Raw genomic sequence first — 72,089 nt, 5'->3', positions numbered from 1 at the left:
TAAATGACTGCTGGCGGCGGTGGTCACAAGAATCCATGTTCGCAAGAAAACCGGGCTCCAGAGAACTACTGAGTTGGAAGACCATCATGTTCGGCGTATGCTTCATGTTCAGTAGCAATTTGAGCAGGAGTTGGCACCAGAGAGACACAACGAACTGCTACACATCGGTTATCTCAATGATAGCTCCGAGCATTCCACCGACCTCAAATCACCGCCATCTGGGACTTCAGTGCCGTCAGGCGATAGCTCATTAGAGGACAGGATGGAAGTCCATTGTTTTTCCTGATGTGCGCTGGTTGTGCTTCAATGCATTTCATGGCCATGTATCGGATAGAGGAAGGCCAATTGAGGGAGTACGACAGCCTTAACACACTGGGCCGACACCTAGAGTTATGGCTTCGAGGGCAATTTCTTACGACAGCCGCCTGCTTATCCCAAGCGCCCCGTCTACAAATTGTACATCAGTCTGGTGATTCGACCTGTTGTGCTGCAGGACACGAACAGAATTCTAGGGGGTGTTTTCAAACAGATTAACCGTCGCCCACATACTGCTGTCGCAAATCCAACATACTCTACAAAGAGTCGACATGTTGACTTGACCTGCTAGATCACCAGACCTGTCTCCAGTCGAACACATATGTAACATCATCGGGTGTGAACTCCAACGTCATTTACAACCAACATTAACAGTGCCTGTATTGACCGACCGAGTGAAACAAGCATGGAACACCATCCCACAAAATGACTTCTGGCATCTGTACAACACAATGCAAGATTGTTTGCATCTTTGCATTCAACATTTTGGCTGTTACACACGTTCTTAACGCACCAGCATTTGCAATAGTTTATATCACGGTTACATTAACAGGAGACCTTGCAATGTTAAATATTTCAATATGTTACCTACATAAATGTATTCCCGAAAATTCATTACTCTACATTAATTATTTTTGTGTTCTGATGTGTTCTTTTTCCGTCAGTGTATGTGTGCGGTTCCACTGATGAATGACGGTTCTTCTTACATCTCTATTTCATACTGCTGTTTTGGCAAGCGCAAGGCGAGCGCGGCAGGAAGTGGCGACCCTGGGAGGAGCCACAGAGCTTCCGTGCATTTGCGTGAGGCGCCGTCACTGGCTGGCAATGGCCGCCTTGCCGAGCTGCGTGCCGGGCAAGGAAGGTCTTTATCTCGCTACTGGTCGATCCAGCTGCTCCGTTTAAGTTCCAAATTTAGCGATGAGAAGATATGGAACCACGTTTTAGCCGCCTCCATTAGGAGACTGCGACGAGGAGTATCGTGGAACACGTAACATCATCAGCAGCAAACGTTGTCTGCAGCTTTCGAGGCGACCTTGACCCAATAGTCCATTGGGAACTGGTGCTTATTATGCTGAAACAGGTGACCTGACTTAGTGGAGCTCCTTGAGGCCAGCAGCCAGCGAAGCAGAATGTTGCATTTTCGTTTCGTCGTATTATCGGTTCTACTCTGCAAACTGCGTCACATAGGACACAAACACAACGAGGAGCGAGCATTTCGCTGTCAATAAAGTCTGCAGGAACAGTAAACGCGCCCCGGATTCTACGAATCAGGAGTTATAGCTTTGCCTTAACCAAGCACTGTCAGCTCGACGAACAACAAGACTATACGAGCTTGCGTAAGAGAATCACAGTATTCCTTAGACAAAATAACGGCCCCCTCTTCCACTTTTTCGTAGTGGTGTGTTCCTAATTACAGTGTAAATGGGAGACACTTTAAACATTCAATGGCGATACAGAAATGGAGCTTATGACAATTTATTTGATCCACGCCAAACTAAAGGCTGTAGTTCTGAATGGATAGTCACATTTCGTTCAATTTATAAAGGTCAAAAACTACATTGGCTCTCACTAAAAAAGTCAAATGAAACAGTGAATACAAGTCAATGAAAGCGACTTTCTCCTAGATTTAGTAGGGTTCTAGGATATGTGTACTCGAAACACGCTACAAACAATTGCACAACAACGGGATACTGATCTAGAGGGTAATACGTGGACAATGGAAAAGAAAACGAAGACAGAAGGATATAAAAGACAACAAATCCAAGCAAGGCGGTAAAGTGTTCAGCACGGCGAACATGTAGACAACGAACTGAGGACGAGTGACACGCTGGCAGGACGCTCGAAGAAGTTCCTTCTAACTAGCTAGCATCAGCTTTTACAAACATTGACAACGAGTACATGCTCTCTGTGATGGATGACATCGTGTATCTCTGTGACACTCGATGTGTCAAATTAATCGTTACAGTATCAAGAGAATCAATTTCTAATTTGGTAACTGTTTTTACATCTGTCAGGAAATGCAAGCAATAAATATTTCTGAAGTAAAATTTTAAAGAGTATTACAAGTTAAGTGAGATATAGCTGCAGAACACAGTGTACATATTGTCCCAATCTAAAATATAGTAGCACAGACAGAAATATTCGTGTGCTATTAACAGATTACGGTGTTGCCGACTATTAAATGTTTGAAAGACCTATTTGAACTACTTCCTTCATTTTGTTGTAAAGTCAAACTTTGGAAGTTTTGACACAGTGTGACAGGCTGTCTGCTAACACAGCAGGTGTGGTACTTGTAGTACCAGGAGATTAGTCACGTAACAAAATAACTGAAAGGATTTTTTAATCAAACAGCGTAACCGAAAAGAAGACAATAATTTACAAAGGCTTACGTAACTGGAAACTTGTTGGGTCACTAATGTCTCTGTTTATAGCTACGCTTTACATTTTATTTCCAACTGAAAAGTGAAGAAGTCCAGTTGCTTGGTAGACAACGTGGGATGTGTTTAATCAACTGATTGGATACGTTTCTTTCTTTATGTGTCTTCGCAAATTTGCTTTAGGAAAAATATATAGGCATTTATCCTGAAGTCCTACTCTTTAACGCAACTGACTGCGTTGATATTGAGTTGGGGAAAGTCAAATGTCTTCTGTTAGTGACAGTCAGAGAAAAAGTATAAGGTGAATTCAGACACAGGTGCTAATCTAGCTACACTACAAGTTTTTGTTCCGTATTTGCAGTAATATGAAATAAGTACATCCGGATCTGTTGACCATTGCGTAACGTAGTTTGCTTTGTCATTGACTTTCAAAATATTATCTTTAGTGCATGTTATAGACATATCTGGGCAAATCAGTAGGTGGTCCCAGTCCTGTATTGCTCCGCATTCACACCTATCGCTATCACTGTAACCCCATTTAAATAGGTTTGACTTGCACCCAGTTACTCCAGTAAGCAGCCGGTTTAATGACCTCCAAGTTGTAATAGGTAGCTGAAATCCTGCAGATCCCTCCTCAAGTAGTTCCATTGTGGAGTGTGGCACCATTTCTTCCCAAAGAGATAGCCGCCTTGCGACGGGCTTCCTGGCGAGCTCTTCAGTAGTTTCAATGAAACTCCTGCGGGATTTCAGCCGGACACGTTTTCGGTGCATATGCAACGGGTGTCGAGGATCATTCATTTGTTTTGATCTTTCGATCTCGGCGGCTACTTGTCTGCGGATGCTATGCCTATGATGGGATAAATGATGTCTGTGGGAATTGGTTTGAGGCATCCTGCGGCAATATGTACAGTTTCGTTTACGGCGACGTCAACTTGCTTAGTGCGAGCAGAGTTCCTCCAAACTGGCGCCGCAAATTCCGCTGCTGAGATACTCAGCACCAGACCCGTGGTGCGCAAAACATGTGGTTGAGCTCCCCACGATGAACCTGTTAGATTCCGCAGTATGTTGTTCCTGGCACAGACCTTTTTTTAGTGTTGTGACAGTGCTGCTTAAAAGGAAGTGCTCTGTCCAATGTTACACCCAGGTATTTTGTGCTGTTTGTATGTTTCAACTCCTCCCCTTGCCACATGACTCGGAGTTTCCGTTTGGCTTGTTTGTTCCTAAGATGGAAGGCGGATACTTGAGATTTACTAGGGTTTGGTTTGAGATTATTGCCGTCGTAATACGTAGCAAGTTCCGTTAAGGCTCCTGTGAGATTCTCCTCCACTTGTTCAAAGGTTTTATCCTGTGTGGCCACTGCTGCATCATCAGCATATATGAACATTCGTGTCTGGTGGCTGATGGGAAGATCATTGGTATAGATGTTATATAATATTGGAGGATCATTGCACCCTGCAATGTACCCTGTGCAAGTCCATTTTTCTGTGTCCGCCATCGGTTGTTTTTAGATTGTAAGGTTACATAGTAGCGTCTGATCTGCAGCACGCATTTCACGAACATAGAAAGGGTGTAGTCCTTAGTGACATTATACACTTTCTGGGTAAGCAATTTATGGTTAACTGTGTCATATGCAACACTGAGATCCAGGAATGCGACCCCAGTTACTTCTCCTCTCTGATAGCCGTCTTCGATGTACTGTGTGAGATTAAGGATTTGGCCACAGCATGATTTACTGGTCGAAATCCAGCTTGTTCGTTAATGAGGGCTTGGTCCACATAATCAGCTATGCGTTTGAGGATCATTCGCTCCAGCACTTTAAATAAATGACAAAGCAGTGAGACAGGCCGAAAATTTTTAGCTTGAGCTGGGTCTTTCCCTGGTTTTAGTATCGCAATAACCCGAGCTTTCCTCCACAGTTTAGGAATTTCCATTGTTGTAATACAGTGATTCATTACCTCTAGGATTCATGCTTGTACACCCGGTCCAAAATGTTTTATTTGCTCAGGTCTCAGATCATCGAAGCCAGCGGCCTTATTGTTTTTCAAATCGTTGGTGGCATCTTGTAGCTCCTGAATGAAGAACGAGCGAGCCAGGAAGCTAATCTCCTCGTTCAGTTTTCTTTTCAATTTTGCCATTCTTGATCTTCCTTTTAGTTTTTCCGTTCATGAGTAGTTGGTGAGCTATCTGATCAGGTGTAACTTCACTGTAATTTGGTTGTGGTTCTCTTGGGTCGTTGTTGAGACTTTTGACCAGTTTCCATGCCTTCCTACTGCTGTGCTTCATGTCCGTCTCTTGTAGGAGGTTACACCACTTTTCCTTTCTCGCTTCGGAGATACCAGACATCAGTTCCTCACCTGCCTGTATCGTTTCCCCTGAGAAGGGGTCCTTATTATAGAGTTCTTCATACTTTTTCAGAGCTTCCTTGCTGCTACCATTGAGTCCAGCGATATACTGGGTGCGGCACCCTCTAGTATGCGCCGTCGAGAGATTTTCTTGACAAGGTCTATAAAAGTTTCATATGATTGTATCTCTGGTTTAATTTCCAAGATCTCCTTATCAAGGTTCTCTGTGAAAAGTTCCCAATGAGCGTTTTTTAAATTGAAGAGTCTCTTGAAGGGCATTACATCTGATTTGATTACTGCAGTAATGCAGCAAGTTATTGCTCTGTGTTGCGATCTTGGAATTGGGTCCTCGATTTGCTTTACAGTTTGCAGGGATACCTTTTCGGAGACAAAGATGTTATCTGGATTACATCCTCGTTTCCATCTTCCGCTGTTAAATGATGCAGGCAACTTTGGGTCATGTATCAATTTCAGTTTAGCCTGGTCTGCCCATATCTCCAGCATTTCGCCTTCGTCATTAGTATCTTTATAACCGCATGCGAGACCGGGACAGTTAAAATCTCCTACTACAACTTTAATGTTTTTTGAATGGAAATTTCCAGGCTCCGTAAATTTGAACCTCGCACTGGGTGGTTTGTACACGGATGTTACAGTACATGAATGTACCTCAATAGTTAAAATTTCTATATTTTTTTCGCAGGTCAGAGCACAGGAGCATATGTCTAAGTTCGGTTTCACAAATATAGCACTTCCGTACCTTTCGTGTGGTCTCTCAAGAACTAATTTCATGCCCTGTATTTTTGGTCTATGGCTAGTTGGTGCCCTGTGTGTTTCTCTTAACACTAAAACATCACAGTTGTTTCGATTGCACATGTCAGATAATAAAATTTCTTTATTTACAGATAAGCCTTCAATATTGCAGGAAGTTGTCTCTAGTGATGGTCTTGATAAAGGCCTTTTTTGAATTCTTCGGAGAGTTGTTTTCTCATCTTTCACCAGTTAAATTCAGCATCTCCCGAGTTATCCAAGGATTTGTACAAGGCCTTGTCTTTTTACCTATTTTATCGTCAGTTGAATTCACTATTTCATCTCTCAAAGACACCCATACGTCTTCTACTATAATCCTTTCCCCTGTTCTAGTCAATAGGCCCCGAATGCTACCTTTGGTTCTTTCTACTTATCCAGTACTTTTTTGCATTTTATTTAGTTTCAATCTATACATCATAACCAATTAGGAATAAATATGTGCCCCTGGATATGTCTTACGATTTAAAATCTTGTTCCGAATCTGTATTATCATTATATAATCAATATGAAATCTTCCGCTGTCTAAAGGCCTCTTCCACGTATGCAACCGTCTTTTATGATTACCTTTGATCAAATTGTGCTCTGTGCAAAATGCTAACAGGTGACTTCCTATTCTATTCCTTTCCCACAGTCCATATTCACCTACAATTTTTAATTCTACTCATATTCGTACTATGGAATTCCAGTCCGGCACCACAATCAAATTTTTGCCTCCCTAAACAATTTGAATAATTTCCTTTATAGCAGACGGCCGCGGTGGTCTCGCGGTTCTAGGCTCTCAGTCCGGAACTGCGCGACTGCTACGGTCGCAGGTTCGAATACTGCCTCGGGCATGGATATGTGTGGTGTCTTAGGTTAGTTAGGTTTAGTAGTTCTAAGTTCTAGGGGACTGATGACCACAGATGTTAAGTTCCATAGTGCTCAGAACCATTTGAACCATCCTTTATGGCATCATATATTTTTTCAATCTCTTCATCACCCTAAAAGCTAGCTGGAATAGAAACATGTACTAGTGTGGTGAATGTGGGCTTCTTGACTATATTGGCTACTATAATGCGTTCACTGTGCTGTTCTTTGTAGCTTGATTACAGTGTTATTTTTCTTGTTCTTTATTAAACCAATTCCTGAATTACTCCTATTTGATTTTGTGTTTATAGCCCTGTATTCACCTAACCAGATGTCTTGTTCCTGGTGCTAGCGAACTATTTCCAGTTACATCTATCTTCATCCTACCCATTTCCCTTTTAAAATTTTCTAACCTACCTTCCTCATTAAGGGATCTAACATTCGACGCTCTGATCCGTGGAACGCCAGATTTAATTTTCCTGATGCCGACATCCTTCTGAATAGTCCCCGTCCGGAAATCAGAATAGTATATTGTTTTACCTCCGGAAAAGTTTACCTGGGAGGATGCCATCCTCGTTTAACCATATAGAAGAGCTGCGTACCCACTGAAAAATTTACGGCTATAGGTTACTCTTGCTTTCAGCATTTCGCAGTGCCAGTACATCTCATCCGTGTTGTCTGGGGACTGCAACCCGTGGCCTCGGAGAAGCGTCTTTGATTGGTAATCAAACGTCTTTGTACACGATTCGAACGCCTTCATCCCTTACATTTTCACTAAAGGTCCCATTCCGAACACGACCGCAGACTGCACCGACCGGCTGCAGGCGGCACCACTGGTTGCCATTGTTTGCAATTTCTGAAAATACCGTTATTATACTCTCTCCCGTAAGCGCCGAAATCAACGCTAATGCATTTACAATTTGCGTCCACAATAGCCAGCAGACCAATTGAAAAAAATTCCTTGATGCCTCAGAACATGTCCTACCAACCGATCCCTTCTTCTAGTCAGATTGTGCCACAAGCTACTCTTCTCTACAGTTATATTCAATACCTCGTCATTAGTTATGCGATCTACCCATCTAATCTTCAGCATTCTTCTGTAGCACTACATTTCGAAAGCTTCTATTCTCTTCTAATCCAAATTATTTATCGTCCACGTTTCACTTCGGTACATGGCTACACCCCATACAAATACTTTCAGAAACGACTTCCTGACATTTAAATCTATACTCGATGTTAACAAATTTGTCTTCTTCAGAAACGCTATCCTTACCATTGCCAGCCTACATTTTATATCATCTCTACTTCGACCATCATCAGTTATTTTACTCCCTAAATAGCAAAACTCCTTTACTACTTTAAGTGTCTCATTTCCAAATCTAATTCCCTCAGCATCACCCGACTTAATTTGACTACATTCCATTATTCTCGTTTTGCTTTTATTGATGTTCATCTTATATCCTCCTTTCAAGACACTGTCCATTCCGTTCAACTGCTCTTCCAAGTCCATTTGCTGTCTCTGACAGAATTACAATGTCATCGGTGGACCTTATTTCTTCTCCATGGATTTTAATACCTACTCCGAATCTTTCTTTGTTTTCCTTTATTTCTTGCTCAATATACAGAATGAATAACATCGGAGATAGGCTACAACCCTGTCTCACTCCCTTCCCAACCACTGCTTGCCTTTCATACCCCTCGACGCTGATAACTACCGACTCCTTTCTGTACAAATTGTAAATAGCCTTTCGTTCCCTGTGTTTTGCCCCTGCCACCTTCAGAATTTGAAAGAGAGTATTCCAATCAACATTGTCAAAAGCTTTATCTAAGTCTACAAATGCTAGAAACGTAGGTTTGCCTTTCCTTAATCTTTCTTCTACGATAAGTCGTAGGGTCAGTATTGCCTCACGTGTACCAACATGTCTACGGAATCCAATCTGATCTTAACCGAAGTCGGCTACTATCAGTTTTTCCATTCGTCTGTAACGAATTCACGTTAGTATTTTGCAGTTGTGACTTATTAAACTGATAGTTCGGTAATTTTCGCATCTGTCAACACCTGCTTTCTTTGGGATTGGAATTATTATATTCTTCTTGAACTCTGAGGGTATTTCGCCTGTCGCATACATCTTGCTCACCAGATGGTAGAGTTTTGTCAGGACTGGCTCTCCCAAGGCTGTCAGTAGTTCTAATGGAATGTTGTCTACTCCGGGAGCCTTGTTTCGACTCAGGTCTTTCAGTGCTTTGTCAAACTTTTCACGCAGTATCATATCTCCCATTTCATCTTCATATACATTCTCTTCCATTTCCATAATACTGTCCTCAAGTACATCGCCCTTGTATAGACCCTCTACATACTCCTTCCACCTTTCTGCTTTCCCTTCTTTGCTTAGAACTGGGTTTCCATCTGAGCCCTTGATATTCATACAAGTGATTCTCCTTTCTCCAAAGGTCTCTTTAATTTTCCTGTAGGCAGTATCTATCTTACCCGTAGTGTGATAAGCCTCTACGTTCTTACATTTGTCCTCTAGCCATCCCTGATTAGCCATTTTGCACTTTCTGTCCATATCACTTTTTAGACGTTTGTATTCCTTTTTACATCCTTCATTTACTGCATTTTTATATTTTCTCCTTTCATCAATTAAATTCAGTATTTATTCTGTTACCCAAGCGTTTCTACTAGCCCTCGTCTTGTTACCTATTTGATCCTCTGCTGCCTTTACTATTGCATCCCTCAACGCTACCCATTCTTCTTCTACTGTATTTCTTTCCCCTATTCCTGTCAATTGTTCCCTTATGCTCTCCCTGAAACTCTGTACAACTTCTTGATCTTTCAGTTTATCTAGGTCCCATCTCCTTAATTTCCCACCTTTTTGCAGTTTCTTCACTTTCATTCTACAGTTCGTAACCAACAGATTGAGGTCAGAGTCCACATCTACCCCTGGAAATGTCTTACAATTTAAAACCTGGTTCCTAAACCTCTGTGTTAGCTTTATATAATCTATCTGAAGTAGTGAAGGCAGCAGAAGATCAAGTAGGTAAAAGACAAGGGCTAGCAGAAATCCTTGGGTATCTGAAGAAATATTGAATTTAAATGATGAAAGGAGAAAATATAAAAACGCAGTAAAGGAAGCAGGCAAAAAGGAGTACAAGCGACTCAAAAACGAGACCGATAGGAAGTGCAAAATGGCTAAGCAGGGATGGCTAAAGGACAAATGTAAGGATGTAGAGGCTTATCTCACTAGGAGTAAGAGAGATACTGCCTACAGGAAAATTAAATAGACCTATGGAGAAAAGAGAACCACTTGTGTGAATATCAAGGGCTCAGATGGAAACCCAGTTCCAAGCAAAGAATGAGACAGGCGAAATACCCTCAGACTTCAAGAACAATATAATACTTCCAATCCCAAAGAAAGCAGGTGTTGACAGATGTGAAAATTACAGAACTATCAGTTTAATAAGTCACAGCTGCAAAACACGAACGCGAATTCTCTACACACGAATGGAAAAACTGATAGAAGCCGACCTCTTGGAAGATTAGTTTGGATTCCGCAGAAATGTTGGAATACGTGAGCAAATACTGACCCTGCGACTTATCATAGAAAATAGATTAAGTAAAGGCAAACGTACATTTCTAGCATTTCTACACTTAGAGAAAGCTTTTGACAATGTTGACTGGAATACTCTCTTTCAAATTCTAAAGATGGCAGGGGTAAAATACAGGGAGCGAAAGGCTATTTACAATTTGTACAGAAACCAGATGGTAGTTATCAGCGTCGAGGGGTATGAGAGGCAAGCAGTGGTTGGGAAGGTAGTGAGACAGGGTTGTAGCCTGTCCCCGATGTTATTCAATCTGTATATTGAGCAAGCAGTAAAGGAAACAAAAAAAGAGTTCGGAGTAGGTATTAAAATCGATGGAGAAGAAAGAAAACCGTTGAGGCTCGACGATGACATTGTAATTCTTTCAGAGACAGCAAAGGACTTGGAAGAGCAGTTGAACGGAATAGACAGTGTCTTGAAAGGAGGATATAAGATGAACATCAACAAAAGCAAAACGAGGATAATAGAATGTAGTTGAATTAAGTCAGGTGATGCTGAGGGAATTAATTTAGGTAATGAGACACTTAAAGTGGTAAAGGAGTTTTGTTATTCGGGGAGCAAAATAACTGATGATGGTCGAAGTAGACAGGATATAAAATTGTAGACTGGCAATGGCAAGGAAATCGTTTCTGAAGAAGACGAATTTGTTAACATCGAGTATAGATTTAAATGTCAGAAAGTCGTTTCTGAAAGTATTTGTATGGAGTGTAGCCATGTATGGAAGTGAAACATGGATGGTAAATAATTTGGACAAGAAGAGGATAGAAGCTATGAAATGTAGTGTTACAGAAGAGTGTTGAAGTTTAGATGGGTACATCACATAACTAATAGGGAGGTTTTGAACAGAATTGGGGAGAAGAGGAGTTTGTGGCACAACTTGACAAGAAGAAGGGATCGGTTGGTAGGACATGTTCTGAGGCATGAAGGGATCAAAAACTTAGCATTGGAGGGCAGCGTGGAGGGTAAAAAAAATCGTAGAGCGAGACTACGAGATGAATACACTAAGCAGATTCAGAAGGATGTAGGTTGCAGTAAGTACTGGGAGATGAAGAATCTTGCACAGGATAGAGTAGCATGAAGAGCTTAATCAAACCAGTCTCAGGACTGAAGACAACAACAACGATTCTTTTTAGTATTTCCACGTTTCTTCCATGTACACAGCCTTCTTTCATGATTCTTGAACCAAATGTTAGCCATGATTAAGTTATGTTCTGCACAAAATTCTACCCTGCGGCTTCCCCTTCATTTCTTAGCTGCAATCCATATTCACCTACGATGTTTCCTTCTCTCCCTTTCCCTACTTCCGAATTCCAATCACCCATGACTATTAAATTTTCGCGTCCCTTCACTACCTGAATAATTTGTTTTAACTCATCATACATTTCATCAATTTCTTCGTCACCTGCAGAGCTAGTTGGCATTTAAACTTGTACTATAGAAGTAGGCGTGGGCTTCGTGTCTATCTTGGCCACAATAATGAGTTCACTGTGCTGTTTGTAGTAGCTTACCCTTACTCACATTTTATTTATCCATTATTAAACCTATTCCTGCATTACCCCTCTTTAATTTTGTATTTATAACCTTGTATTCACCTGACCAAAAGTCTCGTTCTTCCTGCCACCGAACTTCAGTAATTGCCACTATATCTAACTTTAACCTATCCATTTCCCTTTTTAAATTTTCTAACCTACCTGTCCGATTAAGGGATCGGACATTCAACGCTCCGATTCGTAGAATGCTAGTTTTCTTTCTCCTGATAACGACGTCCTTTTGAGTAGTCACCGCCCAGAGATCCGAATGGGGGACTATTTTACCTCCGGACTATTTACCCAAGAGGACGCCATCGCCATTTAATCATACCGTAAACCTGCATGCCCTCGGGCAAAATTACGGCTGTAGTTTCCCCTTGCTTTCAGACGTTCGCAGTACCAGAACAGCAACGCCAGTTTGGTTAGTGTTACAAGGCCAGATCAGTCAATCACACAGACTGTTGACCCTGCATCTACTGAAACCACACGTTTGTCTGGCCTCTCATCAGATACTCCACCGTTGTGATTGCACCTACGGTACGGCTATCTGTATCGTTGAGGCAGGCAAGCCTCCCCACCAACGGCAAGGTCCATGGTTCATGCGGGTCTGCATTGGAGACCAAAAACTTCCGGTATAAGAAGCCACCCTCATTCTGACAACGACTTTGTAAAAGAGGGTGGAAGAGCGGTTACAGATTCAGTGCACTCTAGTCCTTCGGGAGGGAAGCTGCCCCTAAAGGTGGAAGAATCAGCTATGATCAAAGGCAAGTGGATGCATAAGGTACTGGAAAACACTGAGTTAAAGACGCATAATGTGTAGCCACAATACATGTAGCCTGCTCTTGAAAACGTGTGATGATGGTCTCCCCAGTGATTCCGTAGTAATCCCCCCATTCGAATTCTCGGGGGCTAGAGGAGGGAATGCCAAGAGGGAGACGACCATGAGAAAGAGATTAAATAACCAACCAAAGGATACTGTTCTGGAAGTCGGGACGTCAGAAATTTGAACGTGTTAGGGTAGCTCGAAAATCTGAAAAGGGAAATGAAAAGGTTTAATCTAGGTATAGTGGAAGTCACTGAAGTGAAGTGGAAAGAGGACAAGGATTTCTGGTCAGATGAAGAACTATGTTCCATGGTACTAGATGCAGCTGTAGTAAAAATTGTAGAGAAAAACAGATAGTGGAATATGTACAACAAATAACTGTAGATTTAGATTGCAATACCACTGTGAGATTTGGAGGTTGTCACAAGAGACAAATCCTAGGCGAGCGTGATTGAACTAGTCAGAAGACTTCATTCTCAAAAAGAAAAAAAGGAAAGAGAAATAAGTTATCCAGGCTGTTGCCGCTGCAACTACTGAAAAGGCCGCTGACCCTCTTCAGGAACCACACGTTTGTCTGGCCTGTCAACAGAAACCCCTCCGAAGTTGCTTCACTTGTAGTGTTGAGACACGCAAGCCTTTATACGAACGGTATGGTCCATGGTTCATATGGGGTAGGGGCGGAAGAAAATGCATAACGAAATAAATAAAACATCATAACACACTTTGACTCAAAAATTATTATAGGAGCAAGACATGTGAAGATAATAAAATAATTCTTTTTTTTCTGCAGAGTGGGTTGATGCGGGCCACCACGAATTTGTCTCCCGTGGCAACCTCAGAGCATCATTTGCGGCCTACGTCCTCGATTAGTGGCTCTATGTACTACAGTCCCTGTCTTCCTCTATATCTTTTACCTCTACAGCTTTCTGTAGTACCATGGTGGTTATTCACTGATGTAATAACAGGTCTCCTATCATCCTTTACCTTCTGTTTGTCAGTGTTTGGCACGTATATTCATTTTCTCTCTGATACGGCGGAGAACCTACTCTTTTCTTATATTCTCATTCCTCTATTGCATTAATGGGTCAATTCGTCAAGCTGTTCTAAGGTACCTGGCACGAAACCATACAGTAACATCTAGGTGATGTAGCTTTCACTGGTGGTAGTGCACTCATATAGGCGGCCATACAAGTGGCGTTGTGATCTATGTTATCCCACATGTGTTCGACGTCTTTATGTAGCTCTGTTTGAGTTTGGGTGATTGAGTTGCACGAGTGACTTGCCATCCGTCACAAAATATATTGACTTTTTTTGGACGTGCAACAAAATTATAGTGGACATGTTGGAGAAATGAGTAAGAGAGCCTGGAACACTACGAGCAAAATTATTAGTCTAGTCAGTTATGATTATGATCTAGCAATATAAACTGTAAGAACTTATGATAACGCTGCAATCACGGGATATAGTGCGAGTGCATGGTCACACAAGCTCCTACTCACAACACCACCGGTAATTGTTAACAGGGTGCACCGATATCGATTGGATCTTTTGGTAATGTGTCATTTAAGGCTTTGTCGGTAGTGCTGGGGATTTGTCCACTCAATCTCAAGCCAGGAAGAAATGCGGAGATGTACTGGCTGAATAAAAAACAAGCAAGGAGCAAATTAACAGCCAGTATCTTTATTTGTGGCAGAAACTGGGGAAAGGCCCAAATACCGAGGTGCGTCTTGGATTTTCTCTCAGACATAGCACACAGAGTAGGAAGGAGCCATCTGAATCCCTCAAGAGGTCTGACTCACTTCTTGAGGTGTCATGGGTTTCTATTGACTTCGAACTGATCGAAGTCAAAGTTGCAAATGTGGCAGTGGTGAAGAAGGCACGGCAGAACAAACTAACTGGAGGTGTCCGATGTTTGCCGATGATGCTGATACCCATCGACAGCAACTGAATCGGAACGTATGACTCGATGTCAAGTAGATACTGCCTTGCGAGGCTAAATGGCAGATGCTAGACACTTTCGCTGTCGCTATTACAAGAATAGTTTGGTAGCATGTCGGATTATCAATCAAGAAACAATGCAAAGAAAATATTTGGGTCAGCAAGTTTTCCTGTTGCGACGGATAATTCGCTATTTCTCAAACAGAACTTTTATTGATGTAAGTTCACAAGGTTGGTGACAGAACAAGAAACGAAAGGTAACAGAAAAGATGGCAGTAAAAGTTTCCTAGTAGATTCAAATAAAAGTTCACTTCTAATTTTCCACAAAGGTTCGTGGTAGCACACACACACTAGCAACAGTCCCATTCAGAGACGAAGACGTAATGTTCAACAGTCGCACAATCGCAGTACATGAGATCGGCATCCGGTATGAACTGAACTTTGGGGCTGGTTCTAGCCCCTAAATAGCTGTCTCCACCCAATCAAGTTCTGGGGTAGTGATACTTCCCCCAGGCCGTGGCTCAAGTTCCCCCTGCAGGAAGTAGTGCTCGGAATGTCTGTTTCCATTATCTTATATGTAAATAGCCGGTGTTTACCATGGTACTTACGATACGCCTCGGGCATAGACACCCTCGTCCTCTGTGGTGTAATATGGGTTGCCACCCGCCTGGGCTACCTTGGCTCCGGTATAACATTTCCTTTTTTTCACAATTTATAATTTGACTCCGAAAAATGAAGAAGATAGAAAAATACAGCAAAATAACCTTTGAACTTCATCATACATGCAGTTTAGGACCACATTTGTAAATTTATCTTCAGTCTGAAAATATTGCATGTGTTCAGTTAAAGAACTACATAGAGTTGGCAGATAACCACTCGTTTATATTAAGGAGTGTGTTCAGTTCGTGAATTAAATTCAGTGGCCATCATTACCTTGAGATTCCGATCTCTCATGGTGCTTTAAACCTATACATGGCATCATAAGCACCAGGGTTGTATCTTTAATAACTGGGATAGTGCAAAGTGGCTGACAGTGACCACATACCAAGGACTCCATTAAAAATTCCGCTCCGGCTTTCTCTTTCGTTTGCATTTAAATAAGAAGTGATTTACATCAGCAACTACAATGAGGTGACTAAAGGCATGGAATAGCGATATGCACAAATACAGATGGCGGTAATATCGCGTAAGCAAGGTGTAAAAGGGTAGTGCTTTGGCGGACCTGTCATTTGCATTCAGGTGATTCATGTGAAATGTTCCCTACGTGATTATTGTCTTACAGCGGGGATTAGCGCGAAATGTTTGTTTGAGCTATACGCATGGGACACCTTTAGCACCATTAGGGAATTCAATATACCGAGATCCACAGTATCAAGAGTATGCCGAGAATATCGAATTTAATGCATTATCTTTTTTCACGAAGGACAGCATAGTGGCATGTGACGATCGAGAACAGCGGCTTTTGGGTAGAGTTTTCGATGGTAACAGCCATGCAACACTGCTAGCAGCATAAATCAATGTGGGACGCATGGTGAACGTACCCGTTTGGACAGTGCGATGACGTTTTGCGTTAATGGGCTGTAGCAGCTGACGATTGATGAGTTTGCCTTTCATAACAGCACCTGCAGCGCCTCTCTTGGGCTCCTGACCGTGTCGGTTGGAGCCTAGACAATTGTAAAACCGTGGCCTGATGAGAAGAATACCGATTTCCGTTGGCAAGATGTGATAGTAATGTTCTAGTGTGGTTCAAACCCCACGAGGCTATGAGCTGAAGCTGTCAACAAGTCACTGTGCTAGGTAGCTCCTTTATGGTGTGGCTTCGGCTTACCTGGAAAGGACTGGGTCACTGACTGAAACAGCTACTGGGAGACAGTTTGCAGCCATTTAAGGACTTCATGCTTATCAAGAATGAAGGATTTTTTATAGATAATAAGGCACCATGTCACCATGCAACAACTGTTCGCGACTAGTTTGGAGAACATTCTGAAACATTTGAGCGAACAATGTGGTCACCCAAATCGCTTGACATGAATCCCATCGATCATTTTCGGATCTGATCGTGATATCAGTTCGTGCACAAAACAGTGCATCGGCAAGACTTTATCAATTATGGACGGTTATGGAGGTTGCATGGCTCAGTATTTCTAAGGAGACTTCTAAAGACTTGTTGAGTCCATGCCACATCGAGTTACTGCACTACAGCGGGCAAAATGAGGTCCGACACGATATTCGGAGGTTCCTCAGCTTATTACTTCATCGCCCTGACAGTAGCCCATTCTATATAAATGGGTGGAGGAAAATCCAAAATTAAGATGTATTCTCATAAGACGACATACCTTGAATGTTTAGAATTTATAAACCATGACTCTCTTGTTGTGAATGGGTGTATTCTTGTATAGGATTTAACTTGTATTTTATGATTTGCGTTCCATTCTTTCTGTCAGCAGATGGAAAACCAACACAGCACAGCAATCATTACAAAAGCACGAGACTGGAAGCGCAAATGTAGGCCGTATCTCGCCACCCAAGCAGCCACACTGCACTATACTATTAAGGAGTAACTTTTCCGAAGTATCGTATTTGTCTCTCACTGTTACGCAAAAGATGGAAATTTGGATCAAAGGTGTATAAAACCTTCTTCTGTAATGGTGCATAAGCGTGGCGGTCTGCGGAGTCAGCCTCTAGTTCGACACATGCGAAAAAGGCCAGAGCTCTGAAATTTAGGGGTTTTTTTTTTTTTTTTTCTTCAGTCTACTGACTGGTTTGATGGGGCCCGCCACGAATTCCTTTCCTGTGCTAACCTCTTCATCTCAGAGTAGCACTTGCAACCTACGTCCTCAATTATTTGCTTGACGTATTCCAATCTCTGTATTCCTCTACAGTTTTTGCCCCCTACATCTCCCTCTGGTAGCATGGAAGTCATTCCCTCATGTCTTAGCAGATGTCCTATCATCCTGTCCCTTCTCCTTATTAGTGTTTTCCACATATTCCTTTCCTCTCCTCATTCCTTACCTTATCAGTCCACCTAATTTTCAACATTCGTCTATAACACCACATCTCAAATGCTTCCATTCTCTTCTGTTCCGGTATTGCCACAGTCCATGTTTCACTACCATACAATGCTGTACTCCAGACGTACATCCTCAGAAATTTCATCCTCAAATTAAGGCCGGTATTTGATGTTAGTAGACTTCCCTTGGCCAGAAATGCCTTTTTTGCCATAGCGAGTCTGCTTTTGATGTCCTTCTTGCTCCGTCCGTCATTGGTTATTTTACTGCCTAGGTAGCAGACTTCCTTAACTTCATTGACTTCGTGACCATCAATCCTGATGTTAAGTTTCTCGCTGTTCTCATTTCTACTACTTCTCATTACCTTCGTCTTTCTCCGATTTACTCTCAAACCATCCTGTGTACTCATTAAACTGTTCATTACGTTCAGCAGATCATTTAATTCTTCTTCACTTTCACTCAGGATAGCAATGTCATCCGCGAATAGTATCATTGATATCCTTTCACCTTGTATTTTAATTGCACTCCTGAACCTTTCTTTTATTTCCATCATTGCTTCCTCGATGTACATATTGAAGAGTAGGGGACAAAGGCTACAGCCTTGTCTTACTCCCTTCTTAATAAGAGCACCGTCTCTCCCTATAGCTTACCCCTACTTTTTTCAGAATCTTGAACAGCTTGCACCATTTTATGTTGTCGAACGCTTTTTCCAGGTCGACAAATCCTATGAACGTGTCTTGATTTTTCTTTAGCTTTGCTTCCATTATTAGCCGTAACGTCAGATTTGCATCTCTCGTGCCTTTACTTTTCCTAAAGCCAAACTGATCGTCATCTAGCGTATTCTCAATTTTCTTTTCCATTCTTCTGTATATTATTCTTGTAAGCAGCTTCGATGTATGAGCTGTTAAGCTGATTGTGCGATAATTCTCGCACTTGTCAACTCTTGCCGTCTTCGGAATTGTGTGGATGATGCTTTTCCGAAAGTCAGATGGTATGTCGCCAGACTCATATATTCTACACACGAACGTGAATAGTCGTTTTGTTGCTACTTCCCCTAATGATTTTAGAAATTCTGATGGAATGTTATCTATTCCTTCTGCCTTATTTCACCGTAAGTCCTCCAAAGCTCTTTTAAATTCCGATTCTAATACTGGATCCCTTATCTCTTCTAAATCGACTCCTGTTTCTTCTTCTATCACATCAGACAAATCTTCACCCTCATAGAGGCTTTCAATGTATTCTTTCCACCTATCTGCTCTCTCCTCTGCATTTAACAGTGAAATTCCCGTTGCACTCTTAATGTGACCACCGTTGCTTTTAATGTCACCAAAGGTTGTTTTGACTTTCCTGTATGCTGAGTCTGTCCTTCCGACAATCATATCTTTTTCGATGTCTTCACATTTTTCCTGCAGCCATTTCGTCTTAGCTTCCCTGCACTTCCTATTTATTTCATTCCTCAGCGACTTGTATTTCTGTATTCCTGCTTTTCCCGGAACATGTTTGTACTTCCTCCTTTCATCAATCAACTGAAGTATTTCTTCTGTTACCCATGGTTTCTTCGCAGCTACCTTCTTTGTACCTATGTTTTCCTTCCCAAATTCTGTGATAGCCCTTTTTAGAGACGTCCATTCCTTTTCAACTGTGTTGCCTACTGCACTATTCCTTATTGCTGTATCTATAGCGTTAGAGAACTTCAAACGTATCTCATAATTCCTTAGAACTTCCGTATCCCACTTCTTAGCGTATTGATTCTTCCTGACTAATGTCTTGAACTTCAGCCTACTCTTCATCCCTACTATATTGTGATCTGAGTCTATATCTGCTCCTGGGTACGCCTTAAAATCGAGTATCTGATTTCGGAATCTGTGTCTGACCATGATGTAATCTAATTGAAATCTTCCCGTATCTCCCGGTCTTTTCCAAGTATACCTCCTCCTCTTGTGATTCTTGAACAGGGTATTCGCTATTACTAGCTGAAACTTGTTACAGAACTCAATTAGTCTTTCTCCTCTTTCATTCCTTGTCCCAAGCCCATATTCTCCTGTAACCTTTTCTTCTACTCCTTCCCCTACAACTGCATTACAGGCGCCCATGACTATTAGATTTTCGTCCCCCTTTACATACTGCATTACCATTTCAATGTCCTCATACACTTTCTCTATCTGTTCATCTTCAGCTTGCGACGTCCGCAAGTATACCTGAACTATCGTTGTCGGTGTTGGTCTGCTGTCGATTCCGGTTAGAACAACCCGATCACTGAACTGTTCACAGTAACAGACCCTCTGCCCTACCTTCCTATTCATAACGAATCCTACACCTGTTATACCAAATTCTGCTGCTGTTGATATTACCCGATACTCATCTGACCAGAAATCCTTGTCTTCCTTCCACTTCACTTCACTGACCCTTACTATATCTAGATTGAGCCTATGCATTTCCCTTTTCAGATGTTCTAGTTTCCCTACCACGTTCAAGCTTCTGACATTCCACGCCCCGACTCGTAGAACATTATCCTTTCGTTGATTATTCAATCTTTTTCTCATGGTAACCCCCCTCCCCCCTTGGCAGTCCCCTCCCGGAGATCCGAATCGGGGACTATTCCGGAATCTTTCGCCAATGGAGAGATTATCATGACACTTCTCAACTGCAGGCCACATGTCCTGTGGATACACGTTACGTGTCTTTAATGCAGTGGTTTCCATTGCCTTCTGCATCCTCATGTCGTTGATCATTGCTGATTCTTCCACCTGTAGGGGCAATTTCTCACCCCTAGGACAAGAGAGTGCCCTGAACCTCTATCCGCTCCTCCGCCCTCTTTGACAAGGCCGTTGGCAGAATGAGGCTGACCTCTTATGCCGGAAGTCTTAGGCCGCCAATGCTGACAATTTATCAAAATTTAGGCAGTGGCGGGGATCGAACCCGGGACCGAAGACGTTTTGATTATGAATCAAAGACGCTACTCCTTTTTTTTTATTTCTATTTTTTTTTGTTTGTATTTTTTTTTCCTTTGTAGGGCCTCCTTCCTCCCCTTCAGCCCCGCCTTGCGCTCGCCATAAATCGCCTTCGTCGGCGTCGGCTTCATCTGCCATGATTTCTGAATTACTTATTCTTCTGAACTATTCCAATTTCCAAACCAAAGATACTTCTAAACCTAATGCATAGTCCCGCAATGGTGACAAAGTAGTTTTTTTTTTTTTTTTTTTTTTTTTGGTGCGTGTGTTGTATTCTATTTTCAGAGATTTGTCCTGGGCCTTCACGGCTACCGTAGCGGCGAGAGGGCCCACGAAGTCCCCACCGTACTTCACCCCAGGCAGCAATCTCCTACTTCTGGTCTGCAACACTCTTTCTGTTGTTTGTTGTTCTTTTTAGTGCTTTCGTTGTGTTGTTGGTTTTTTATCAACTTTTATAATTGTATATTTTTTTATTATAATTTATTTATTTATTTATTATTTTTTTGTTTTTTTAATAGAAAATGAAACAAGGAACTCTGGTCCTCTAGAAAAACAGAAGAAAATAAAATAGTCCTTGTCGTAACACTGTTCAGTATACGTCACTGTGACATTTGAAGAAGAAAAGAAAAAAAAGACAAAGCAATGTAGAATGAAGGAAAGAAAAGAAATTCTTCTTTCATCGAAGAACGACTTCTAAAAAATTCGCATATCGTTTCCTGTAATGTCTCGTCCGTGAAAGTATGTGAAACTGTAATGCCAGGTAAAGACAGAACGCCGCCTCACTCTTGGGTTCTTGCGTCTGTAGATAATGAACATAATGACCCTTCAACCAATTGACAGAGTTCCGTTTGGTGTTCGGGTACGGCACTGAATCCGGATACAGGAAATCTTCAGGTTTAATACAAAGCTGGGAAGTCCTCATAATCGTAGCCAGTTTTCGGCGAATGCATGGCCAAACTGCTTGGACAGTGGTGCACAGAAAACGATGTTCATCAGTATCAGGCAAGTTGCACGTAAGGCACAAAGGTGAGTCAGCCAAATGTAGAGCATGAAGTCGTGAATTGGTACTTATTTTACGGTTCACGACCCTGTACCAAGAGGCTTTCACTGACGTTGGTAAATCACGGCTATGTATGTTTTTCCATATCACTGGCCAGCGATGATTGGGGTATTTGTATTCGATGTTGTTCCTGTTCTTGGTTGCCAGTAGTTTATTATAAACTAACTTCACCACGGAAAGCTCATTTTCTGGGAGAGTTGACCGTACGTAACTGAACTCAATGAAAAAGCTCTTAAAGTGAGTCAGCGCAGGCGGAATATGTTGAACAGAGACGGGAGGCTGCAGGCAGGCCAGCGCTATTTCGGTTAACAAGTGAGCCGTTAGACTGTTCGGTAACGACCTCCACCGTTTGTAGGTGGTGCATACGTACAAAGCTCGTGACTTGGAACGAACATCTGTTAAATTTAAGCCTCCATCGGTCGTGGAGAGAGTGAGCGTATCGTACTTGACTTTAAAAATGTGTCCACGTGTGACAAAATGGCCTAGAGCGGACATCATACGCTTCGCTGTCTCCTGTGGCATGGGCAGTACTTGTGCAACGTAGTTAATCTTTGAGGTGAGGTAGACATTAGCGAAGGTGACTTTCTGCAGTTCATCAAGGCTCCTTAGGTAGTGGGTCTGCATGCAAGCACGCATACTTGCCAGGAGATTCCTATAGTTCACCGCAATTGTGTGCTGTATGTTGCTCCTGTACTCAATACCAAGGCATTTCATTTTAGAAAGTAGTTGCAACTGACCGTGATGGTGCAGCGAGATGCCGCGTCCTATGTTCATAATGCCAGATTTCCTGGCATTCAACTTCGCACCCGCTACAAGTTCGTAGTTTTTGACGATCTGAAGGGCTTCCTCGACTTCACCTTCGTCCATGACCAAAAATCCGACGTCATCCGCATATGCAGTACAAACAATCTTAATGCCGTGGATGGTTAATCCTTGTAGACGCCGTGTCAAGGTGACAAGCAAAGGCTCAATGGCAATGGCAAACAAGGCCATTGACATAGGGCATCCCTGTCGCACTGAATTAGTAATATTAATCGATGCGCTCAGCTGGCCATTCACCATGAGTCGAGTTACTCCTTTACGAAGGAGCTCATGTATAACATTGATAAAACGTAGTGGGAATCCCATGGCATGCATCGTCCGGATGAGAAACTGATGGTTTACTCTGTCGAATGCCTTTGAAAAGTCAAGGGAAACTAGCGCACACCGGATCTTGCACGCATCTGCAATGGCTATGACGTCCCTGTATTGAGACAAATTTTGGAAGATCGTCCTACCGACACCTACACTGGTCTGGTACTGACCAATGACAGTATTCATCAACATTTTCAATCTATTAGAAATAATACGTGCTAAAATTTTGTAGTCACTGTTCAGTAAAGTAAGCGGCCGAAAATCGTCAACAGAACTGCACATTGGGCGTTTAGGGATTAAAACCACGATGCCTTCCACGAGAGCCTGAGGAACATTAAAATCAGGCCGTAAAATTTCATTAAACATACTCAACAACTTGGGCTTTAATTTGTCGCAGAAAGTAAGATAAAATTCGACAGTGAGACCGTCGGGTCCCGGCGATTTATTTTTCGGACTTCGTGATAGCGCAGAATCCAATTCGTCTTCATCAATTTCTCGCATGAGAGTTTCGACTTCAGCAGCACCCAAAGTCCTTTGCAAGTTATTGAGTAATTCATCGTGAGTTCCATCGTCGGTATGTGTCGTTGCCAGCAGATCTGCCAGGTGATTGTGAAGTGCGTTCCGTATGTCTTGTTGCCGCGTGAGCGCAACGCCTTCACTCAACTGAAGACGAGTTATTAATCTCCGCCGCCCCCTCTTATTTTCACGAATGACGTGAAACATGGATGTCATTTCGTCGTCTATCACATTCTGGGGCCTGGACCTTATTTGAAAGCCTTCTGCCTGCTGCCTCTAAAGTTTTAATAATTTTGCCTTAATTTTTTTAATCTGCATAAAATTTTCAGGTACAGTCACATCGGACTGGTAGAGCTCCCTGAGACAAGTAAAATAAAACTCAGACGTTTGCCGTTGCCACCAGGATTTGTCCCGAGCGTAGCGTTTAAACATTTTTGATAAAGTTGGTTTGGCATGTGTTATCCACCATTCAGTAACGGAGGCATACTGTGCAACCCGTCGTTCACATGCCCCCCATGTTTCGTTAAAGACACGGTGACAGTCAACATCGTTAAGGAGAGCATTGTTAAGTTTCCAGAAACCTCTGCCGCGAAATGTGCCTTGCTTGACCATGTTAACAGTACAAATATATGCGGCATGATCGGAAAAAATTGTGGGCCAAACTTCGGAATGGAGGACTTGAGTCTTCATACACGCCGATACATAGATTCTGTCTAGCCGGCTTGCAGAGTGGTTCGTGACATGAGTGAACCCAGGTGCCGCTCCGTGCGTATGCTCCCATGTGTCAATGAGGTTCATTTCTTGGACGATACGTTCTAGTTCTCCAGATTTGTTAAAATTAGGCGTCTGGTCTTTTGGACTTAAGACACAATTGAAGTCACCCGCAAAAATTATACGATCGTAGGTTCCCCTAAAAAGTGGGACTATGGCGCTTGTGAAGAACTCAGCCCTAGCACGCCTATTGCTACTGCCGGACGGGGCGTAAACATTGATTATGCGTGTCCGATGGAAAGTGACAGCGATCCCTCTATGATCAGGCAGTTTTTCTGCGTCGGTCGCTACAATCCCTTCTTTTAACAGAATCGCTGTCCCTAAATTCGCACCGCTCCCGGAATTGGAGAGAGTAGTATAACCAGTTATTCGGTCAAGTTCAATCGCAGCGACTTCTTGAAGTAACAGAATATCGATATCCGCTGCGTATACAAAATCTTGTAAATTACGGAGCCGCCAGTACGACTGTATCTTATTGATGTTTAACGTGGCAATTTTATAGGCTTGGGGCTCGTTCATGGGAGAAGGCACATACTATTAATTAAACAGTCTTAGAAGGATGGCTTACGAAATTGAGACCAAGCGCGTCAGTCGGAGTGCCTGTAGTTCCCGGTACGGTTGGTGTATGCTGCTCTGTGGGGGGTGCCGAAGATTCCGTCTCAATGGTCCGCGTGACAGCCGCATCATTGCTCGCATCCAATACTTCCATTTCCTGTGCCCAATTCCCAGTGAGAGTGGCCTCTGACAAAAGCGATCCTGCGTTTCCTTGAGCGTGGGTATCCGGCAAAACGACTCTACTCGAGGTATCACAATCTTCCACCCGTCGTGGATTCACAGGGGGAGACACTACAGGATCAATGTCCATTCGACCAGACGCAGGGAGACCAACTTCAGAGGGTTCAGAAGTGTTCTGACTCATTTGGCTGCTTATTCGTTTCGCTTTTTCGCGGAGCTGTGGGGCGAGCTGAGTGGCTCCTTGATGTGCAAGTCTCCGCTTCTTTTTGGAAAGCTTCCTGTTAGGGTTCGCGGTATCATCAACATCCGAAGTGGACTGTTGACTCTGGGGTTGATCCGCCGGGAACACAGCTTCATCCTCAGTACCAGTGGCATCAACCACTGGGGAGTCATCCGTCGTTACCTCCATCTCTGAGTGTGGTAGGGGCGGTGCCGCGTCAGCACTCGGTTCTTTGACGTTATCGGCCAAAACATCATTCAAACGAGGGGCATCTACAGGCGGGGTCGCGGGTGGAATACCAGAAGCCGCGTCAGCGTACGTCAGTGGCAGTGCCGTCGTCACAGGGGGGCTAGCGGCTTCACCGACAGGTGTCTGCGTCACGCGTCTTTGTATACATTCAGAGCGCACGTGGCCGGGCGCACCACAGCCGGCACACGTTTTTGGCTGCCCATCATATATGACAATTCCGCGATGTCCACCTACGTAAATATATGAAGGTATGTGCTTCTGTGGATCGATCTTAACCTGCCTGACGCCGTTAAGCACCGGAAATTTGTGGGCTTTGGACCAACGCTCCGCAAAATTGTTAATGACCCTCCCGTAAGGTGTTAATGCAGAATTTATTTGCGCGGCTGATATTTCAAACGGGAGTTCGAAAATACGTGCCGTTCGGATGCCCAGTCCAGCATGCGTAATGCTGACGTCACTGACGGTACCATCTCTATGTTTAAACTTCAGTACACCTCCACTGGACTCCACAATTCTATCACACATTTCAGAGGACGTTAATTTCACATAAACAACACTAGTCACGATAGAGAAATTTATCCCTACAATGTCATCAAAAGTAATCTTAGCTGTTTCCTCTAACCATGCTTCAACTTCAAACGAATTTGGTTTCGAAAAGTTCCTATCAAAGGTAAACTTCAAGGTATCTTTCCTGTTAGTCGGATTCATAATTCCATATCAGATCCTACAGAACGGAACGAATACTAATGAGCAGACGCTGTAAGCACGCGACTCACAGCCTGACGTAAACACTTCCTGCCACAGCGCGCTGGCCCTGGAGGTCCGCTCACCACCGCTGCCGCAGGCAGACTGACTCCTAGAACACGGGTTATTCATGTCTCATTAGCAACAAGTTTCTCCACGTTTCTGTCGAACGCCACTGTGGACATGTCACACCATGCAAAGATCGCCAGACTCCACCTTGCCCACACCTCACTCCTTTTCTTGAAGCCCCTGTGATAAAAGACAGAAGCACTACTCCTAGCGTTGTGGTATAAAAGGCGTCTTCCCTTGGGCTGTTGATTCCTACTCATTTCGCGCTCTAAATTATGAGCAACGGGACTACATTCTTGACAACTTTTTCACTCTTCTGACAGCCTCCTGACGATGTAATCCTTAACTAAAGATGGTGTGTCTGCATCCCCGATGAACATGATCCGACCCCTTAGGAGTGCAGAGCATCTACAACTTTTGTGCTAGTATACAAGGTGGAAACAGTATGGACGTTTCAAATCTATTCAAGGAAATTTGAACGTGATATAACACCACGAAGGGTTTTTGTGCCCGGCCACTCTTAAGAAAACCACGTGATATCAACACTGGGCGTCGCGGTTCTGACCTTGTTATGGAACTGATTATGGAGATGAATGTACTAACCAATCTTGGATCATGATCGACTCCCAAGTTGCAGTCTCAAAATCCAGAAATCCACTATCACGTAGCTGTACAAAAATCTATAAAAGTCTTAATGTAATTACGATGATGATTATGGACCTCTTAAAAAGATAAGCAATTATTAACAATTATTTGACTTCCATATTTAAGTGTACGTTTCAAAGATGACTTTGCACAAATATATCGATGTATGATAGTATTTTCTTTGCTACATGTTGTTAGAGATAAATATGTGTCTGTGGGCAGTTAGTTGTACGAGTCTGAAGTGCGAGGATGGAGTACAAGTTGTGTGTGTTTTGTTAATATCGTGGTTGATGTTGACTTGAATTGTGAAAAGAAGTGATTGAAAATACATGTGTTCCACGTCAGAAAGTCCACTAGTGTTCAGATTATTTAATAGAATGAAGCCATGTATCCTAGACCATTATAAAAAGTCAGATTTTAGAATGGAGTAGAAACCTACAACTTACAACTAAGAAGAAGAATAAGAGATGATTATTATGAAATCTGTTTATTCAAATTCTACCGTTGCTACCTTTCTCTGCAGTATGTCACCATCGCAGTGTGACAAGTGCTGTGAAAATGTGACCAGCCACTCGAATTATTAACTTGCTTCAAAATTAGTAAATAAACTTTGAGCCACAAGAGGGTGGTGACAGGCAGTCTCCACCACACAGGCGTCAAAAGAAGTTGTGAAACATAGGCAGGAGGGAGTGTGACGACATTGACCGCGTGTGATACGTCCACGATAGCTTTGGGGCACAACCCTTGTGAAATATGGGTCCAACGTACACATTAAGTTATGACCTCTGGCTTTTTTTCGCATGTGTCACCAACCCGAGGGTAATGTCTCAGAGTTCCATATATTATAACCACGACGAAGTAAGATTGTACGGACCTGAGAGCCAAATTTCTAACCTCCGAGTTGCAATGGGAGACAATTAAGAGGTTTAGAAAAAGTGTGTCTTAATGCTGTAGCCCATGGTGCAAACACAGGCTGGCAAGTGGCTGTGCACTTCGCCGGCAACAATAGTGCTCCCAAGGAAAAAAGGGAGTTGTGCCCTGCAACCGGCTACCCAGCTGACAGCAGTAGAGGCAGATCTCTCCACAACGGCCTTCACAGTGCCCAAGGGAGTGGCAACGCTCTCCTCAGACAGGCCGAGCGATGGAACGACCTGTAGAATGTGGCAGACAAACAACTTGTGTCACGATCTACGAGTATTTGAATTAGGTATAGTTTATACTAGTGGTAGAGAAGAGGAAGAGTAGTTGTAGGATAACAGTAATGGCAAATATATATGGTAATAAGGAACCTTTTCATTAATAGTACCAATGTTAAGGTGATAGTATTTTCTTAGATTAAGGTACGTTTTGTCTCATTAAATGCTGATGAATAGGGAAAAACTGAGTAGTGATAATAATAACTTGAGTACGAATGAATATAGCCTGTGTTTAAATTTTAGTAAGCAGGCTACAGTGTAATAAATAAAGAAAATGATGTCGTCTCATCATGTGCAAGACACGCTTGACTTGAGGGAGCTCCTACGACGTTGGTGGCCAGAGAGAGTGTTGCAAGTTTTGTAGAGAAATAGAGTTTCACACAGACAATTTATGAGCATTACACTGTTGAAACAGTGCTTTCCCTACTGCTGCAAGAAATCCAGAAGAATGGGTTGAACAACGTCTACAAGCATTAAGTGTTTCACAGTTCTCCCTCCGCTGCATCGCTGAAGATCATGGCGCGCCATTCTATCGTTCAGTTGATCCTTTGACCAGTCGATTTCTGTGTGTAATTGCTGTAGTCAGAGGTGTGAGTGGGGTAGTGGCACGACTAGTAACTAGTTTGCAATAGTTCATGTTTCTGCTTCTGGGGTCGCACTTGCTGCTCTCACTGCTCAACAATCTTGGCCAACGTCTATGCTGCGAAAGTGAAAATGTTCCTCCCTCCACCGTTGCCAGCATCGCAACATATCCGACAGCAAACGTTCAGTTTTTGGGGCAGTTTTCGGAACGACCATCCCGCCACTCGAAATATTACAGCTTTTTATTTCACAGGGTCTTACGGATGGCTGTGGAATCATTAGAGCATCGCCGTGGTGTGAGGCCTGCTGGCTCTATGCATTTGTGCCACACTGCGCCATATCGGAAGGGAGCATTCCCTTTTAATAAACATACAGAGAATGCTCTCTAATAATGCTCAGTATGCTAGATTCTCAAATAACATAGATACTATCATCAGCACGTATGCTAGCCCTCAGCTGGTCTGTGATACCGTCGGACCTAAATCGACTTCTTCTTTGTAAGTACACTCCTGGAAATGGAAAAAAGAACACGATGACACCGGTGTGTCAGACCCACCATACTTGCTCCGGGCACTGCGAGAGGGCTGTACAAGCAATGATCACACGCACGGCACAGCGGACACACCAGGAACCGCGGTGTTGGCCATCGAATGGCGCTAGCTGCGCAGCATTTGTGCACCGCCGCCGTCAGTGTCAGCCAGTTAGCCGTCGCATACGGAGCTCCATCGCAGTCTTTAACACTGGTAGCATGCCGCGACAGCGTGGACGTGAACTGTATGTGCAGTTGACGGACTTTGAGCGAGGGCGTATAGTGGGCATGCGGGAGGCCGGGTGGACGTACCGCCGAATTGCTCAACACGTGGGGCGTGAGGTCTCCGCAGTACATCGATGTTGTCGCCAGTGGTCGGCGAAAGGTGCACGTGCCTGTCGACCTGGGACCGGACCGCAGCGACGCACGGATGCACGCCAAGACCGTAGGATTCTACGCAGTACCGTAGGGGACCGCACCACCACTTACCAGAAAATTAGGGACACTGTTGCTCCTGGGGTATCGGCGAGGACCACACACAACCGTCTCCATGAAGCTGGGCTACGGTCCCGCACACCGTTAGGCCGTCTTCCGCTCACGCCCCAACATCGTGCAGCCGGCCTCCAGTGGTGTCGCGACAGGCGTGAATGGAGGGACGAATGGAGACGTGTCGTCTTCAGCGATGAGAGTCGCTTCTGCCTTGGTGCCAATGATGGTCGTATGCGTGTTTGGCGCCGTGCAGGTGAGCGCCACAATCAGGACTGCATACGACCGAGGCACACAGTTCCAACACCCGGCATCATGGTGTGGGGAGCGGTCTCCTACACTGGCCGTACACCTCTGGTGATCGTCGAGGGGACACTGAATAGTGCACGGTACATCCAAACCGTCATCGAACCCATCGTTCTACCATTCCTAGACCGGCGAGGGAACTTGCTCTTCCAACAGGACAATGCACGTCCGCATGTATCCGGTGCCACCCAACGTGCTATAGAAGGTGTAAGTCAACTACCCTGGCCAGCAAGATCTCCGGATCTGTCCCCCATTGAGCATGTTTGGGACTGGATGAAGCGTCGTCTCACGCGGTCTGCACGTCCAGCACGAACGCTGGTCCAACTGAGGCGCCAGGTGGGTATGGCATGGCAAGCCGTTTCACAGGACTACATCCAGCACCTCTACGATCGTCTCCATGGGAGAATAGCAGCCTGCATTGCTGCGAAAGGTGGATATACACTGTACTAGTGCCGACATTGTGCATGCTCTGTTGCCTGTGTCTATGTGCCTGTGGTTCTGTCAGTGTGATCATGTGATGTATCTGACCCCAGGAATGTGTCAATAAAGTTTCCCCTTCCTGGGACAATGAATTCATGGTGTTCTTATTTCAATTTCCAGGAGTGTATATTTAATTTCATTTTCCCTGACCCGTCTGTGTCATCATTAGGGAGGGCATAAACCACTGCAATCGGTACCCTTGATTATCTAACAAGTCTGAAGACGAAACGTTGATATATGTTGAGCGTGGCTTGGTGGATGTCTAGAAAGCCTTCTGCCTGGATGATAAATATTAAGGTCAAACATATGCTATAGTCTACTCAGAAAACAACAGGTGGCTGTATAATTGGGTAACTTCCGCGGCCAGAGTTAGCTAAAATGAAAGAGTTCTGGGTGGGATGTCGTGTCATACTGTGTCTATTTCCTTTTACAATATGACATGATACCATACCCAGGTGAATACAGAGTTATAAATACAAAATCAGCCGGCCGCGTGGTCTCGCGGTTCTAGGCGCGCATGGATGTGTGTGATGTCCTTAGGTTAGTTAGGTTTAAATAATTCTACGTTCTAGGGGACTAATGACCAGAACAGTTGAGTCCCATAGTGCTCAGAGCCATTTGAGCCACACAAAATCAAATAGGGGTAATGCAGGAGTAGGTTTAATAATGAATAGGAAAATAGGAATGCGGGTAAGCTACTACAAACAGCATAGTGAACGCATTATTGTGTCCAAGATAGATACGAAGCCCACACCTACTACAGTAGTACAAGTTTATACGCCAACTATCTCTATAGACGACGAAGAAATTGAAGAAATGTATGATCAAAGAAAATAATTTATTCAGATAGTGAAGGGAGATGAAAAATTATAAGTCATGGGTGACTGGAATTCGGTAGTAGGAAAAGGGAGAGAAGGAAACGTAGTAGGTGAATATGGACTGGGGCAAAGAAATGAAAGAGGAAGCCGCCTAGTAGAATTTTGCACAGAGCACAACTTAATCATAGGTAACACTTGGTTCAAGAATCATAAAAGAATGCTGTATACGTGGAAGAAGCCTGGAGATACTAAAAGGTATCAGATAGATTATATAATGGTAAGACAGAGATTTAGTAACCAGGTTTTAAATTGTAAGACATTTCCAGGGGCAGATGTGGACTCTGACCACAATCTATTGGTTATGACCTGTAGATTAAAACTGAAGAAACTGCAAAAAGGTGGAAATTTAAGGAGATGGGACATGGATAAACTAAAAGAACCAGAGGTTGTACAGAGTTTCAGGGAGAGCATAAGGGAGCAATTCACAAGAATGGGGAAAAGAAATACAGTAGAAGAAGAATGGGTAGCTTTGAGGGATGAAGTAGTGAAGGTAGCAGAGGATCAAGTAGGTAAAAACACGAGAGCTCGTAGAAATCCTTGGGTAACAGAAGAAATATTAAATTTCATTGATGAAAGGAGAAAATATAAAAATGCAGTAAATGAAGCAGGAATACAGACGTCTCAAAAATGAGATCGACAGGAAGTGCAAAAAGGCTAAGCAGGGAATGCTAGAGGACAAATGTAAGGATGTAGAGGCTTATCACACTACGGGTAAGATAGATACTGCCTACAGGAAAATTAAAGAGACCTTTGGAGATAACAGGACCACTTGTATGAACATCAAGAGCTCAGATGGAAACCCAGTTCGAAGCAAAGAAGAGAAAGCAGAAAGGTGGAAGGAGTATATAGAGGGTCTATACAAGGGCGATGTACTTGAGGACAATATTATGGAATTGGAAGAGGATGTGGATGAAGATGAAATGGGAGATACGATACAGCGTGTAGAGTTTGACAGAGCACTGAAAGACCTGAGTCGAAACAAAGCCTCCGGCGGAGACAACATTCCATTGGAACTACTGACGGCCTCGGGAGGGCCAGTCCTGACAAAACTCTACCATCTGGTGTGCAAGATGTATGAAACAGGCAAAATACCCTCAGATTTCAAGAAGAATATAATAATTCCAATCCCAAAGAAAGCAGGTGTTGCCAGATGTGAAAATTACCGAACTTTCAGTTTAATAAGTCACAGCTGCAAAATACTAACGCGTATTCTTTACAGACGAATGGAAAAACTACTAGAATCCAACCTCGCGGAAGATCAGTTTGGATTCCGTAGAAATGTTGGAACACGTGAGGCAACACTGACCCTACGACTTATCTTAGAAGCTCGATTAAGGAAGGGCAAACCTACGTCTCTTTCATTTCTAGACTTAGAGAAAGCTTTCACAATGTTGACTGGAATACTCTCTTTCAAATTTTGAAGGTGGTAGGGGTAAAATACAGGGATCGAAAGGCTATTTACAATTTGTACAGAAACCAGATGGCAGTTACAAGAGTCGAGGGGTATGAAGGCGAGCAATGGTTGGGAAGGTAATGAGACAGGGTTGTAGCCTGTCCCCGATGTTATTCAATCTGTATATTGAGCAAGCAGTAAAGGAAACAAAAAAAGAGTTCGGAGTAGGTATTAAAATCGATGGCGAAGAAATAAAAACTTTGAGGCTCGACTATGACATTGTAATTCTTTCAGAGACAGCAAAGGACATGGAAGAGCAGCTGAACGGAATGGACAGTGTCTTGAAAGCAGGATATAAGATGAACATCAACAAAAGCAAAAGATTTAAGTGTCAGGAAGTCATTTCTGAAAGTACTTGTATGGAGTGTAGCCATGTGTGGAAGTGAAACATGGACGATAAATAGTTTGGACAAGAAGAGAACAGAAGCTTTAGAAATGTGGTGCTACAGAAGAATGCTGCAGATTAGATGGGTACATCACATAACTAATGAGCAAGTATTGAATAGGATTGGGGAGAAGAGAAGTTTGTGGCACAACTTGACCGGAAGAAGGGATCGGTTGGTAGGACATGTTCTGAGGCATCAAGGGATCACCAATTTAGCATTGGAGGGCAGCGTAGAGGGTAAAAATCGTAGAGGGAGACCAAGAGATGACTACACTAAGCAGATTCAGAAGGATGTGAGTTGCAGTGGGTACTGGGAAATGAAGAAGCTTGCACAGGATAGGGTAGCATGGAGATCTGCATCAAACCAGTCTCAGGACTTAAGACCACTACAACAACAACAACCATACCCAGAAAACTCATGTTAAAGGGAGGTTCCAAGGTAGTTCCGTGGGAAAGCTAATATACTTGTGTCTTACTATGCCCACTTCAACACCCCAGATCATTACTTTCACCAGGCTTCACTGAGTATTTGGGGACATTATATGCCGTTGTGCTACGTGGTCTACATTGCTGACAACATTCCTTGATGAGCTACGGCAGCTGATGAGCGGCGTTGAAGATGGAGAAAGATGCATCCATCACCTACTAAAGTTTACTATCTGAGACATCCTTATTACAGTTGTATAGTATCCGCTATGTACAATAGTTATGGTGAAATTGATTCAATTTTCAGTTCGGTAAATATATAATATCTATATTGCTAAGATAGTTTTATAACTACAGTCGCATGTCACAGTATTTGACTAGCGAAAACCGATGCTCTGCAACCTGCAATACGATGGAACTACTTCCAGATACAGAAGATAATTCAGGTAAGCTATTCACACGAAACATCTTCAGAACCATTTAAGGTATCCTAATGCTCTTTCCATCCAGATGAGTTTTAAGAAAGTGCTCACTAAACGATATTAACTCTTTTTAAAAGCTGCATTAATTAGAGAGATGTTGGTATCTACCTCTGTTTTCCTGCTAGTATCATAGTTCTAAACAAGAAAAAAATCAGTAGAGTATAATTCTTCAAAATTCTGTTACCATGTCTGAGGTATTTAAAACTGATGGTTTATGTGAAATCAATTGCTATGTTAAGCAGAAGCTCGTGATTTCAAACTCAAATAATAAATTACACCGCATCGGATATTATGGAAACAGTGTGTCGCATTTCGCTGTGATAAGCTGTTCTGATGTGTCCAGTGCTAGTTAGATTGAAAAGTTAATGTTTCACAAAACAAAAGAAAGCAAGTATGTTAATTCTTTGCTGATAATACAGTAGGACTGATAGATAACAGCTGAGCTGTACGCACATAGACATCACTACAGTTCAACAAAAATGACAGTTCATCAAATGTGAAAAATGTTTTTAGTGGAAGGGCACCGGAATGCTACGCGTAAGTTAAGCAACGAGACTGTAACTAGCAGAGCGAACGAAATTGATGTTCTGGCAGCTGTTGCTCATAAACCACATGTTAGCTCCAGATAAACTGCGAGTGCCTCTGGAATAATTCAGCTCAGCGCACTTTGCGCGCTAACAGCTACCATTCGTACCGTGTTTCACTACGCCAGCAGATTCAACGGCACGACTGCAGGGGACGCACGGAATTCTGTCACTCTGTTCTGGCGCGACACTAGGGGCGCTAGAGACATTGCTGTAGTGCGCCCTCAAAGCCTGATCATCGTCATCAGTGACGTAAGGACCATAGTTTCTTTCTTCAAAAACTTCTCTTCACTGACAAATTTATTGTAAAAAATCATGGAAGAATGAATATAAGAAATATACTTAATTGTACCGCTGATAATTCTCACTTGATGAAAGAGATGGAACGTCAGAGGCAGTGGAGTGTGAACTTTTGGCGCGAGATTGCTAGAGACTAAATGATTGTTCCTTACTTCACTGAAGAAACCTTAATGGGTAAAAGATATGCACAGTTTCTTACCGATGTTCTAAAGGCTCTGCCACAGGAAGCATTAGTGGAAATATATAAGAGTGTAACGTGCGATCAACAAGTTACGTTTGAGAGCTATGCGACAGCGTATATAGAAAGCAGCACGACTCCGTTGGGGGTACGTAATCACCGACATGTGGGCAACGCATCAGTGAGGCATTCGTGTCTTTTGTACATGCGTGAGGCCAGTGAAGGAACACGAGCTGTGGTGAATTTTTTACCAAATGTGTCCAAACAGGACTAACGTGGCGTTATTCGTTTCTCTGTCTCTGAAGAACAAACAAAAGTACACATCCATCATAGAATGAAGGATGTGTATGGGACAGCACGTCTGTCCAAAACCCCTGTTTGGGAATCGTGCGCAAAGTACCGTGGTGGTCGCTGTTCTCCGCTCGGTCTGGAAGGCCAGCCTCATCCGTTACAAGTGGGACACACTCAGTCACCCGCCCAATAGTCCTGATCTCGCCCCTTCCATTATCGTGCCTTACGTCAGTTAAATAAAGGCCTTGAAGTGTCGACGGTTCTCGTCTGGCAAGGATGTGCAGCAGGCAGGTGTACACGTACCAGGGTACGGTGTTTCACTGAATTGCTGTCTTCAGCCAGGTGCGTCGGTGGGATAATTGACTGAATCCAAGCCTGAATCCCAACGGCGATTTTGTCTGATTGGCATACTGAGTCTGAAACTTTTTGATCGCCCCCTAAACGTGCACGACGGATATCCGGCTTACTAATCGCTTGTGGCTAGGTAAGCGTCTCTCAGCTGTTTACTGGTCGCTGGAAAAAAGTAAAGACTTCATCAGATGGGCTGAGGTAGACTCAAAGACAATGTCCATGTACAAGTCCCGACGAACCAAGAAGACCCATTTCGTTGCGTTACGTGCAATGTAATCGGAGGAATCTCTACACTTATGATCAGAAAGTCTTACACCAGCGACTGCAGACGTGTCTTGCAGTAAATCATGACATTTGGTACACTTTATGACGTACACGGAATGTTATGAAAATTATTAAGACTACCTTCACTTCTGATTTCCTTTTTGTTCCTGTCGCTGATACAATTCTGCAATGTACGTGTCTATCTTGACATTAAATTCATCAGGTGAAGTTCTTATTAAACATTCTATATACCTCAATTCTCTGTTTTACAAATGCATTCAATTTTTGATGCGCATCTTTTTTTCAAGATTGGTAAAAACAAGAGCAGTTTTTCCACAGCACTTAACTGGTGAACCACCCTTAAAAGCCATGTCCTGTGTCTTTTGGTTGGCGTGTTGGTCCACCCACATGTAGCCATTTATGATCAGTATTACCTTTAAATTAAATTTTTCTCCACTATTTCGATTTTGTAACACTCCTGTCCGCTACTGCTGTACCATAACCTTAAAGTAGGAGGAAGGTCGTGAAATATAATTATCTAGTTAAAACAATTACGGTATAAAGCAACAGAACAGTGTTACCCTCTGAGAGGAATTTTGTTGTGTTGACCGTGTTATACCCAACTGAGGTGTCTTTTCGGAAATGGAAGTCAGAATTACGGAAATATTTGAACAGTAACAAGCTAAATTTGGCCTATCTGCACTGTTTGATGGGTAAAGAAAACGGTCACGAGCCTAACTAGGCAAGAGAATGATTAACATTCTCGTTCAAGAAAACTGTTATTAGTAACTTTAATGGATAAACACAACCTATACTTTGTCACACGCGAGTGCAGTGAACTCTTGACACATACATATGTTTATATGATTGATACTAACAGTTAGAGCAGCACAAACAACTTGCAAAATCATAACAGATACCGAAACACACTGTTACTTTCAGGGCTTACACAAACTGAATGGTCTTTGTAACGTTATTATTGCTATTCACTGCAGAATCATTAATTGGATATAGATTAAGTCTCTCTCAGTTAAATACTTTACTATTTAAAATGAAAGTTAATTGGAATCCTCTAACAGGTTGCTTCTCACTATCATTTCAATAAAGAAATTAAGGTTTTCGTAATTAGTGGTCTTTCCGTTACTTTTTACCGAGCATTAACCCAATAGACAAACTGTGGATCCTGTTATAATATTAATAAGCACTTCTAATACACAGGAGAGACAAACACTTAGCAAACATCAGTATATAACGTTTCAAACTGCAGTTTTCCACTTTTACTACACTGAGAGACAAAATTAACATATGTGTAAGACACTGACTCACCTTCTGAGATTTACAACAGGCAGTAATGTGATCATTTACTAAGCAAAACTTTATAAGCCTCAGTCTTACGAACTCTTAATTTGAAGTTGGCAACAATGCATTAATAAGCAGTTTTATTAGGAAAATTACTTTCAGCAAGCATCATTAACTTTAACTTTCTTTTTACTATGTTCAAGAGGCATTAATTAGCAAAAATTCTGGTCTTTATTGTTATTTCAGTAGGGACACTCGGTAATCACTTTTCTTCAAACGGAGAGGAACCTGGGAGGTGTTACGATAAGGAAAAAATGAAGGTAGGTACACAAATTCAGTTATAAGTTACTTTATATTTGTGCACACTAAAACATCCGATGAGCTGATCCTTCACTGTACATTATTATAGCATTCCGATACAGTGATTGCGCAATGTGGTGGCAACTGCATGTTGGTAGATGGATTTGCAGGTAGAATTTCTGGACTCTTGTCATTTCTTGGTGGCGATGATAGATACAAATTCCAGAATAGTTCCAGCTATTTATCCATCCATCCGAGACATTGGAAAGTAGCAGAATAAGCCTCTCCCGGAACCAGCACAATATGTATCTTTTACATGGCAGTGCACAGTTTGGTAGCTCGTCCCCCACTCGTAGCTCGTCCCCGACTGGTGGCTCGCCCCCGACTGACTCTCAATTCCACCTTTTCTACTTAGGCCAACCACAATTTGTGCGCGCTACACAGTTCCGTTCCTTAGGGGAACCACTACACCTTTTACATACAAACCCACTAAGAACCCTAAGTGAAGGTCAGCAGTTTACATAACAGCAACCAAATTTATTCAATAAAACAGAACATTTGCACATATTGACATTTCTACCAAAAATTATTCACACAGAAATTACAATTGTATACAGTAAGTTTTGTTCCCTCCAAATGGGACAAAGAATTTAAATGACAGATACACTACATTGTAAAGAATCATATCATGACATCGAAGTTCTTACAAAGAAAGGAGTATACAATTTTATGTTATTGATTCAAACAAATACATTTACAGAAGCTCAGCAATGTAACATTCTTCGGGTTTGCTGCCGGCAGCAAACCCGAAGAGATTTTCAAGACTTATTACGCCGGGAAAGCCTACGAAGTCACATCAAGTACCTCTACGGGGAGGAGATGGTGAAACTTGTACGGAAGTTAGATAAACTTCGGAGGAAGAAAGGAAAGCTGTTGAGTACACTCGCCTTTTTGCTGAGATGCAATGACGAAGGTATCATTCCTAATTTCGCCAAATTTGTTCATTTTATTAGTAGTAAGAGAGCTAATAGGATTAAGGAACGTGCAAGCCTAGCACTTATAAGAGAACGCATTCCTTTTACCCGCAGACAGCTGGATATTGTTTCCAAAGATTTATTTTACTTACATTTGAACTTGTCGTCGCAGTTTTCAAGTGATGTTTGGCAGTGGGTTGATGATTCCACATGGGCGATTTCGGATTGGGCTCATAAGAGCGCCGTTACCAGACAATTTTCGAAATTTTAACGGCTTCTTTCTCGTTCTACAGCATCAGAAGGGGATAAACGCCGGCGCGCTGTGGTTAATCTTTCTAACAAGGCGTTGGATGGGCCCACAGTGGCGGTGTTGGAGAAAGGCTTAAATTTTTCGCCCACTCCCAAGAGTCTTCCTGTCACAGAGTTCATATGCTCTGTAGAACAAGCAGTACACAGCCTACCCGAGGACCAAGCAGAAGAAATAAGGCAAGAAGTGTCCCACACATTACGTCGGGCTCGGCCACCGCGGGATAACATCTCTTCCGCAGAGAGAGCAGCCATTCTTTCCCTTAGGAATGATGATGAAGTAGTAGTTTTACCAGCTGACAAGGGGAATGGCACGGTTGTAATGACACGGGATGATTACGTCCTAAAAATGGATTTATTACTCAACGACCCGGCATACAGAAAACTATCTAGTGACCCCACAGAAAGGATTAAACGCAAGACACTTTCACTGTTGAAAAAGAGTTTGTTGTCCGACGATTTATGTAAGAAACTTCATCCTGGTGCTGCCGTTCCGCCTAGGTTGTATGGTTTGCCTAAGGTTCATAAAGAAGGGGTTCCTCTACGCCCAATTGTTAGTAATTTGGGTGCACCCACTTATAACCTGGCGAAGTATTTATCATCTGTTCTCCGTCCATATGTTGGCAAGTGTGAACACCATATTTCCAATTCGGTGGATTTTATTAGTCGATTGAAAATTTGAAGTTGAGTCCTTCAGATCTATTAGTGAGTTTTGATGTGGTTTCTCTGTTTACGCAAGTTCCTCTAGAAGAGTCGCTTAATTTGATTAGTGAAAAACTGGATGAAGAGTTGGTGAAGCTTTGTCGTCATGTGCTGACATCCACATATTTTTTATTCAACGGCAACTTTTTTGAACAGAATGACGGATTGGCTATGGGTAATCCTTTATCACCTATAGTCGCCAATTTATTTATGGAGGACTTCGAGGATATGGCACTAAAGACTTCAGCTTTGCAACCAACGTGCTTCTGGAGATACGTGGATGATACGTTTTTCGTTTGGCCGCATGGACGTGACTCTCTTAATAGATTTTTGGACCATTTCAACTGTCTTCATCCCCGCATCAAATTTACCATGGACGTCGAAAGTGATGGGATGCTTCCATTTTTAGACGTTATGGTTTATAAAAAACCAGATGGTACTTTGGGACACAGTGTTCACCGAAAGCCGACGCACACAGATCGGTATCTGCATTCTACGAGTTGTCATCCACCCTACCAACGCAGTGGCGTCCTCAGGACTTTGGTACGGAGAGCATATGCCATTTCCGACGCGGACAGCTTAACCCAAGAACTTGCGCATTTGATGGCTGTTTTTAAGGATAATGGATACTCCGAGAAGCAGATTCGTCGGGCTATGGAGTTTGGACCATCTCTGGAGGTGCATGAAGAGGAACATGGATCGGTGGCCTTTCTTCCCTATGCAGGAGGTATATCGTTTAAGATTGGACGAATTTTAAGGAATTTTAACATCAAAAGTGTGTTCCGACCGCCTTCTAAGATTAGGGCACTACTTGGCACTGTAAAAGATGATCTGGGGCTTAGGAAACCCGGTGTATACAAAATTCCGTGTCAGTGTGGGAAAGCTTACATTGGTCGTTCGATTCGCACAGTTCATGACAGGTGTGTGGAACATCGACGCCATACGAGGCTACAACAGCCGGAAAAATCGGCAGTAGCAGAACACTGTTTAAATGAGGGACACGGCTTGAAATATGACGAAACGGTGGTAGTTGCCAACATTTCCAGTTTTTGGAATAGTGTTTATAAAGAGGCGATTGAAATTAGGTTGGCGGATAATTTAATCAATAGAGACAATGGGTTTCCTCTTAGCAGGACGTGGAATCCGGTACTATCCCGCATCAAAATTGAACGTTCTTCGGTGCGACCATGAGTGCGACATATCGTTGTCGCAAAGTTCTACCAGGGGCGGCGCCCCTTCCCTCTCTTGGAGGGCAGCAACTGTGACGGGCGGCGCACGCGCCGTGTACTGCACGGTGGGCTATATAGGACGTCGTTTTGCAGCCAGGCGTTAGTTCTCAGCGGGACTCATCAGCAAGCAGCATTCTCCTGAAGATGGCGACCAGTTGGATCGCCGAAATATCGAGTCAAGTTGATTTTAGGATCCGGCAGCAAACCCGAAGAGATTTTCAAGACTTATTACGCTGGGAAAGCCTACGAAGTCACAATCCACTGACATTGGTTAAGACATTCCTGAAACTGTGGAAAGCGGTAGAATACTAGCTCAGGGGGTTGTCACATGGTAGCATGAAGTCCAGTCAATGATAGTTGCTGCGAAACCTGTACCAATGTGCAGCCAGATTGGCGCGTTGTTGATATGTACCATGATGCACAGCAACCTTCATTTGCCATGAAGGATCGCCTGTACTCAGGCGACATGTGGGAAGACGTCTGCTTCTGCGTGCTTCTCCGGTTCTGAGAGGCCCTTGTGCGCGAAGTGTATAGAAAATTTCTCATGGAAGGGTCCTGCAGGGCTGCCAATGACCTAAGATAACGTTCTAGTGGCCCAAGAATCTGGAGAAAAGGTCTTTGAAACAGGTGATTTCCATACGGAAGGAATCAATGGAAGCACGGTCGAGGATCGTGATTCTGATCAAGGACGCCACACACGATTTTTTGCGCTGTTCATTGTTACATCTGAAAGGAAAGTAATTGAGAAGCTTCCGAACTGGGATATCCATTTGTTTTAGAATTGACCTGGAAATTTACAGGAGCAAAACCTGATGGCATTCCACTGCTACATTTATGTTGGAATCATAGTAGTCTGAGAAGATAGATTTGATTTGGCCATATGAGTGTGCGTTAGGTTCTAACTGTGGGCGAATTTACAGCGGGAGGTGTAAAATCTCGAAGTCTACGTATTCCACGAGGAAAGTGTGCTGCTGGGCAGCATCTGATACTCCATGTGCCAGGAAGTGTTGCTCTAGGCATGTGACACATTTTGACCGCAGCTCGATCTCATTGTCGAATGCCTGGAACGGCGCTTGTCTGTGATGTCGATCCACGGTAGCTAATGGGAAAGAGCCACTAGCCATTCCACTAGAATATCATGGCTGAACTGCACTTGCTGGAGCCTGGCCGTCAGTTGGAACAATGCATCCGTGGGATACTCGCTGCTGGAACAGTAAACGAAGACGTAAAGAAAGACGCTTGCACAAGAACTATCTACCTGCGGGTGAAGCACACGCAGAGGCACTGATGAGGAATTTAGTAGACATCTCATCGCAAGGTAAAGTATCTGCGACAGGGGGCAGAAAGTAAAGGCAAAGGTATACAATGAACACTAAGTTTATTTGAACTACAAGAACACAAATTTCCTTCTTGGAAACAAGGCTATTTAGGAGATGAACAAATTAAATTCTTCTGCCTGATGTACTTTTGAGTTTGACTCAAGGCCTGTTAAGGTAGGTAATCAAAAGTTCTGAATTAAAGTTCCTGGAGGAACAGGAAGGGTCAAGGTACACACTAAGAGAATTTACAAGTCTTGTGAAGCCGGGATTACAACATACATACACATTATTATTACAAGTCTGCGGGTCAGTCGCCAGACCACGTTGCGGGGTCCAGATCGAGGGGGCTGGATCTGTTGGCGGTAACAACGTGGCAACAGCTCTGGAATGAGCTCCTTATGGAACAAATGCATGAGCATTCTACCTAGGAAGTACACTCATAGTGGACACGCTTCTCACTGTCTGTGCGCCAGCCTAAGCCTTGCCCTTGGCACCACGGTACAGCTGGTTCTTGCCTACTGCCAAGTGGTAGTGGTGAGAAAGAGGCCTGTGCTGCCAACGACCTACACTGGCGCTTTGGTCGCCGTCTGGTGGTCGATTGTATATTGGCAGCCCTAGAATATATTCTTTAAGGAACGAGGCTGCCCGCCTAAGTTGGATGTCATGTGTGTTGCAGGCAGACTAGGTTTACTGCAGAATTCGTCTCCTTTATTTCTGCAGTACTAGCTGTCGAAGCTACGAGAACTATTGGAAAGCAAGGTCCGATCGGTCGCGAAATAGAAACCACTTTAAAAATCAAAAACGTTTTATTTACAACAGCTCGTTACAACTTTCAGCTACTTACCTGCGTAGTCCTCCCTCTGACTTAGACATCTGTCTTAGCGTTGTACCCAGTGGTGGGATGGCGAGGTGCGGCGACTCGAGCGTACCAAGAATTCCTCGAGCCTCTACTTCTCAAGCAATTCTGGAGAAGCTCACGAGAAACGGCTCGGCGGCGAGTGCCGCTGCGCGCCAGTTGGCTGCGACAACACACGCCGCGCCGCTGTTGTTTCATGAATTGAATGCCGCCGCTAGACAAACACGATTGCTACTCGCTGTGCTCGTAACTAGTATGTCTCAGGTTTCATACCAGTAAAGTACTTATTCAAATCAATATGGACACTCGAAGACGAACATCATGGTGCTGGCAATACTTTACGGACGATGGAGATAACGATTACTTGTAACATTTGTCGCAAAAATCTCCGTAATGTATCAAAAATACAACGGGCCTGATTAGACATCTTAAACTGCACAATTTATCGAGCAATAAGACAGCGACGTCTGTGGATACAGAGGCTCATTCTTCCAATAGTGCGAGGCAGACAAAATATCCAGGTACGTATGGTACAAATGGTGAATTCCGTGCAAAAGTTCGGATACTTTCCGAAGCGGTTCGCCACCCTTAAAAAGCATTGATTTTTTAATCGTACTCGGATAACATACAACATACGCCAAAACCAAACCTATACTATCCTAGCTCTTGCACGATACGACAAGTAATTTTATTGGACTAGTTGTCGGGCATAACGTATCACCTTGCAGGAGCACTGACCTATCTAACATTTCCCTTCATAGAGGGAAGTAAACGGCAACAACAGCTAGATGAAGCACTAGTGACCATAATAACAGACTATTTTCAACTGCTTTCAATCGTCGAGGACACGGGTTTCCGACGGTTTGTGACCCACAATACACGATACCAAATCGAAAAAAGTTGCGCCTCATGATTGAGGACGATTACCATAAACAGAAAGAGACTGTAAACTTGGCCGTGAAAGCTATTTGGACCTCACTCAATAGTGAAGCATATATTTCTGTTACTGGTCATTTCATTAACACTAATTGGTGCCTGAAAGCTTTAGCTCTCGAGACAGTCAGTTTCCCGGAAAAGCATGCAGCGCCAAATATTAGTGAGGCGTTAGATAATATGATTTGAAAATGGAACATTGAAATCAAAGTTGTAAGCATCACAACTGACAACGCTAGTAACATGACGGCAGCCGTACAACTTATTCACAATGGCAACATAGATATGCAACATGTGCCTTGTTTAGCACACACTATCAATTTAGTTGTAAAAAGTTCTTTGATCAGCAACAGTGACCTCTGCATAATGCTGGAAAAGGCCAGAAAAATTGTTAGCTATTTTAAAACAAGTTGCAATGCTAATGAAAAACTCCATGAGATCCAGGATCTAATGAAAAAACCTGTTCATACATTGATTCAGGAAACCGAAACTCGATGGAACAGTACGTTTCATATGCTACAAAGTCTAGTGGAGCAAAAGGAATGCATTGCAGCCTATTTGTCATCTTTGTATTCAGGTGTAGAGAACCTCACAGCTGACGAGTGGCGAATCTTGAGCGAATGTTTATGTGTACTGGAGCAACTTGAAGTGCTAAAAAGTGAAATCTCAACTGAAAACTATACATCTCTTTCGAAAGATATAACAATAATCAGACAGCTAATCCTAACCGTATGCAATGGGAAGTGGGCTACCACGACAGCGCAAGAGCTACAGCAACATCTGCACAACTCACTAGAAGCCCGGCTAGGATTAATAGAAAGAAACAAATTACATGCCGTTGCCACAGTTCCCGACGCAAGATTCAAAACGTTACCATTTACGGACCCCATTCCTTCAAAACATGCCGTTGTAAGCCTAATTGTAGAGTGCGTAGGTACCGTTCGATCTACTCATTCGGCTGCTAACAACACTAGCCACGAGTACAATTTCGTACCAAACGCCAGTAGTTCCTTATGGGCTTATTTCGATGAAGAGGTTTCCAATAAAAATCTAATGAAAAGTGGTTGTGATAGCATACAGCTGGAGGTACAACGATATTTGGAAGAACCGTACCTACAACGCACGGATAATCCTTTACGATACTGGAAAAAATGAAAACCGTTACCGAGGTTTAGCTGCCGTGGCAAAAAAAAAAAAAAAAAAAAAAAAAAAAAAAAAAAAAAAAAAAAAAAAAAAAAAAACTTGCAATACCTGCAACTTCTGTTCCCAGTGAAAGAACATTTTCAAAAGTAGGACTATTCATAAACAAACAAAGAAGCAGGCTAAAAGGACAATTAGTTAATAAAATCATATTTCTGAACAAAAATGGCAGTGCAGCAATTGGATGTAAAAATGCCTTCTGCTGAACAATTTTTTCTTTCTTTCTTTCTTCATTAAGTAAACGCATGTACGCAGTTTCTGTATATAAAAGGTTATAGCATTTCTCTTTTACATTTAAGCATGCATGCCGGCCGCGGTGGTCTCGTGGTTCTAGGCGCTCAGTCAGGAACCGCGCGACTGCTATGGTCGCAGGTTCGAATCCTGCCTCGGGCATGGATGTGTGTGATGTCCTTAGGTTAGTTAGGTCTAAGTAGTTCTAAGTTCGAGGGAACTGATGACGTAAGATGTTAAGTCCCATAGTGCTCAGAGCCATTTTTAAGCATGCATGCATACAGGCAGAATGTACAAGGTAATTTATTTTGTAACAATAAAGCTTCTTTTTTTCTGTGCTTTGTTTTAAACAACAATTTCATAATTTTTTATTGTTAGACATATACTAATACTTTAGTACACATTAATAACTCTAATACAGTTGATATCAATCACACTTTCAAAGTTTTCCGGGAACGTACGTACGACGAGTACGATCGCTGCGGCTCAGTGCTTCGTGTACTGAAGGTCTAGGCAATTTCTCAGAGAGCGCAGCACTGTCAACTTCTCGAGTGTACCTGAGACATTCTCGAGAAATTGCCTTCGCGTCGCGCTTTTCTCGAGCGCGTTCATAGCCCATCCCTAGTTGTACCAAGTTTCCAATACCATCGTCACTGAAGGCAGCCGCCTGTGCTTTCCTTCAATTTGCTACGCTGGTTTATAGCTCGTTGTCTGTCCCAAAAGGTTGTCTTCGTAGCCAGCGGTTCATTTGAGTAGAGATGAACCTCAGGGAAGCCAGTTATGGGCTGTATAGTGGATGAACAAACACTTCCGGCAGAAAAGGCTGCAGGAGCGTCTTCATTGCCCCTTGCAGATTGCAGCCGAGAACTGCTGTGTGGAACGAAACGAATGACAGTTATGTTATGTGGGCTGCATGACATCAGTCGAAATCACTCACCAGGCCCTCGTATTTGGCGGGAAACACTACTTTCTAGGCATCTTTGCGTGCTGACTGTGCGCTCAGAACTGAAAAAAGCGACGTGATGCGATCGATAGACATATTCGAGACACTACTGAACACATCGACGCAAAGCTTCATCAGATTATTGCTGTGGTTTCGCACCATGTCGGACCCTATTTTCCGAATATATGAAAAAGCGATGGTGGTACGGACATCTCCGTAGTTATTATAGGTATAAGAAGGTACTCAAGGTAGTTTAATGACGTCTTCTTCACACATAACAGAATGACTGACCACACATCTCTGTTTATGTCCTTGTCTCCCTATGCAAGATTACCGCAAAGGTGACAGAATTCCATGAAAACTGGTTTTCTAAATTTATCCAAGAATGTATGGAGGAAACTGAGCATATCAATAAGTGGATCGCTTTCGTCTTAATATGACACAATATACGTTAGATTTGTACTCTCATGGGTACGTGTTGAGGATTCCACGTTTGAGATATGGTGCTTCAGAAAGATGTTGGAAATCAGATGGACTGGTAACATAAGGACAGATGGCAAACGCTGGCAAGAAGAAGGGTCAGAATGAGCCGAATCAATAAATCGTTAATATATCTAAAAGAGTTTGACAGAGCACTGAAAGACCTGAGTCGAATCAAGGCCCCGGGAGTAGACAACATTCCATTAGAAGTACTGATAGCTTTGGGAGAGCCAGTCATGACAAAACTCTACCATCTGGTGAGCAAGATGTATGAGACAGGCGAAATACCCTCAGACTTCAAGAAGAATATAATAATTCCAATCCCAAGAGAAGCAGGTGTTGACATATGTGAAAATTACCGAACTATCAGTTTAATAAGTCACAGCTGCAAAATACTAACGTGAATTCTTTACAGAAGAATGGAAAAACTAGTAGCAGCCGACCTCGGGGAAGATCGGTTTGGATTCCGTAGGAATGTTGGAACACGTGAGCCAATACTGACCTTACGACGTATCTTAGAAGAAAGATTAAGAAAAGGCAAACCAACGTTTCTAACATTTGTAGACTTAGAGAAAGCTTTTGACAATGTTAACTGGAATACTCTCTTTCAAACTCTGAAGGTGGCGGGGGTAGAATACAGGGAGCGAGAGGCTATTTACAATTTGTATAGAAACCAGATGGCAGTTATAAGAGTCGAGGGGCATGAAAGGGAAGCTGTGGATGGGAAAGGAGTGAGACACGGTTGTAGCCTCTCCACGATGCTATTCAATCTGTATATTGAGCAAGCAGTAAAGGAAACAAAAGAAAGTTCCGGAGTAGGTATTAAAATTCATGGAGAAGAAATAAAAACTTTGAGGTCCGCCGATGACATTGTAATTCTGTCAGAGACAGCAAATGGACTTGGAAGAGCAGTTGAACGGAATGGACAGTGTCTTTAAAAGAGGATATAAGATGAACATCAACAAAAGCAAAACGAGGATAATGGAATGTAGTCAAATTAAGTCGGGTGATGCTGAGGGAATTAGATTAGGAATTGAGACACTTAATGTAGTAAAGGAGTTTTGTTATTTAGGGAGTAAAATAACTGATGATGGTCGAAGTAGAGAACGTTGACTGGCAATGGCAAGGAAATCATTTCTGAAGAAGAGAAATTTGTTAACATCGAGTATAGATTTAAGTGTTAGGAAGTCGTTTCTGAAAGTATTTGTATGGAGTGTAGCCATGTATAGAAGTGAAACATGGACGATAAATAGTTTGGACAAGAAGAGAATAGAAGCTTTAGAAATGTGGTGCTACAGAAGAATGCTGAAGATTAGATGGGTAGATCACATAACTAATGAGGAGGTATTGAACAGTATTGGGGAGAAGAAGAGTTTGTGGCACAACTTGACGAGAAGAAGTGACTGGTTGGTAAGGCATGTTTTGAGGCATCAAAGGATCACAAATTTAGCATTGGAGGGCAGCGTGGACGGTAAAAATCGTAGAGGGAGACCAAGAGATGAATACATCAAGCAGATTCAGAAGGATGTAGGTTGCAGTAAGTGCTGGGAGATGAAGAAGTTTGCACAGGAGAGAGTAGCATGGAGAGCTGCAACAAACCAGTCTCAGGACTGAAGACAACAACAACAACAACATCTAAATGTAAGGTTAGCATAAAGAAGTCTGTTAAACAATTATATAATGAAATTGATTGTTAGCGGATGGTGTAATACTAATTACCCCTTCAGTTGTTGTAGTGGAATATTGTCCGATAGTCTCTCTATTTACTCTTTTATCATTTAATTTTTTGGTGATGTCTTTCCCCGTTGCTCATCACAAGTCCTTACGTATATCGTCCAATGGTTTCGGCCGCTCTGTGTTACAAATTTCATTTCCCTACAATGCTTTATGCGCCCATTGCCACTAATTCTGTGCATTCACTTAAGGACTCAGATACTAAGTACGTAGTTAAAAATGAAATGGTGTCAATCAACAAAAAGAGAAGTTAAAAACTTTGTGTTTGTGTAACTCGGAGAAAAAGATATTCTAATTAACTAATGAAAAGCGGAAGCATGCATTGTTTGCTGTGATAAATGTAGGTAGAGAAACGTGAACTGTTTCGAAATAGCAGAAACTGCAGGAGATAGTGCGGAGTCCATAGACAGTGGTCATAAAAGTTTGATAGTATGTACATGGATTACCTGCCAGCTACATACGAAAACTGTGACTTGTATGTCAACGCAGGAGTGTTAGTAAAAATTTTAGACTTTCAACTGGAGAAACCATTCTGAAAATATTATTTTTGTGTCTCCGTTATGTAGTCTGACGAACTGAAAATATATGAAGTGGAAGAAAGTGTGAAGATGTTGTTCCCCGTAAGAGATGTAAGGAATTTTACTAACAACAAGAGGAGTACAGAGAAGCACTTAAAAAACACAAGATAATTTAAGATGATTTTTATAGAAAAAAGTCATAATCTTAAATCTATAGTTTGTGTATACTATGTGTGCGTGAAAAAGTTATAATGTGAACACCAACAAAAATAAAATGCTAGTGAATAAAATCATATGATGCTAAGTAAAGTAACTAGACTAGGAAACGACAGGGTAAGAACAGTATAAAATTTCTACTATTTGAACAGCACAATAATTGACAATGACCGAAGTGAAAGATTTAACACACAGACCGACAGCGTAATGGGGAGTATTTATGAAAAAGATACATTTGTTGACAGCGGTTACAGATTTAAGTCCTAGAAAATTTTGTAATTAAAATGTTGTACTGAAGTAAAACGCTGAAAATAAACAGTACAGCAAGAACACTACAGAAGCTTTTGAAATTAGGTATTACGGAAGAACTGGGAAGATTTTACGGGTAAATCAGATAAGTGGTAAACCGGTATATATATTTGAGGAGATAATGAATTTACAGTGGAGCTTGACCAAGAAGAGATGGGTGACAGGACTTGTTCTTAGGCATCAAGAAACAATTTGGTGATAGAGGGAATACTAGCTGGAAACAAATTTTTGCGGGAGACCAAGGACAGTTTACGGTAAACAGGATTAAATAAATGTATGTTGCAACAGTTACTTAGAGATGAAGAACAGCAAAAGTAGTTAGTCCTCTGAAGCAAAATAACCCATAATAGAGAAGGAGGGAGACTTTAAGAGGTGGGCCACTACCGACAAAAGTAAGATTAGTAACTAAAAGTATTAATGACAAACATACACCTTATCCTGAGGAAAAGATCTCTGCGAATGTACGAGAGGATCATAGCACCGTATCTAAGTGCACCATGGACAGTGCCAAAACCGGAAGAGAAGATAATGAAAGAGTCTTCAGAAGGATGCTAAAAATTAAAAGGACTGATAAGACAAGAAAAGTAGCGCTTCCTTGCAGAATCGTCGGGGAATGGAATACGTGGAAATGGGACAAGACAATGGGTCACATGTTAAGACTTCAAGGGATAACTTCCACGGTACCAGCTGGAGTCTGATACAGCAAAAACTGCAGGGGAAGGCACAGAATGAAGTATACCCAAAAAGTGGAATGAAAATGTAATTGCGAGTTGAGCAGGTTGACACAAACATTCGTGCCAGAACAAAGAAAGACTATGACTTCACAGACTAGTGTAGAAGGCTGATCTAACCAGTCTCCTGACTAAAGACCGCAATAACAATAACAACATACAAATCTATAGAATGCAAATTCCAATACATACAGTTAATCTGGACCATTTCCAACACCACACTGTGGAGAAATGGTGAGATAAAATTGTGTCATGTGTAAGGTATCTAGACTCCAAGTCGTTTCCAGATTAACACAGTATGGACCACTCGTTGTATAGGGATAATGGCCTGAGCGGAAAAAAAATTGAATGATTATTCTGAAAGTAAGGAATCATCGGTCGCGAAATGGAAAACACAGTGAAAATCCGATGAAGTTTTGCACAGGTGTGTTGAACAGTGTCTCTAGTTTGCCCGTCAATCGCGTTACGTCGTTCTTTTTAGTTCTGAGCCCACAGGGAACACATAAAGGTACCTAGAACAATAGTGGTGAAAAATTTCCCCTGAAGATGTGTAGCCAACATTACATAACTGTCGTGCGGTTTCTCCTTGAAGCAAATACTCTAAACCGCATTCTGCAGGGGCAATGAAGATGCTCCTGCATCGTTTCCAATTAGAAATGTTTGATTACCCACAATACAGCCCGTAAGTTTCTCCCTCCGAGTCTCATCTCACATGAACCGCTGGCTATGAAGAAAACATTTTGGCACAGACGACGAGCTGTAGGGCAGCGTAGAGAGTTGGCGGAAAGCACTGGTGGCTGCCTTCTATAACGAGGGTAGTCGGAAGTTGGTACTACACTACGACGAACGTCTAAGTCGGATCGGTGACTATGGAGATAAGTAGCCGGAAGTTGTAGCTAACTGTTGCAAATAAAACAGTTTTGATTTCCGCCGTGGTTTCTAGTTCGCGACCTATCGTTCCTTACTTTTCGAATAGCCCTTGTATTACACCAGCACTCAGTGCGTCGAACGTAACAGGGTTTGCGGTACAGCCTGGCGTGTTGGGCGTGGACGTCAAACCGCGCTGCTCTGCGCAACAACGAACAAGTAGAAAGCAGTGTCGGTACATAAGAATGTAAGACGGTTCGTTCGTGCCCTCCCTGTTTGGACACGTTTATCGTTTTCCATTTTTATCGATGCGCTCGCGTACACACACTCTTAACATTGCTGCGCTCTTGCTAACCCTCTGTTTCATGTTCGCAGCTCTGTACAGCGCTGCGAACAAACGCCCTTCGTAGAGCGGTGCAGAACGGCGCAGAATGGAACCGAGGTTTCGTAGGAGCCCTACGATGTTAAAGAGTGTGTTTACGCGAGAGCGTCACCGAAAGTGGAAAACAAGAAACGTCGCCCAAACAGAGAGCGCACGAACGACCCAGTTCCGCTGATACAACGACACTGCACGGAACTTGTTCGTTATTGCGTAGAGAGGCACGGTTTGACGTCCACAGTGGATGTACCACCGCTGCGCCGAAGCTCTTTCCTCGGTTTTGCGCATTGCGGCGCAGCGCGGTGCAGGTTTAAGGCACATGGCTTAAGCAGGTGACGTCAATGCAGACCGAAGTCACTAACGTTCGTCTGTTGTAGGAAGTTCTAGGATAATTAAATTTTGAATGTTTTGGCGCTCCTATTGGAAAACAAACCGGAATGAAATTCAGACGGGTTTCGGAAGAATCACTCGAGTGAAACACAGTAGCTTTATTCTACATATTATTTTCCCTATTACATACGTTTCTAAAGGTAGATTCTGCCTTTCTGAACCTCGACTAGAGTTCGACTGTGTTTCCAATTATTGACTAGATAATAAATATGTATGGAGTGCCTTGAGAGGTATACAGTTGTTTAATGATTTTTCGTCTGATAGAACTCAATACAGTGACTGTTGAACAAAAATAACATCTAATGTGGCTGAAGGGAGTGTAGGAGGAACACTGATATTCTTAATGAACGTAAAAAATTTGTTGGATGTGCTCACTATCTAAATCAAACTAGCAAAGCATTGCCTTATGATGGTCTTAACGAAACAAGGAACAATTTTGAGATACTTTCCACTCTTTAATGTGGAGACGTTACAGGTATAACCGGTAATAAAAATAAAGATCGACGTACACTTCAGCATTAGTGGAGAACTTGTGAAACGCTACAGATGATTTATATATTAAGGTTTAAAACAAAGAATAGTTACAAAATGAGGAAAACACACAAAATAAACAGAAGGCGTCGTTAAGACCTAGATTACTGATGATGGCCTGGAATTAGGAAAAAAACACACATGTTAGACACTCTAGTGGACAATTGTAACGCTGTGGAAGATACCATTGTAGTTCTCCAGGTGTTAATACACGTATAAACCATCATTCGGAAAATCGACTGCCTGGGATATATCTTAAATGCTAATATGGTTATTGTTCTGACTCTGAGAAAGGTTTATCAATACGTTCGAAAGATTATAATGACTACCTTATCACCAGTATATTAATACAAATACTGTCATGTAGCCTTTGCACAATTTCAGAATTGCACATAATTGTCAACAAGGTGTGACTCCACCCTTAATATCTATAAGATACACTTTCTTATAATACATTTCTTTTCTTTCCGTCTATGATCACAAAATTTTTTGTTCCTTAGAAACCAAGTCCAGGCAGCAATTACCATCTTCAGGTCTTCTTTAAAGCATGTCCTAACGTAATCAAGCCATATCGGTACCGTCCAAATTGAAACCCAATTTCACCTTACCATTGAATGGTATGTTATGGTATGCTATGGTGTGGCATGACCTATTATACACCATATATTAATTGTATGCGACGATGATAAGATGATTTTGTGTTTATCTTTAGATTGTGTCACTTCGGCTTCATAATATTAGGAGATTTTTGAAAACAGATCTCAAGATGGTCATAGCTGAGCGAAACTGGTAGGCGAAAGACGTAAAAACTTTGTGATTACACACGGAAATAAATTTAGTTTATTCTTTCAGGACTAATATCTTATTCACGACCATTTCACAGTTTGTTAATACACTTTCTTATTGCCGGCCGCACTGGCCGTGCGGTTCTAGGCGCTACAGTCAGGAGCCGAGCGACCGCTACTGTCGCAGGTTCGAATCCTGCTTCGGGCATGGAGGTGTGTGAAGCCCTTAGGTTAGTTAGGTTTAATTAGTTCTAAGTTCTAGGCGACTGATGACCTCAGAAGTTAAGTCGCATAGTGGTCAGAGCCATTTGAACCAACTTTCTTATTATCTCTGTTTTAAGCACTGTCGGCCAAATTCTAATCTGTTAGAAAGTACAAATAAATGCAAATGGATTCTAATGCTGAAACTAGATACATCTACTAATAACGGAAACTTGTGTGTATCAGTCTGTGACCATTGCACTATGTTTTTGTTAATAATGTCATTTCGACTACGCTATCATCAAACCTGTAATTAACATTAAAGGAACATTAACCAAAAGAGGCATTTGTTGTACAGTATAAACCAAAGAAAATAAAAATTAAAGCGTTAGAACAGTTTAAAACGTTCACTCACTGACACTTTGAACTTGTGAAACAAGATCCAGTCTCAGTGTCAATAAAACTCCTACATTTTATGGCTGTCAGTTGTCAGCTTGGTTCGAGAAGATTTGTTAAAGTGTAAGCTAAAACTGAAAGGTGGTGCTAGTGTAGGGGACGTTGTCTTCAACTTTTTTCCCTTGATACATATAAAATGACATTCCTAATTTATAAACACTCAATGTCAAATTATTTGACCAAATACAGCCTTCATTACCACAACATTTGGCAATGCAGACTGTATTTAATACTGAAGTTCATACAACTGCATTACATATAAGATTCTAAATTACTTCAGTGAAAGTTTGTAAATTTCAGTGAACTCAATATAAATTAACTGCCACCATCTGATAAGCTGATTTTCGTTTGTGTAACTATACTCATTTAAATTGTGTTTTCAAATTTTATAGAGGCACTGAACATTGGTTTAAGAGTTTGATGTTTTTTGATGAGTGAATTTTTTTGTTTTTTTTTTTTACTTCTTAATATATTATCTTTGGTTGTGTGAAGATGTATAATAAGCGCTTCTTATCATTAATGTTACGTTATTCTTAATTACAGACCATATGATGACAGTATCCAAAATGATGTTACAAGTAAGGGCATATATTAATCAATTTAGATGGTTTTATTTACAAAATATGTATCACCTGACCAAAGGAAATGTTATCCATTTATAGAGACAAAGATTTTACAACACATCACAACCACATTTAAGCAGTAGTCACTCTTAGAGATACACGATACCCGTTCCACTGTCATCAATATTAAAAGTAGACTTGTACTACACTCCTGGAAATTTAAATAAGAACACCGTGAATTCATTGTTCCAGGAAGGGGAAACTTTATTGACACATTCCTGGGGTCAGATACATCACATGATCACACTGACAGAACCACAGGCACATAGACACAGGCAACAGAGCATGCACAATGTCGGCACTAGTACAGTGTATATCCACTTTCGCAGCAATGCAGGCTGCTACTCTCCCATGGAGACGATCGTAGAGATGCTGGATGTAGTCCTGTGGAACGGCTTGGGATGCCATATCCACCTGGCGCCTCAGTTGGACCAGCGTTCGTGCTGGACTTGCAGACCGCGTGAGGCGACGCTTCATCCAGTCCCAAACATGCTCAATGGGGGACAGATCTGGAGATCTTGCTAGCCAGGGTAGTTGACTTACACCTTCTAGAGCACGTTGGGTGGCACGGGATACATGTGGACGTGAATTGTCCTGTTGGAAGAGCAAGTTCCCTTGCCGGTCTAGGAATGGTAGAACGATGGGTTCGATGACGGTTTGGATGTACCATGCACTATTCAGTGTCCCCTCGACGATCACCAGAGGTGTACGGCCAGTGTAGGAGATCGCTCCCCACACCATGATGCCGGGTGTTGGCCCTGTGTGCCTCGGTCGTATCCAGTCCTGATTGTGGTGCTCACCTGCACGGCGCCAAACACGCATACGACCATCATTGGCACCAAGGCAGAAGCGACTCTCATCGCTGAAGACGACACGTCTCCATTCGTCCCTCCATTCACGCCTGTCGCGACACCACTGGAGGCCGCCTGCACGATGTTGGGGCGTGAGCGGAAGACGGCCTAACGGTGTGCGGGACAGTAGCCCAGCTTCATGGAGACGGTTGCGAATGGTCCTCGCCGATACCCCAGGAGCAACCGTGTCCCTAACTTGCTGGGAAGTGGCGGTGCGGTCCCCTACGGCACTGCGTAGGATCCTACGGTCTTGGCGTGCATCCGTGCGTCGCTGCGGTGCGGTCCCAGGTCGACGGGCACGTGCACCTTCCGCCGACCACTGGCGACAACATCGATGTACTGTGGAGACCTCACGCCCCACGTATTGAGCAATTCGGCGGTACGTCCACCCGGCCTCCCGCATGCCCACTATACGCCCTCGCTCAAAGTCCGTCAACTGCACATACGGTTCACGTCCACGCTGTCGCGGCATGCTACCAGTGTTAAAGACTGCGATGGAGCTCCGTATGCCACGGCAAACTGGCTGACACTGACGGCGGCGGTGCACAAATGCTGCGCAGCTAGCGCCATTCGATGGCCAACACTGCGGTTCCTGGTGTGTCCGCTGTGCCGTGCGTGTGATCATTGCTTGTACAGCCATCTCGCAGTGTCCGGAGCAAGTATGTTGGGTCTGACACACCGGTGTCAATGTGTTCTGTTTTCCATTTCCAGGAGTGTATGTTCCTTTGCATTAAAATTAAGAACATTTTGACAAATGCAAATGCAAAAAGTGTCTGAGATGCATGCCACAGCATTACATGTGCATCAAAATATGCTAATAACAATTAATTCCTTATAATCAATAGTTTCAAAGTCTTTTTAAGTGCCAACAATTAGACTAAATCTCGGTGTGGGTTCCTGTTCTGCCTGACATCGTCACAGGTCCCTCTACTGCGCGTTAGTAAAAAAAAATGGTTCAAATGGCTCTGAGCACTATGGGACTCAACTGCTGTGGTCATCAGTCCCCTAGAACTTAGAACTACTTAAACCTAACTAACCTAAGGACATCACACACATCCATGCCCGAGGCAGGATTCGAACCTGCGACTGTAGCAGTCGCACGGTTCCGGACTGCGCGCCTAGAACCGCGAGACCACCGCGGCCGGCGTTAGTAAAAAAGACGAAAGAGAAACCTTAAAAGACTTGATCTATTTTCCTTTAGTCTAGTTACGTTGGCGGGTGTAGGAAGTTCTCTGTGATCTTTTTTTTATTTATTGCTATGTAAAGTTCTATGCACAAACTAAATCAAGTTTTTAAAAATCTGTTAGTATGTACTAAGGTACTCCAGTGAGAATGCAGTTTTTTATATGCTAATGAAAATAGGTCTGAGTTTTAATATAAAGGAATGGCATAAAATTTGTTTTTACTATATATGACAGTGAAACTATTAGTGTCTCTGTGCGAGATGTTACTGTGTAAGTATGAATATAGCATGTCATATAATCTTTGTTTCTGTAAATAACTGGAAACTTTCTTAAGCTTCGTCATTGTAGACCTAGCAGAAGGACGAACTGTCATTCATTTTTATAATTTAACAAGGCTGTATATATAAGCAACAGAGCTTGATACTTGTAATATTGAAATAACAATAAAAGGGTGATCGAGAGAATGAAAAAAGTGTTTTCTTGTAATTTCTTAGAGCATAAAGAACTAAACACCAACAATTAATAATATGACTAATTGTATAATGCGCCCATTTGTAATGATATACTGCTTTTGTTCATAGATATATTCACGGCATGCAGTTATGGCGTGTTGACAGCTACCTAGTGGAAGATATAAGGGGCTGGATGATGAAGGCAGTCTTACGGAAGAGCAAGGGAGCAATTGCCTGTATGAACTGTATGAATAATTTGACGTTTCATTGTTTCAGGCATCAGAGCGTACCTATTCAGGCGCGCGTACATTGTGTCCTGTCTACCGATGACATGCATGTGTTATTTGACGCAGTGCTCTTGTTCTCTTGCACTGTGTCTGTTTTATGGATCAAGGGTGTTTGAACTCTTTGAGCGAGCGGTAGGGTAACTCGCTGAGCACATGAGAACACCCTTCGTTCCCAGAATCTGCCAAATTCTAAAATTCTATTCGGAAGATACGAAATTTGACAGAGATTTGCAAAGAGGTGTCCTAAAGTGTGTAAAATTATAACATTGCTGTGGGAAGACGTACTGATTGAATGAAAATATTCTAAAATTTCTTAGTCGCAGCCTGATACTGACTAGGGAGATCACTGCCACGAACTAGGCAGCTTGAGGAATGAAGATGGACGGCAAAGCCGAAACCACAGTACGGGGAGACAGTTACGACTGCAGGTAGTGTGCTTTCACATTGATAACGATTAATAAAGTCAAAATATTCGTAAACAGCAACGTACAAACACACAGTATTCCAAATCAAAGCCCAGATCCAGAAGGCGAAGTGACAGTTGTATTCGATAACAACGTACACATGCTCAAGTAACGAAACACGGACTGTCATGCCGCCCACAGGATTGTTTACTGCTATGGTCCAAGGACATTGACATGACGGCAGCCCAAAGCGAAACTATGAGCCGCTCAAAACCATTTGCCGCCATTCTCTGACTTGATCTCCGTATCGCTAAGGTGTCGGGTTATTAGATGTCTCACCTCTATAACCGGCACATCCCGGGATCAATGCCAGGGGTGAAACCGGGACCGGCAGCGTAGGTGGCAGTGGAGGCAGACATCCCTGTCAAAGGCCCAGCGACGATTACGAGGGCATGCTGAAAAGAATAGCTTCGATGATTTTTATGTCAAAATTCTTAAAGCTTCTTAATAAAACAAACTTAATTAACATTCCACATCTTCATTCTTCATGTCTACGTAGTTATTTCTCAAAGTATCATCCTGGCGACGAATACATAGCTCTCAACGAGAGACTACTTGGTTCATACCGTCACTGCAGAGTGTTTGACTTGGTTGACGATGCCACGACCTTACCTCTGCTTGTACCGCATCATCACTATCAAAGTGATGTCATGGAAAGTGTTTTCCAAGTTTCGGAAACAGATGAAAATATATGGAAGATGACTGATGACAGTGAATGCAAGGCGTCGGATAGTTGCAGACTGTTGAGCGCTCGCGTGTTTTCTGATATTGTAATGCTAAAGTAAAGTTCGCTCAATGTGTGGACGAACTTTTCGAATTCATTCTTTCAGTTTCCTGAGCGCCTCGCAGCACACCAGCATAGTTGCTTTACACACCACCATGTTAGACACAACATTTCAGAGCCGTCTAGAGTCAGAGGGTTTCAAATATGCGTGACATGTAGTACCTTAACAGGTCTTGAGGAAATAATAAAATCTTCAGTGAGATTACTTTTAATTACGCCATAGCACTAGCGTGGCTAAGGCCTCAGTAACTTGTTCTTCCAGAGCAGAGTAGATGGGAGAGGGGGAGGGGGTTAGGGGGGGGGGGGGGGGGGGTAGGCCGGAGGACGTAGTGTCAGGAGGTATGCTGCGAGTTGGCAGATTTGATCTGGTATAGGTTGGGTGGGTTAGCCAGTGGTGGTGGCCTCAAGTTGGGCGCTGACCCCTTTCGACTGCGATATTACGCTAGGTACTGTAATCCTGATATGTGGCCGTATGGCCGGCCCATACGAGCGGCCCCACGTGGTAATATGGATGCAGCTGTGTTGATTGTGCCTCGCACATGAGATAAAAAAGTGTATGGTGCCAACCAAGGGATGGTCTGTAGCCATTAGAGTGGTCCTCTCTTTCCAGCTTTCTAACAATTAATCAACCACATTTCTTGTATCACTCAAGAAATAATCGATATGTCCTAACTATTAGACCAATCAAAGAATTCCAAGGTGACTTGCTAAAGCCACGAATTTCTGTATTTTTCGCTGAGAAAAGGATTGGCAGTGATGTGGGTGGCAAGGAATGCGGAGAGCTGAGGGGATGTTCAAAGAGTTGGGCGAACCAAAATTCATAAGGTGATTGGACTAAGATCCATACTATCTGTAAAATATAAATAAAACTTATGTAAAGTCCACATAGTAACACTTATTGAAGTACTAATAAAATATGTGTAAACCTACTTATAACATGCACTGTAAACTGCTTCAGAATGTGCTTCGTTAACATGTACACCACGGTTTGCAGGCGGGTTAAGAAAACGGTAAAATTCTGTAAGAAAAAAATGTACAATGTTTCAGCTACTAATAACATCTGTAAGTTGAGTGGTTAAATCAGTGGGTTATTGTTTAAATCAGCAACATATGCAACAAGTTGTGTGATGGAGTAGTAGTAAACATTTAGACAGATTTTGCGTTATATCTATAAAAGGAATGATAACAAAAATAGAATAATTTAAAAATTTGTGACTGGGATGGGGGGAGGGGGAGAAGTATGGATTGGAGTGTTAGCGGTTGTAGGCAGAAAAATACGTATATCGTTTGACAATGTAGATAACCAGATGGGGTGGAGGATAATCGAATATTTATAAATGATTTAAATAATATTTTCATATTCCACACACGTAAGTAACCAATATAAATATGTGGGCTAATCAAATGTTACGAAAGTATTGGAGGACACAGGCTCATTTACAGACACATTTAAGTAACCATTAGAAGCATATTCAACCATACCTACATCTGCAGCTATTAATTGTATTAGGTAATAAACCACATATAACGTATGGAAAATTTAAGTGATGAGAAATTGGTGTAAGAGGACGCAAACAAGTGTTGTGATTTGTAATTTTTGTGGGAGGGGGTTGTTGGAGGGGCAAGAAAAGTGACACTACTAGGAATACTTGTAGTGGTAACTTAAATGTGTCTTTAAAAAGTAAGCATGTTCTCCATTACTGACATAAACATTTAGTTATCCTTCATAGTTATAATGGCTATTTTAGATGTGTTGAATATATAAATCTGATTGAGATAATTTATAAATATTCGATTACCCCTACTCCTCCCCCAATCATCTGCTTTCTCAAATATCTATGTCCTTTTCCACCTACAACATCTATCATTCTAATCCATCCTTTCTCCCCCCATCACACCAACCACAATCACAAATTTTTATATTATTATATTCATATAAGTTCTGATTTTATAGATACATTGCAAGATCCAATGAAAGTAATTACTCTTACTGTGTCACACAACTTGTCTCTTATGTGACCAGTTCAAACAATAAACTGATTTCACCACTGAACTTACAGCTGTTGTTAATAACCGAAGACTATTGTTTTACACTTGAGAAAATACTTTATATTGCAAATTTATTTCCTAGTGCAACTTAACCATTCTCTTAATCTGCTTGCAAATTGTTCTGTACATGTTAACGAAGCACATGCTCTAACAGTTTCACTCTGCATGTTGTAGACAGGGGTTCACATATTTTATTAGTAATTCAACAAGTTTTATAACACGAACTCTACACAAGTGTTCTTGATATTTGTCATATAGTACGGATCTGAGTCCAGTCACCTTATGAATTTTGGCTCCCTCACCTGCCAACCGTTTCGTCACCATTGCATTGTGGCTTTCCCAATTGATTGCGCTCCTGTGAGTGACTTTTTGGAGCATTTTCGCACTGCTGTTGCAGTCTGTAGCAATACATACCACTACTCACCTACATAGTGCACGATGTTCTACATAATTAACTATATTACAAAGTATGAACTCCTTGTTTGTTAGAAATATATTACAATATGATACTTACGGATGTTTACATATGAACTTTAATATTGGACCTCCATGTGATATACCGTAAACACTGGTATGTATCAATGTATGCAAAGATAATGTTTTTATCACGCAAAATAACGGTTCAGCTGCCTTTTTCCATAGTACGCCACAGACTGCGTTCTGCAAACTATGAAGTCTCTCAGGCTATCTTTGGAAGATCATTTCATCTGTGTCTGTTCCAGTTGACCAGACACTGTGACATGGCAAATACCAGTTTATTGGTTTCAATTTCATATAATAGCTGCGCTACAGAGTCCAGAAATGAAAGTCTGTGGCATATTTAGGCGATTTAGATACGCTCTCACTTTTATTGATGACAGATACGGACTATATTACCATACACACATTTCCGTCAAGTACTTGTATTTCATTTATGTCTGATATCTCTTGACTTATAAATAAGGTGAAAAATAGTGACATGTGTAGACTATTGTTCAGGGTTACCCTGTTTCTTGCTTTTGTGGATTATAAAATCTAAACCCAGTCCTAACAGGCCTTGGAAGGCCCAAAGATACCGACCAGCTTTCGTGTCATTCTCTCAGCCCTGGGCGTCACTGGATGTGGATAAAGAGGGGCATGTGGTCAGCGCAGCGCTCTCCCAGACATTGTCAGTTTTCGTGACCGGAGCTAGCCGCTACTCAGTCAAGCAGCTCCTTAGTTTGTTTCACAGCGGCTGAGTGAACCCCGCTTGCGAACGGCTCTCGGTGGACCGGACGGTCCCCATCAAGTGCTAGCCTAGACTGACAGTGCGCAACCTCGGTGACCTGGCGGAAACTGATGTCACCACTGCGGCAAGGTCAATGGTTTTGTTAGCTCTACTTCTAGTATTTATTCCAGTATTTGTGCTCTTGAAAATGGGTTAAGGCCGAAAGGTGAATTGTATAACTATAAAATACAAATTATTACAGTGAAATGGCGGCAGAATCATTTTAAATGTTTTGTGCGTTATTAATGTAAACTTCTTTTTTAATTTTTTGTGTTTATCAGGAAATTTTGAAACACATTTTAAGTATATTTTGTTAAGAATGATTTATTTTATAACATATAGGAAAATTAAGAATTGTTGATAAACAACGAAACTATGTACAAATACATTCAAGGAAGCATTATTTCACTGTAATTACCGGTTCGGGTTATCATATCATGTCCAGATGATTACACTTATCCGTTACACTGTTATGAGTATATTCGTCAGCAGGATGTTGCGTTACGTTTGGTTTCACTTGAGATGTTTGCGATGATGTGTGAGTTGACAGGCGGCTGTTTCAATTTTGTGATACTCTTTGTTCTGGAGTACATTGTTAGGCCGGCCGTGGTGTCCGAGCGGTTCTACGGGCTTCAGCTTGGAACCGAGCGACCGCTACGGTAGCAGATTCGAATCCAGCCTCGGCCATGGATGTGTGTGATGTCCTAAGGTTAGTTAGGTTTAAGTAGTTCTAATTTCTAGGGGACTGATGACCTCAGAAGTTAAGTCCCATAGTGCTCAGAGCCATTTCAATCATTTTTGAAGTACACTGTTGCCCTCAACATTCTGTGTAACTTGTTTGTTCTAAATTTAAAAATGTAAACTTCGTGCCACTATGGCCTCCCGTCGGGTAGACAGTTCGCCGGGTTTTTCGATTTTTCGATTTGACGCCACTTCGGCGACTTGCGCGTCGATGGGGATAAAATCATGATGATTAAGACAACACAACACCCAGTCCCTGAGCGGAGAAAATCTCCTACCAGTCGGGAATCGAACCCGGTTGCTGTGGACTGACATTCTGTCACGCTGATCACTTTTTTTCAGTTTTGTTCGATATAGTTCGTTGCGTTTGGTCTGGGCGGACGTCACAATGTCAATGCTAAATGGGCCGCTACAAATGAACTGGTAATTATTTTCAAATAATTTTATATTGACTCTCTCTGTACGCTGCCAATCTTCAGAACACCCCCAAAACAAAATACAGAGTCATAGGCACAGCCATAATTTCCGAATGTCGTTTAGAGTAAGGTTACAGAAGGTATTGCAAAAAATTTTCAAAAAATTACATAAGCTTGCCAAATAGAATAGCGTTCATTGAAAATATGGTATCACAGGCGTTCATCACCTCCATCTGCGCTCAACTTGAGTTACAAAAATAATACATAAACTTTAGAGTAATTTGAAATACGTTCGCAATGTCCAAACAGTAATGAAGAAGAATGTTTTACGAAGACTTAAGCTGAGCACTGTTGGATTGTCAAGATAAAGATACACATATTTGTGAAAATTGGAAAACCTTCTATCGAAGAGAGCATTTATATACAGGGCAGTAGGTGTGTAAGTGCAGGTATTTTTACTCGTGACTGAGGACAGTGTACTGAACAATTACACCCTTATTTACTTCATACGAGGACTAATAATTACAGATGTTATCTTAAGTTTGGTTAATACCTCCAAGTACATGTGGCAATAGCTAGCCTTTAACGTTTACTTCCCCTTAAGCAGCAGGTTAGAAGTTGAACATGTGGACACATAATGATTAGTTTGCACTGACAGGCATGACCCGAAATGTGATCCAGTTACGACTGAGAAGAAACCATCAGGTAGTAAATGATGTGACGCTGATGGAAGACTATTACACACAGAAAAGAAGAACTTCAAACGCACTGAAGTGGGTACATATTACGATGACAATGATAACAATATCTGCACTTATGCCTCAAGTCCGTTAAAATTTAAAAATGCTGTAATTCACGGGATAATGTAGGTAGAGAGGTAAAATGTAACACACCTTCCAGAAATCACGTGTGTTTTCATTGAAACGTTAATGAATCAAATACCAGCCAGCAGATGTTGCTGAGCGGCAACATGTCTGTAAACTCCAATGCTACCGGTAGAAAATCCAGCGTCGTCGTGAACTAGTACTTATCGCTTTTGTGACACGGGGTGCATTTGCGATATGACTACTTCCTGAAATTGGAGAAGATAACAACTGGTTGTTTAACTTGTTGTGAACCAACGGAGACCATTTCACACTGCGAGGGCTTTTGAACTCCCACAACTACCGAATTCGGACTACTGAAAATCGTAGAACTGTCTAGGAAACTCCACTGCATGACGAGGAAATCACGGTGTGGTGTGGATTTGTCACATCGACCGTGATCGGACCCTTTTTCTTCGAGGAAATGCGGGGTGCTGCTTTACAAACTGTTCGCGTGTCGGGACCGAGGTACGCCGATATGTTACAGAATCGCATCATCCCTAACCTGGCTGATAAACAGCTACTAGAAGGTACCACTTGTACGCAGGTTGGCGCTCCAACCCATATTGCCACTCGTCTGAAGGATCTCTTGCTTACGTCGTTTGGCGAGAGCGCTGAGCCGCCACTTCTGACGTCCTTGGCCTCCCAGATCCCCACGCCTCAATTCGTTTGATGTTTGATTGTGGGGTTAATCTGAAGTCGATCTCATAAGGGATGCCAAGAGACAACATTCGAAGGCAGCTTCTCACCATACATACTTAAGAGCTGTACTGTGCTGTTCACAACAATCCCTGTCGACCACAGGTACTGTTGATGAATAATGGCAGACATGCTGAACATTTTTTTGGAAAAACATTGTCTTTGCTAAAAACCAATTATTATTGATAATTATTGCTTTTGTATCAGATGAAGCGCCATCTGTTTTTCATTTTGTGTGCAGTTTGTTTCATTTTGGATTCGGTAAAACCCCATGTCATTTGAAGCGCTTGTGTCAATTTCTACCTCTCTACCTGCGTCATTCAGTGAAGCACTGAATTTCAAATGTTAATGGTTTTTTTGGTCACTCTGTATGTCTGAATGTTTGTGGTTGCGTCGACTTGCACAGTGATACCCATACGTCTCCCAGGAACATCAGAGTGTAGCTCCTCCTTTGCTCCGAAATTATTAGGATTTCCTTGGTTTTCACCTGTATTATTTTCCCAGCAGTTTCCCACTTCCCGCGATAATTCATGCCCACTAATGGAAATCGAATTAACACATGTAAACTCTCACCATCAGTACTCATTTACCGGTGGACCCTTGGTAGAATAGTGCCAAATCTCCTTTAGTTGGCTCCAATATGTTCCGTAACTCTGCTGTGAATTCCTTTAGGGCTTTCAGTACTTCTGTTAACAATTGCTGTGGTGGCAATTATGCAGAATTGAGTTGTCAGTCTGAGGCGTTGTATTCTGAATCTTGTCAAGTTACACATATCTTGGTGTCATTCAGACTGTCAGTTAAAATCGCAGCAACGTGTCCACGGCCGGTTTTCATTCCAGTGTGTTCAATTGATTTCGCAGTGCTTGTAAGTCGCTGCTTAAATTCCGTGCTGTATCTCGGGTAATTTGCGGTAGTTCGGCAGTTAATTTTCACATTATCCTGGTGTTATTGAGCACAATCTGCTCCAGGTTTGACAGCTTGGAGTTATCCTACTATGGATCCGGGGACAACACCTACTTCTTGTATCTTCTCTATGATGTAGTTCAAATTCTGGATGCCTTCGTTGTTGGCTGCACCAAACACCGTATTCAGTAACTTCTCACTAGCACCTAACCAACCCATTGCTTACGTACTAGGATTCTTGCTACCAATTCCATCAGTTGCCTCTGCTACTCCCTTTGTTTTCCATGCGAGAGCAAAATCGTTAGTATCCCTCTTGAACTTCAGTTAATACTCCCTCCTTCTGCCCCTCTTAATTCAACTCCACTTACACATCAATCGATTTATCCAATTCATTCCTAATTTCTCACGCACAAAAGTCAACCTAAGTACTCGCAGTCGGACTGTTAGTGGAACGTTTGGTTGACTGGCAACAGTACTCCAGACTCTAGAGCCTGGGTCTCTAATGCATGAGCCATGGCGCTCTACGCGTGGGAACGCTTTCGTTCGGCAAGAAAATCTTTGCGAGAATTTCGTGAAGTCGAGTAGAGAAACTAGCCACAACAAGTCGCGGTTGCATTGGGAACTGGGAGACGCGAGCGGGCGGCTGGCGCAACAGGGGGTCTGCTACAGTGCTGTGGGCCCGTATAAGGTGAGGAGAAGAGCCCACAGTCAGTCGGCTGCTGTCTCTGTCGGCTACGATTGTCTTTCGCTAAGGTAGTCCGTGGAGCAGTGGTGTGGTGGCGCCGTGTCTATTAATACAACTGTGTACGCCGTCTGATGGAACCAATTCCGGTGACTGAAAACGATGAGCCTTGCTGCGTTTTGGACAAATCTGAATGTGATTAATGTTAGCAAAGTGGCCAGTTGGATCACAAACTGGTTGCGAAGGTTTCTTCTGAATCTGGCTTAATGCTTGGAATTGCGACGCTGGTTAAATGTGCTACAAGTGTAGTTGATCAAAGCATACGCTTGCACGTGATTCTGTGATACACTTCGTTGAGCTGAAATATATGGACTACTCTGTTCATACTAACAATGTAAATCGTCCCTTGCCGTGAAGTGGTTGGTGTACTTACATACAATGGACCTTGTTAGAGCAGACTTGCTGTAGCTTGGTACATGCAAACATGCGGCTTTAATTCTTGTCAGATAACGGATTTTAACCTTATGTCATTGCTCATAATCCAAGCGCCCGTTTACTCAATAAAAGCTTTCGGTGTAGTCTGTTTTAGAGAACTGCTCCTCGGGTCCTATAATTCGTCATCTTTGCCTCCTTGGTTTTGGGCAAGCAGATCAAGTTTTCTTCTGGCGGTCCAAATCATCTGGTCCAATAAGCTGTTGGAGTAAGAAAACTCCCCAAGGTACTAACAGTATTTCTAATGTTGCTGTGGCAAAAGACAACGGGTAGGCCTTGTACTATGGACTAAGTTATGTACAGAATAGTTGTGTTAAAGCTATTATATTTAAAGGCTTGTTAAAGTTCCTCGCTTAATTTGCTCGCCGCTGGAGAGTTGAACTGCATTTCTGTGCTTTGCGTGCCTAGCAGTATCTTCTTATATTCATTTAAACACGTTTTAATCTCTCTAAATTATTACTAACCTGTTACATAATATTTATGATTTTAGCCAGTTATGAATCTTGAGAAATAATTGTTTCTGAAGTGAAGTGACTGACACCCTTATTTGTGTTGATTTTCTTGACGTTATAAATTTAATGAGTCATTTTCTTAACTTCAGTGCTTGTTCGCCGTTAGTTTAGGCACGAATTCAGGAATTGTTAGTCATTACAGATGTTGGTGGTCTTAATGATTGCTACATATATACAGCAAACATTTTACTTAAAATACCATTATTCTACATTTCTTGGATTTGTTAAAGCTACGCTCAGTCCGGAACCGCGGGACTGCTACGGTCGCAGGTTCGAATCCTGCCTCGGGCATGGATGTGTGAGATGTTCTTAGGTTACTTAGGTTTAAGTACTTCTAAGTTCTAGGGACTGATGACCACAGATGTTAAGTCCCATAGTGCTCAGAGCCATTTGAACCATTTGTTAAAGCTATTTATGATGCGAATACTTGTATCTTCTTTAAGGAGATCATTATTTTTATCTGAGACTGTTCAACCTGAGTGCGATCTAAAAAAAAATTATTTTTCCTTAGGATTTAATTATCATAAATACATACAGTTAATTAAGGTTGTTTTATTGATTTATGTTCACAAATTGTCAAATAAATTTTCATTTAAAATGGTGAAATGGTGCTGCTGTTGTGATAACCGTAGGTTCCTCTTGGATACAGAAACTCGTGTTCTGGTTCTTCCTCCTCGTAAACCTCTTTTAAATGCTGTTGCCATTTCTTCTGCTGAGGTGGAGGATCAGCAGAATTATGTCATTCCTGTAGGATCCCCGTTGCGTTATGCCACCTGGGAGAAGGGAAACTTTACACACCCCTTTCCTCTTGCGAAAGGTAAGAGTACTCGGACAAAACTGTAGAATCCTCACATATGAAAGTAATATTGAATCTATCTCTCAACACAAGTTACGAAAAAAATGAGAAGTCAACATATACCTCAGAACGTGTTACAAATAGATAAAACAAAACTGACATCTCCCAACTAACGTAGATAAAAACTAATATAGTAATATATAATCGAACAAAACTATTTATCAATGCAGCTGATGTTCATAAGCTTTCCTACATTTCGTATTCCACACTGCAGATGGTGATGGTACTCGTGGCAAGGTGTCCACGTCTCCCTTAACGGGGTTAAAGCGTCCCACATGAATAATCGGAGTTTTGTTGACATCTGCACCTTAATGTTGATAGAGGATGTTATTTACACTACTTAGTATAGTCCATGTTATTGAGTCAGTAGCCATTGAGTGACTGCAGAATTGTTAACAACATCGATTGGGAAACCCTATGTTGCAGCAACTTCTCTATGCATTCTCCTACCTGCTCCTGGCGTTCTATGGCTTTCGTATTTCCGTGTTTCACTTGTTGCCAAACGTCTTGCAACATCTTCACTTTTTTTCCACCGATTCATTATCAATTAAAAATTTAGGTTTCATCACTTTTAGAGGTGGAGGCATTTTTCTCCCATATATTACCTCACATGGGGAAGACCAGTGGCTGCGTGTATTTCGGAATTGAAATTAGTCGTGATTTAGTTTATGTACAGGTCTCAGTCATCATGATTACTATTGCCGTAACAGTGCAAATCGTGTGATGAATTCTGTCTGTTCTGCCATTGAACTGACGGTGAAAGGAGCTTGTTCGCAGCTTGCAAATGCGGAAAGTCGACACAGGTGTACCACAGACCCGACATAAAATTACTGCCCTGACCTATGATTAAAGAATCCACCATGAGCAAATAAACTCACTCTGGCTCAAGGGAATGCAATCTTCGCGTTATGCAGTGAAAGTGGTTTGTTATGATCTATGTAAAGATATTTCCTTCTGGTCTCCTATGAAATGGGCATAAAATATTCATACCTATCATCTGAAATATTTGAGACCATTACGACAGGCTTTCTAATATAATCTGTCTTGGCTAAGCTCAGCCCATTGCACACACAGTACCAATGCACACGGGATACACAGTTCCTGACTTTTTATTTGTTATCTCGTTTTCTGGTGTTCCACAGAAACCATCTGTCAGCGGGTGTCCGCACACAGTGGCCTGCCAACAGAGAATCATGTGCTTGTTCCCACACTTTATCACGAAATGCTGAGGATACTGCTACTTGTAGTTCGCACTTTGTCAATCCACACAGTAAGCCGTCTTGCATGACAGACTGCGGTCGTGACGTCAGTATCTGACAGTCAGCATGATCTGCTTGGGCCTTTTGCCATTCAGAAATATTTGTGGCCAGTGCTTGTAGAACTGCAGATTTCTTACTCAAACAATCTGCATTGCTGTGTCTCTTTATGTATTACTTGGTAATAAAATTCACTCAGTTATAAGGCCCACTTTGTCCATCTACGGGAAGGGTCCTTCAATTGTAGTAAGCATTTTGACGTGGTGTGGTGCGTCACTACTTTAAACTTTTGGTCATCTGAATAACAGTGGAAGTAAGAAATACCGTTGACAATCCCCAAAATTTCCTACTTACTCGTGGGATAATTTCACTGTGTTTTTTCAGCTGTCATGATGCGTATGCTACAGGATGTCTTTTCTTATTTTAACTCTGACTAAATACACAACAAACCGTCATGCTGCTTCCATTGCAAGCCAGAATGAATTCTTTTTCAGAGGTTCGAAATATCAAAACTGGACATGATGTCAACACTTGTTTGATAGTAACTTATGCTGTCTCACAATCAATTTTTAACAAACAGTTCAAAGATGGACACTGTCAGGTTGATGGACCACCTCCTATTAAACTCTCAATGCTTCTACAAGCCCAACTTAGTTTGGAATGTATGTCATTATAATTACGAATAGTCTGCATGACTAACTGTAATGCACTGATGACTTCACCACTGTCAGTTGAAGTCTAGATCTGCAAAGCAATAAAAAGACAAATGACATTATAATCGATGCTGACTTTCTTTCTGTCCTCCATCTGATGATTCTGGGTACTGGAAGAGTAATGGTAGTGGGAGAGCTAGTGGTGGGGAACCAAAACAACACAGGGACAGGGCATCTTAAGCTAATGTGGATAGTATACACATCATGCCCCCCCCTCCCCCCCCCTCCCCCCCCCTCCCCCCCCCCCATGAACCATGGAACTTGCCGTTGGGGAGGCTTGCGTGTCTCAGCGATACAGATAGCCGTACCGTAGGTGCAACCACAACGGAGGGGTATCTCTTGAGACGCCAGACAAACATGTGGTTCCTGAAGAGGGGCAGCAGCCTCTTCAGTAGTTGCAGGGGCAACAGTTTGGTTGATTGACTGATCTGCCCTTGTAACAATAACCAAAACGGCCTTGCTGTGCTGGTACTGCGAACGGCTGAAAGCAAGGGGAAAGTACAGCCGTAATTTTTCCCGAGGGCATGCAGCTTTACTGTATGATTAAATGATGATGGCATCCTCTTGGGTAAAATATTCCGGAGGTAAAATAGTCCCCCATTCCGATCTCCGGGCGGGGACTACTCAAGAGGATGTCGTTATTAGGAGAAAGAAAACTGGCGTTCTACGGATAGCAGCGTGGAATGTCAGATCACTTAATCGGGCAGGTAGGTTAGAAAATTTAAGAAGGGAAATGGATAGGTTTAAGTTAGATATCGTGGGAATCAGTGAAGTTCGGTGGCAGGAGGAACAAGACTTCTGGTCAGGTGACTACAGGGTTATAAACACAAAATCAAATAGGGGTAATGCAGGAGTAGGTTTAATAATGAATAGGAAAATAGGAATAAAGGTAAGCTACTACAAACTGCATAGTGAACGCATTATTGTGGCAAAGATAGATACGAAGTCCACACCTACTACAGTAGTACAAGTTTATATGCCAACTAGCTCTGCAGATGACGAAGAAATTGAAGAAATGTATGATGAAATAAAGGAAATTATTCAGATAGTGAAGGGTGGTGATAATTTAATAGTCATGGGTGACTGGAATTCGGTAGTAGGAAAAGGCAGAGAAGGAAACGTAGTAGGTGAATATGGATTGGGGGAAAACTGAAAGAGGAAGCCGCCTGGTAGAATTCTGCACAGAGCACAACTTAATCATAGCTAACACTTGGTTCAAGAATCATAAAAGAAGGCTGTATACATGGACGAAGCCTGGAGATACTGACAGGTTTCAGATAGATTATATAATGGTAAGACAGAGATTTAGAGACCAGGTTTTAAATTGCAAGACATTTCCAGGGGTAGATGTGGACTCTGACCACAATCTATTGGTTATGACCTGTAGAATAAAACTGAAGAAACTGCAAAAAGGTGAGAACTGAAGGAGATGGAACCTGGATAAACTGAAAGAACCAGATGTTGTACAGAGTTTCAGGGAGAGCATAAGGCAACAATTGACAGGAATGGGGGAGAGAAATACAGTAGAAGAAGAATGGGCAGCTTTGAGGGACGAAGTAGTGAAGGCAGCAGAGGATCAAGTAGGTAAAAAGACGAGGGCTAGTAGAAATCCTTGGGTAACAGAAGAAACATTGAATTTAATTGATGAAAGGAGAAAATATAAAAATGCAGTAAATGAAGTAGGCAAAAAGGAAAACAAACGTCTCAAAAATGAGATCGACAGGAAGTGCAAAATGGCTCAGCAGGGATGGCTAGAGGACAAATGTAAGGATGTAGAGGCTTATCTCACTAGGGGTGAGATAGATACTGCGTAGAGGAAAATTAAAGAGACTTTTGGAGAAAAGAGAAGCACTTGTATGAACATCAAGAGCTCAGATGGAAACCCAGTTCTAAGCAAAGAGGGGAAAGCAGAAAGGTGGAAGGAGTATATAGAGGGTCTATACAAGGGCGATGTACTTGAGGACAATATTATGGAAATGGAAGAGGATGTAGGTGAAGATGAAATGGGAGATACGATACTTCGTGAAGAATTTGGCAGAGCGCTAAAAGACTTGAGTCGAAACAAGGCCCCAGGCGTAGACAACACTCCATTGGAACTACTGACAGGCTTGGGAGAGCCAGTCCTGACAAAAGTCTACCATCTGGTGAGCACGATGTACGAGACAGGCGAAATACCCTCAGACTTCAAGAAGAATATAATAATTCCAATCCCAAAGAAAACAGGTGTTGACAGATGTGAAAATTACAGAACTATGAGATTTAAAAGTCACAACTGC

The sequence above is a fragment of the Schistocerca gregaria genome, chromosome 5 (genome assembly GCF_023897955.1).
Source record: "Schistocerca gregaria isolate iqSchGreg1 chromosome 5, iqSchGreg1.2, whole genome shotgun sequence".
Classification (NCBI taxonomy): Eukaryota; Metazoa; Arthropoda; class Insecta; order Orthoptera; family Acrididae; genus Schistocerca; species Schistocerca gregaria.
This window is presented reverse-complemented; position numbering follows the sequence as displayed.